General features: G+C 38.0%; 3 protein-coding genes, 2 long non-coding RNA genes and 1 pseudogene across 9 annotated transcripts; 3 read left to right on the top strand and 3 right to left on the bottom strand.

Annotated features, from left to right (window-relative positions):
* Positions 1 to 1,167: 1,167 nt before the first annotated feature.
* Positions 1,168 to 2,819, bottom strand: LOC126619641 (uncharacterized; annotated as a pseudogene).
* A 4,277-nt stretch (positions 2,820 to 7,096) lies between these two features.
* LOC126619850 (uncharacterized) lies at positions 7,097 to 10,653 on the top strand. The gene is made up of 2 exons (XR_007622171.1): positions 7,097 to 8,023; positions 8,297 to 10,653. It is a non-coding gene; the product is annotated as an uncharacterized LOC126619850 (long non-coding RNA).
* A 3,672-nt stretch (positions 10,654 to 14,325) lies between these two features.
* LOC126619849 (uncharacterized) lies at positions 14,326 to 22,548 on the top strand. 2 transcript variants are annotated; one of them, XR_007622170.1, is made up of 6 exons: positions 14,326 to 14,489; positions 14,603 to 14,654; positions 14,978 to 15,433; positions 15,517 to 15,758; positions 16,894 to 16,944; positions 22,373 to 22,548. It is a non-coding gene; the product is annotated as an uncharacterized LOC126619849 (long non-coding RNA). The 2 variants fall into 2 exon arrangements; XR_007622169.1 differs by lacking the exon at positions 22,373 to 22,548 and having other exon boundaries at positions 14,978 to 15,131; positions 15,276 to 15,433; positions 16,894 to 17,055.
* Positions 22,549 to 24,229: 1,681 nt separating this feature from the next.
* LOC126619847 (polyketide synthase 5-like) lies at positions 24,230 to 26,377 on the bottom strand. The gene is made up of 2 exons (XM_050288263.1): positions 26,101 to 26,377; positions 24,230 to 25,465 (listed from the first exon to the last, which is right to left on the bottom strand). Exons 1-2 carry the CDS (start codon positions 26,276 to 26,278, stop codon positions 24,474 to 24,476), a joined length of 1,170 nt encoding a protein of 389 aa, XP_050144220.1. The 5' UTR covers positions 26,279 to 26,377; the 3' UTR covers positions 24,230 to 24,473.
* A 15,743-nt stretch (positions 26,378 to 42,120) lies between these two features.
* On the top strand, positions 42,121 to 52,202 carry LOC126618028 (uncharacterized). Of its 4 annotated transcripts, XM_050286098.1 has the most exons (5): positions 42,121 to 42,357; positions 42,550 to 42,738; positions 43,091 to 44,733; positions 47,055 to 47,175; positions 51,771 to 52,202. In XM_050286098.1, exons 3-5 carry the CDS (start codon positions 43,117 to 43,119, stop codon positions 51,905 to 51,907), a joined length of 1,875 nt encoding a protein of 624 aa, XP_050142055.1. In that variant the 5' UTR covers positions 42,121 to 42,357; positions 42,550 to 42,738; positions 43,091 to 43,116; the 3' UTR covers positions 51,908 to 52,202. The 4 variants fall into 4 exon arrangements, with proteins under 4 accessions (XP_050142055.1, XP_050142054.1, XP_050142053.1 ...); XM_050286096.1 differs by lacking the exon at positions 51,771 to 52,202 and having other exon boundaries at positions 42,122 to 42,357; positions 47,055 to 47,823; XM_050286097.1 differs by lacking the exons at positions 42,550 to 42,738; positions 51,771 to 52,202 and having other exon boundaries at positions 47,055 to 47,823.
* Positions 52,203 to 52,516: 314 nt separating this feature from the next.
* Positions 52,517 to 59,388, bottom strand: LOC126618027 (uncharacterized). The gene is made up of 13 exons (XM_050286095.1): positions 58,962 to 59,388; positions 58,555 to 58,704; positions 58,037 to 58,207; positions 57,778 to 57,921; positions 57,497 to 57,602; positions 57,211 to 57,359; positions 56,990 to 57,115; positions 56,494 to 56,637; positions 55,948 to 56,035; positions 54,307 to 54,680; positions 53,709 to 54,020; positions 52,968 to 53,198; positions 52,517 to 52,849 (listed from the first exon to the last, which is right to left on the bottom strand). The coding sequence occupies exons 1-13, from the start codon at positions 59,244 to 59,246 to the stop codon at positions 52,715 to 52,717; spliced, it is 2,415 nt and encodes an 804-aa protein (XP_050142052.1). The 5' UTR covers positions 59,247 to 59,388; the 3' UTR covers positions 52,517 to 52,714.
* Between the last annotated feature and the right edge of the window lie 7,385 nt (positions 59,389 to 66,773).

The raw sequence follows: 66,773 nt of genomic DNA, 5'->3' as shown, positions 1-66,773 counted from the left end.
GATCGCCTAATCATGTTTTTATTCTAAGAAAAATGGGTTAACAATTTTGTTTTTGTTTTTACAATCATACCCGAGCCTTTTTCTATTAAAAGTGCAAATGGAGGTTGTTCTCTTAATGTGTATATGCCAACCCTATTTTATTTGGTATAGATATTGTACCTTAATTAAAATTGAATACATAATGTAGTAATAATCTTGTTTTAATTTGTGCAAAACATGTATATCTATCGTATTTTGGAGCACTGTAAAAGGTGTTCATTTTTATAACCTTCCAATCAAAAATACAATCCCATGCATGAAAAACAAACAGATAAGATACAGTTAATTACTTGATAAGACAAATAATTACACCCGAACTTCGAAGTTGTTCCAGTTCATATTCCTAAAAAGAAAGTAATCAAATCCTTTGAAGCCTGAATGAGCCATGAACCTGTAAATTTAAGACGATCCATTATATACAGAACAAAAGGAAATAGGGGAATTAGAGAAGAAGAATCAATTACATACAAAATTATGCCAAATCACAGAATACTACCTGCACTCTTGAGTATGATAAACTACATTCCTCTGAATCTTACACTAATTAATAGCCAAGCAACTCTTCGTTGAACAATATTTTAAACAACGTAAAATATTTAATAGTCAAGCAACTCTTAAACCGCAATCTGACAAAGCAGTAGACATGTAAAACCCAGAAAGCTTTACTTGCTTGCACGGCATCTTATTTATGCAAAGAAGTGATCGAAACATGAAGTAACAAAAATAGACAAAGCATACTCAGATAAAGAACATGTTTACTTCATCAATTCGAGATAATTTTGTGCTCAATGAAACATAAAAGCACAAATACATATCTGTGCTCAATGAAATTGAAAAGGGCACCAATGAATTGTGTTCTTAGACTTTTTTTTTCTTGTAGTGTATATACATTCTTGTCTCCTCACTCCTATTCAAATAAAAGGAGAAGTAGTGCCACCCGTACTTTTCCCCCTTCCTAAAAGAACTTACAGAAAGTAAGGGTTCCAAGTCTCTTTCTTTATTTTGGTCCATGTAAAGGGCAACGCGATAAGGATATCACCCTAAAAAATAAGCAAACACTCTTACGAATACTTAAAACACCAAATGACAAACCCAAATTCTATAATCAACCCCAACGAAGAGGAAATCCAACTGAATATAAGGAAATAAGAAGTTGAACTGATTACAGGAAATAAGAAGGAGTTGAACCCAAATTCTATAATCACTGTTCTTGGACCGACTGTAGATGTCTTCCCATGGTTCTTCTTTGTTTCCTCTGAATACAAAGTACGAAAATAAAAATCCCTTCTCTGATATAGTGTTCATACTACATATAGGTTTGATCGTAGATTACATTATTAAGATAAACTAAAGATGACATAAACAATTAAGGACATCTGTAGAGCCTTGAAACCATTACAGAATAGAGCAATTGTAACATTTTTCTTCCAAAATGGAAGAAGAACAAAGTATCATTTGATCGCCAATAAATAAATGAAACATGGAAGAAAAAGAAAATAGAAATATACCCTTCACGTAGCCTCTCAGAGCACGCCAGTTCTTTCACATCAAACATATCCAACCACTTCGACACACCTGACGGCTCTGCGGGCGAAGAGTGAGAAAGAGAAAAGCGTGAATTGAAAAATAGGAAAAACAGAATGGGAAATATGAGAGACATGTTAAGAAAATGGGCATGCCCATAAAACAAAGCATAGATCGTCGTCCTACGTGACAGCCGCCCTCCCATCAAAACATCGTCCACCAATTGTCTATAAAAAAAGTATGCGCACAGGAAATAGAAGCAGATAAAAAAGGTTCAAACTTTTAGGGTATGTTTGGTATCCTATTTAAAATTTTTTATCATTTCTCAAAACATTTCTTGAAAACAATTTTCTTTAAGACTAAAAAACTTGATTGGTTTGTGCTTTAAAATAGACAAAGATATCTAAAAAGAGAGAGTCGTAGGAGAGGGAGAAAGAGGAAAGATAGGAAAAGAAAGTAAGAGATGATTAAAGGAAAGGGAAAGAAGAGAGAGGATCGGACGAGATAGAGAGAAAGAGGAGTGAGAGAAAGAATCGAGAGAATGAAGACATCAGATTGGAGAAGAGACGAAAAAGGTAAAATAAAAAAGAGGAGAGAAAGAACAAAAGAGAGATAGATTTGTAGTGAGGGGAGGAGGGAGAGAAAAGAAATGAGTGAATTTAAATTTAAAAACTCTAAAAACTCACTTTTTATGTTTTTAGATAATAGACAATATTTTTGAGTTAGGCTTGAGTTCAGTTTTTGAAAATAGTCATACCAAACAAGTTTTTAAGGCCTAAAACTTGAAAATTATTTTTGAGTTAAAAAAATTGGATTCAAGTAGAATACCAAACAGAGCCTTAATTTCCTAGAAACCAAAAATGAACATTTCTAAAAAATTAATTAAAATGAATTCATGGACAGGAGGAAAAAAGACTTAAACAAAGTTACCCAAAAGAATGAAACCACCAACTCATATATTGAAAACGCATCGATCACTGGGGATTCACCAATCAGCCTATATATTTGATCAAATCTAGAGTTAACGATAAAAAGGGAAATTAAAAATAAATCAAACATCAAAGTAACATACCTGAGAGTGAAGACGATTTAGTTTTTGCAGGAAAGGAAAAAAACCAATTGCAATTTCAAATTTGAGCTCCAATTTTTTTTAACGTGTTATAATTATAATAACTGCTCAGTTTAGGAGGATAATTATCCAATTTTTCCTCCATGTTCGTCTTCAAATGCCCAGCGATCAATTGCATAAAATGTGAACAAAAAATTCAAAGAATCTCAACTAAGAGAGATAAAGAACCATCACAACCCAGAGGTTATTTACATAACCGAGCGGATTGGTGGGCAAAAGTATTAACTGGCTATAGAGTGTTCAACCATCTCAGATCCGGATCCCGCCGCCCTAACTCTATTGAGAGCCCTTGGATGATCAAAGGCTATCTCCAACCGATGGCTAGCCAGAGGGCTCGTTTTAGCCCTCTGCCCCTCCAAAATTCTCCAAGATATTAATATTTTAATGAACAGTACATGACCATATTTGTCTCCATCTCCAACCGAGGGCTAGATGACTCGTTTTAGCCATTTCACAAAAAACTGTCTCCAACCGAGGGCTATAGGGTCAAACATAAGTTATTATTTAAAAACTATAACTTAAATTCAAATCCAATGGTTTAGGAAGTTATAGGAAAAAAAATAGAATTAAAAAAAAATATGAAACAAATTTTGTGAAATAGAAGTTATAGGAAAAAATAGAAGTTATATGAAAAAGCGTAGGTCTCACCTAACATTTTTTTAATTGTTATTCAATGAGGTTGTTCCACCTAACATTTTAATTAATAAAGCGTAGGTCTTATCTAGGTGTATAAGTGTTAAGTTCCAACCCGCTGCTAAACTAGCGTAAAACATACCTTAATTAAGACCACCCAATATTAAAATTATAGATCCACTAATGTGTATTTAGTGTTACTCTTCATTGAATGAACATTGAATCATATAATTATTATTGTTCAAGAGTTATTCAGTGTTGGTTGGTGTATGAAGTTTAATTATGTGGACGGGATGGAAGAAAAGAAATGTTTAAATTAAAAAAAAAAAAACCCAACGGCTAGCTGACTCAGCTAGCCGTTATATTAAAAAAAAATTCAAACTATTAGTGTCGATTATAACCGACACTAATAGTAAATAAATAAAAAATTTTGCCTATAACCGACAGTATTAAAAATCATTATTTAATGATGTCGGTTATAACCAACAACAATAGGAAAACTATAAAAAAAAATAGCCAGCCCGGGGCTGGCTGGCTGGTCGAAAGCAGCCAGCCTTTTGGCCCTTTGGCCCTTTGAAATTCCGTGGGGCCCTCCCATATTCCCGAGCCCTCTGGCCTAGCCCTCGGTTGGAGACGGTTTTAGGGCTATTTTCGGCCCTCTAGCCCTCTGGACCCTTCGGTTAGGCCATCTCCAACCGAAGGCTGGCCAGAGGGCTCGTTTGAGCCCTCTAGCCCTCCAAGATTCCCCAAGATATTAATATTTTAATGAACAGTACAAGACCATATTTGCCTCCGTCTCCAACCGAGGGCCCGAGGGCCAGAGGGCCAAAGGGCTCGTTTTAGCCCTGTCACAAAAAACCGTCTCCAACCGAGGGCCAAAGGGCCATAGGGCCAAACATAATTTATTATTTAAAAACTACAATTTAATGTTGTATAAATGGCCTAGGAAGTTATACGAAAAAAATAGAATTGAAAAAAAATATGAAACAAATTTTGTGAAATAAAAGTTATAGGAAAAAAAATATGAAACAAAATTTGATTCATATGAAAAGGAAAAAAAAAAGGAGAAAAAAGGAGAAAAAAAGAAGTTTACATTCATTAAAAATAAATAAAAAAAAAGAAGTTTAAATTCATTAAAAAAAAAAGAAAAAAAAAAGAGGCCTAATAATACAACGGCTACTAGCCGTTATATTAAAAAACATTTCAAACTATTAGTGTCGGTTATAACCGACACTAATAGTAGAACTATTAAAAAAAAAAGAATATCTTTAATGCTGTCGGCTATAACCGACAGCAATAGGAAATCATTAAAAAAAAAATAGCCAGCCCTCCAGCCCTCCAGCCCTCTCCGATCCCGTGGGGCCCTCCCAGATTCCAGAGCCCTCTGGCCTAGCCCTCGGTTGGAGACGGTTTTAGGGCCATTTTCGGCCCTCTGGCCCTCTGGACCATTCGGTTGGAGATGGCCTAACGTGCCGCACAAAATTCGAAGCTAGTGGAGCATCGTCATCAGATAAATAATACAATACATCAAATTAAATCCGGGAAAAAAGAAACAAAACTAAACCGTACCCGACACCAATGGGTCATCAGCCTGAGCGACGACGAAAGTTGAATATCAGAGTGCGCAACGAACAAGACTAACAAATAATATGAATATTATTAAAAGAACGAATTGAGAATGACGAGACGGCTACAAAAACCCTAGAGACTACATTGTGAATGAATTATTTTCTAATGAATAACAAAGCAACCTATTTATAATAAACTAAACATAATCTCTAACAAAACCTAATTCTAACGGGCTAAGCCCAAAATACCAAACATTAAAATAAACTAAATAATAATATTTTCCAACACCCCCCGTCAAACTCATGGCGGTTCACGACATGGGTTTGCCAAAGTAGATGTGGATGCAAAACTCCAAATTCCAATGCTAGTGTCAATGCCGATGCCGATGCCGATGCCAATACCCATATGAAATTTCACCGGTGCAAGTGCAAGATTTCAATGCCAATGCAAGATTTCCATGCTAGTGCAAGATTCCAATGCCAGTAGAAATTCCAACTTCCGAACAAACAAACAAAGAATAAAAAATCCAATTTTTTTTCCTTTTCTGTGCGAACAAACAACAGCAGCAGCAAGATCCTTTCTATTTTTTTTTTTTTTTTTTTACCGTGCAAACCAACAACATCAGCCTTTTTATTCTTCGTGGGTGTAGGGTGGTGGAGACGGATCCAGGTGCAGAAACGGTGCGGGTGATTCTGCAAGAGAGAAAGGTTGCAGCAGGTGGGTTGGGTTTGTGGCTTGATGACAGAGTGGAGCGGATGCAAACAGCAGCTTCGGTGCAGGTTTGGGATGCCTCCCAAGTCCCAAGCAAACAGGTTCAACTTTTTTTCTTTGTTTTCAAACAACAAAAACCTAATTAAAACAAAACTGATAGTGAACAAACAAACAAATCTATATCAACCCCAAAACAGATTAATTCCTGAAGGATTTAACCTACTCTGATACCAAGTTGAATATCAGAGTGCGCAACGAACAAGACTAACAAATAATATGAATATTATTAAAAGAACGAATTGAGAATGACGAGACGGCTACAAAAACCCTAGAGACTACATTGTGAATGAATTATTTTCTAATGAATAACAAAGCAACCTATTTATAATAAACTAAACCTAATCTCTAACAAAACCTAATTCTAACGGGCTAAGGTCATAAAACCAAACATTAAAATAAACTAAATAATAATATTTTCCAACAGCTGAAGCCACCAATCTCTGGTGGGATGAAAGCTCAAGAATTTCTGCGGCTGAAGAAGGCTTTTTGTAAAGAACTGGTAATTGAGTAACTTCAGTAACTCCTATAAATGTCTCTGGCATTCTAGAATGGCAACAATTAAGCTAGAAACTGAATAACCAATACACAAAAGAGGGAGCTTTCTACAAATTGGTCCAAAACCCATTAAAAAAATCTGGTAAAGATAAATAATTTCGAATAGTTCAAATGATAATCAAGTAAAAATCTCCAAATTATCTATATATATAAAATGAGAGCCACAATTTGATGAAGCATTCGATAAACCCAAAATATCCTCATTTCAAAAAATAAAAAACTACACGACTGTCCTAATATAATACGGTTAAATGGTAATACACAAATATAATAGGGTTAAAATTGTCATACAAAAAATAAAATATTGAGAGATGTTTAGATGCGGACAATATATCTACACATATAATAAATGAGAATTTACAACCATCAAACGCAAGGCACCAACACTTTCAAATTAATTGAGACCCTTGGATTACCCATCACATAAATAATGAACTACATCCTTCTACAAAAGCGCCTTTCTCCAGTGGAATTTCAAAAGGAAAAGCACAATATAATCTCCTCCACGTTTTCGGCATTAACAGCACATACTTTGCAGTTACATGGAGAAGCGATAATACCGTTCAGTTTTAAAGTGCTATTTTCGATTTCCAATCTCACACGTACTCACATGGATTTCATTCCAATTAGTATCAGAGTTCCAGTTTCAAGCCCTTTGGAAGCGAGACCGTGCTATACTGTTTGGATTAATTTGGGGATATTCTTAACGCAATCGGCTTTTGCCAACCATTTATATCCATCTTGGGTAAAATTTCATATCTAAAATTCTATTTTATAGTGAAAGCTTCGTGCTTTTTTATTTTTATTTTTTCATTTTCTCTTCTTATTTTTGTTATAGGCTCCAGACAATTCTGTGACCTTGTTTAGCAGCTCGGACTGTACTGACTATTTTTGTTGGATAAGATAAATAGTCACCGGATAGTACTGATTAAATTAATCGGGCGATTGATGCAGTATCGGATTAATGACCGTATTATTTATACTGTGTTTGATATTATATCGGATATGAGGAATCACACTTAAAATAAAATTAAACTTAAAATAAAAAAAATAAAAAACTGAAACTTTTTCCAGATCTCTCCGCACCCCCCAAACTCCCTCCCTCTCTCTTCCTTCTTCTTTTTCCCCGACCACAGAAGAATCCCAAATAATTGTTCCTCATATCTCTCCGCCTCACCCCCAAACTCCTTCCCTCTCTCTCTTCTTCTTCTTCTCCGACTGCAGAAGAATCCCAAATAAATTCAAACAGCAAATTGAAATCATCTCTCTGCCGCAGAAAACGACGACAAAAAACCCGACTGCAGAAAACCCAGTTGCAAGGGAGGACGACGAGTAGGCGATGAGGAAGGCCATAAGGAGAGGACGACGAGGAAGGCGACGAGGACTAGGAGAGCAAATATGGCGAGAGAAAGCAATGGCGAGAGAAGGCAACAGTGAGGACGGCGATGGCGAGAGAAGGTGACAGGGAGGACGATGACGCCAAGAGAAGGCGAGAGAGAGGGGGTCGAGTTCGCGAGCGGAGAGCGAGAGAGAGAGCGAGCGGAGGGGAAGCGAGAGCGAGAGTGAGACCGACTAAATTATACTGTGAATTTGGACGATATAAGCAAGCAGGTAAACACCAGATAAAAAAGGTGGGCCCAGATTATTTAATCCGGTGCCTATTTAATCCAAACGGCCACCAAACACCGTACACCGTATTATTAGTACTATCTGGTGCCTTATACGGTGTGCCAAACAAGGCCTATGTGTGCTAATTGCAACCATTGGACAAGAAGTAGAGTTCAAAGCTTTGACTGATTGTGGGTAAATCTCAACTTTACCTATTCAGTTTTTAGGATTTTTTTTTATTATTTGTTTTTTTTAACTATTTGTATTTAGTATCTCTAAGTAAATTTTAGTTTGTATTTACTGACACGAATCAAAGAACAAAGATTATCATAATCAAGGGTTCATATTGTTGTGTTAATTTACACTGCATATTATTTTGATAAAAATATCTGCATATTGTATAGGGTTTTAACATCCAGATGGCAAAAAGTTTAATTTCTATATAACCAAAAATCTGTTTACTCCCAGCCCTTCTCGATGGGATACGACGACTTCTTCGTTGACACGGTTGTAGAATGAGGTCGAAGGTGACTAGGCTATGGAAATTACTGAGACTCCAAGACGGAGAGAGTTGGGATGAATGTTGAGCTATATATTTTCATAAACAAAATATATTAGCAAGTCTTAATAAAAATGGGGAGACTTAAAAATAATAATAGTAATAATAATAGAGTCCAAAATATGGACTGACTAGAAATAAGGCTCACTTTATGTGCGTGTGTGCATATATTCTTATGTATACTATATTTATATAATATATATATAAGAAATAAAGAGAGGAAAAAAACAACTCTACACCCGCACACGTGGACCTCAACGTACACCAAGTCTAAAGGAGTTTGTCATCTACATGGCAATCGGGTGTAGAGAACGTGTGAATCTAGAACCCTCTAAAACTCTCACGTTCTCCACTCAAGATATGGTTTTCTCTCAGCATCTCCACACCCCAGGAAAGTTGCATCCCACTAACTTCAACTGCCATGTCCACTGTTTGCCTATAAAAAGGCATCGAACCAAAGCAAAGAAAAAAAAAACAGAAAAAGAAAAAGAGAGACTGCAGAAATTGAGAGACGACGGTGAAGAACGGACGACAAAGAAGAACAAAGCAAGACAGTGGGGGGAAAAGTACACAACAGCAAAAAAAAAAAAAAAACAAGAAAGGAGGAAGGTGTACACACGACAAAGAACATCAAAGTGTGCACACAACAAAGAACATCAAAATACCCAAAGGTATCGATCTTTATCTTTAACTTGTTCTTGGTTTTGTGTATTGGGTGCAGCTTTTTGCAGGATGAATGAAAGAGGAACTTGGCTTTTCCTCTTTCACCGAAGCCAGAAAGATGGATGGCCAAATTTCCCCGTGGCAGCCAAAAGATAAGAGAAGAAAAAATTCTCTTCTCCTTCCCCCTTAATTTTGCTGACAACAGGTAAAGCAATCCACCCCTTTTAATAGGGGCGTTGCTTTGATAAAAACCCAGTCACCACCGCTTTTCAACCATTGTCTCAAGCATTCCTTCGGAATAAGCCCAAGGGCCCCGAGGACGGTGAACCAAGCAATCAACCAAACCGCAATACCACCGCTCTTCAACCGTTGTTTCCGGCAGTCTTTCGGAAGAAGCCCAAGGGCAGTGCCATCCGCACTCCAAGGACGTTGAGCCAAGCGATGTAGTTAGGCACGCGGGTCCAGACCATCAACAAATTCGACAAAGGCTCGTATGAGAAGATGGCAGCGATGGTCAGTGTGAAGAAATGAAAGAAAAAATGCAACACCAATCGCCATGAGCCATCCCCATCCCACTGGCAGTGGCGAGAATAACCCAAGGCCTTCAGAAAATGTGGAAGACATCCGAAGGCAAGAAAGCCGAAAATTTGGGAAAAGTGTCATGTCCCCAGGTCCAAGGATGCAGCGGAAATGGTTCTAAAGTTGCACTTTAAAACAGATTACAGAGGCTCAAAGGCTCTCTGTGAAGCTCCTGCAGCTTCTCGGGTGTCTAAAGAGGTTTTCGACATCTCTCTTTCTCTTCTCAGAGATGCAACGAAGAAGAAACCATCACTCTGCATGTTTGAACAAGTGGAAAAAAAGAACCCAGCATGTCCAACGATGGTTCCGAGGCTCGCCAACAGCGCAAAGATGGACATACCAGCAGCAGCCATGCCGTGATCTCTGCCCAGCAAGTTCGTCCATGCCGAGAAGAAAAAGGAGCAGTTTGTGCCACTGCAGTTTAGTCCTATGAATTTCTTCGGGGTTGTCTAAACCATCCCGTGAAGTTCCAATCAAACCTGAAATTTCCGTGAGAGTTCCGACGCCATGCTCTGTCTTTTCAAAGTTGAAGATGTTGAATACTGCAGCAACAAGCAACAAGCACGAACATGGAAAAGCAACAACAAAATGACGGACGTGAAGACAAAATGAAATGGGCTTCAAGACAAGATGAATGAAAAGGAAGGAAAATAAAAGAAGGAAAAGTTGCTCATCACGTAGGAATATTGCTCTACATGGAGATTAAATAAAGAGAAGAAAACCAATGGCTTTTTCATTTGTTTTATTCATATAAGAGTTTATCAATTTTGGCTCTGAGAACAAGAAGTATGGAGACCATGTCCTCAAAAACCTGTCCTTCATAAGATCACCAAAGAATTTGACACGTTACTGCTACTCCATTCTTTGAAGACGTTCCAGGAAAAAGAGGAACAAAGAAATAGTCTTGTTCATCACGTGGGAATCTGCTCATATAGAGGAAAAGTAAGGTCGATTGAAATTAGAAGTCCCATTGGAATTGGAGACCTTTAAAGTCAAATAAAGAAGTGTAAATCTTGATGTCAGATTGGTCATAAGTTTAGGTTTGATGGGTTCGAAATCACATGTTTAAATGGGTTTGAAAAGTTCAAAGAAGAATATAAAACAAGAGAGGAGAAATGCTAACTGAAATCAGCAACTCATATGGAAAATTGCCCACGTGAAGAAGAAGAGGAAAGTTTTAAAGTCACATAAAAAAAAAAAAAAAAAAAAAGGAGGAGTAAAGCTTGTTGTCAGAAGGCTTGAAAATCCAAAGTGGGTTCAAAGTTCCAGGGGTTGAAAATTCAAAAGAAAAGTACATAAAAAAGAAGCATGAAGCCGTGTTAAACTTCAAAACGCACGAAGCCATATCAAGTATCAAATAGCACAAAGTCGCGATGAGTCTCAAAATTAATGAACTACGCCGGTTTGATTCCGTTAAGGATACGTAGGCAGTCTGATATCAAAGTTTTAGACGCAACCGTAAAGCCGAAACGAATCCCTGGTTTATATAAACTAAATTCATTCTTACTATTTTGATCAAGTAATTCTACAAAGAGTAAGAGAGATCTTCAAACACGAATTATTAGACTTTCAATTAATACATGTTGCTCATGCAATAAAGCCGAAGAAAAGTGGCCAATGGCACTAAGCCGAAGAAAAGTCTCAAATGGCATGAAGCCGTATCAAGTATCAAATGACACAAAGCTGCAACAAGTCTCAAAAATCAAGAAGTTACATACAGCTCCAATGGTTTAAAGTCCTCGCCCGCATGAGCTAAAACTGCACAAGGCATTAAAGCTCCAACGGCTTAAAGTCCTCGCCTGTATGAGCTAAAACTGCACAAGGCATCAGTTGCTCCTTGCCCGCATGAGCTAAAACTGCACAAGGCATTAAACTCCAACAAATACATCGTGAACTACGAGTGACTTGATCCCTCAAGAGGGTACGTAGGCAATCTAGGATTCGACCTAGATGCAGTCACAACATCAAACAAACACCAAAATCCTCAAGTTACATTTTATTCGAATTGGAATCAAAGGGTATTTCTTTCCCAAAAGAAAGGTTGTAATTAATAGGCGCGTAGCCTAGAATGGGTCGAACTCGAATTAATAAAACCCTCTTCGGAAAAATGAACGAGGGTGAAAATTGTTGGAAATTTGAGTAGTTTGAGTAGAAATTTTCTTGTCCCACATTGGCCATTCCAAAAGATTTTATCACTTTATAAGGCTTTGTCCTTTAAAGAAAGTGATTTGAGTAATAGGCCTGGAGACTAAAATTGGGCTCACCCTTGGGGTTGGGCTTTGGGGTGTATTAATTATTTGGTAATTAATATATAATTAATTATAATTAATATATATTTAATTGTCAAAAGATGGGCCTTGGGCCTTGGGGCTCTTGGGCTCTAATAATTAAATTATTTAATTAATTATTTTTTGGATTTCTTAATTATTTTTTAATTAAATTCGAATTAAATTAATTATTTATTTTTTATGAAAAGACTCATCCTTTCAGATGAAGTCTGAGAGTTCTTTCTGAACACAGAGCAAAGCACCCTCTGAAGAGATGTCTCCCAACAGTCACACCCCGTTCTCATACCTGTTGCAAACAGGCATCCATCTGCTATATATACATCCATCTGCATAGCATTTAGAACACAGAAAATAATCAACTTCATCTTCTACATTCCTAAACCTTCTTACTGAGAGAACCACACTAAATTCGCCAGAAGTTAAATTTTCTGGTGCTGGAATTTTAACTTGATCGTTGAATCCTGGTGAAGCAGACGTCCGTAGAACTACAAGCATAGAGTAGGGACGAAATTTCTATTTCAAGGACATTGCGGTACGCAAGCCTCGATCTTCAAGTTGTCTGTTTTATAATTCATATTATAGTTTATATTCTGTTAGTTTCTATTGCATTTATTATTTATTAGCATATATAAATTATCATAGATTGTTGACTTATAACCAACAAAATTGTGTCGAGTGAATTATTTGTTTACATATTATGTACAATTTTTGCTCAACAATGAAGATCAAAGATGTATGTCGAGAACCTAGGCATTGTAAGTTTCTATATATATCAAGATGTAATTAGAATCTAATTAAACAGTTCGACCCTACGCAATTGACAATTGTACTGAATAATGAAGGAATAAATATGTGTGTTCGATCCTACTTATCCATGTATATAAGCAGTATAAGTGTTTGAAAATCAAAATTTCAAATTTGGACCTACGATGTCCTGTGGCATGTTTTTTCTAACAAGTGTGGGGGAAATGTACTCTTCCAGTCAAAACGTCACTAATGTACTCTTCCAGAAAAGGGTACTCAATAAAGTTTTTTGAAAAGCAAATACTGAATTTTTTTTCTTTTTTCTTAAATTTAATTTGATGGCAATTTAAAGCGTTGTTTTGTTTGCTATCATTTAGACATAAAGTTCTACTTTATAGTGGCCTTTGTTATGTAAGAGATTGATAGGAACATCATGTTTAGCTTCATTCTGTTTATGTTCTTTTCTCTTTTCAAGTTAGGAGGCTTAAAATATCTCAGTTCAAACTTCAAAGACAAGTCATTTTGGCTTCTCCATTTATCCCATGAAAATACAAATTTGGGAGGATCAAGAAAAGGTTAAATTTTATTTGCAATAAAAAAAGTGCATGCATTCAACATCCAAGCCAAGAAGGGGATTGAGTTCATATAATTAACAAACACGATCATCCATAGCATATAGATTATTGACCCATTGAAATGTACTTTTCGATGGTTTGGCATACAAATTTGGGAGGACCAAGGAAAGAATAGTGACTGGATAGTAGGTCATTTCATCTTTTTTTGTTTTGTTAATTTTATACTCAAAACAACATATGAACGGGTCCAAGTCTTTTCCATGATCATGGTGGAACTATGTACGTTCTGATAATCTATATATCTATATATATAAAAGGAGAGCCCTAGTTTGGTGAAGCATTCAAAAATGCCAAGAAAGCCCCTTTGTTTTCTTCACAATCCAAATCCAGAAAATGAGGAAAATGAGGACAAACCCGGAAAAAAAACCATAACTAAAAAATCTGTATTAAAAAAATATATCTCTACTTTAGAATTAAAACTAACTATTTTAATTAACAAAAAAATGATGATAATTATCTACAATGGAGTTTTACGGTTATAGAACACCCTCATTCGTCCCCCCCCCCCCCCCACCGTCCTCTAACTTCTCTTCCATTTTTAAAGCTTTTTCACGCCAAACCTCCCAAAAAGAAAAAAATTAGAAAAAAAGGAGATAAAATTAGAAAAAAAAGGAGATAAAATTAGAAAAAAAAAGGAGATAAAATTGAAAAGAACAAACGTGGAAGACACAAATTCAACCACGTTCGACGCAAATCAGTTTTCAAAGAAAAAAAACGAAAAAAATGAGATATAATGAATTTAAAAAAATGAGATAAAATGAATTTAACCCAACCAACCAACACCACTCCTCCTCCATTTTAGGAGAGCGAGAGTGTTTAATATCTCACAGAAAAAAAATCTTTTATATATATATATATATATAAATGGAGAAGACCAGTTTGGTGAAGCATTCAGAAATACCAAGAAAGCCCTTTTGTTTTCTTCACAATTGAAATCCAAAAATAGGAAAAATGGAGGACAAACTGGTAAAAAAACCTTTAACTAAAATAGAGATAAAAGCATCCAAACGGAGAGTTCAACAAGCTCCGCGAACGTGGGATTCAACAGTCTCCACGTTCTACAAACTACCAGCACCATCTACACTAACTTTCCAAGCAGTTTTCTCCACAACCATTGACACAAACATGTTCAATTTTCAAACTGATATTTGGACACACACAGAGAGACATGCGATGCTATTTGAATTAATTTGGTGAGATTCTTGACTCAAAAGGCTTTTCCCAACCATTCATATCCATCTTCTGTGAAATCTTGGTGCTTTTTATTTTAGTTTTCTTAATTCTTTCTCTCTTCTTTTTGTTATAGGGCCAAGATGATTCTATTAGGCTCCAAAGTTCAAAGGTTTGAGTAACTTTGGGTAAATCTCTATCTAAATTTACCTTTTTAGTTTTTAGGTTTTTTTTAACGGTTTATCTTTTAGGTGATGAATTTGATGCGCTCTACTGCTGCAGCTTTGAGGATGTATATATAAGTTTGTATTTAGTATTTCCAAGTCAATTTTAGTTTGTATTTACTGACACGAATTAAAGAACAAAGTTTATCATAAGCAAGGGTTCATGATATTGTGTTGATTTGTTTTAAAGGTTTTGATTTATCTCTATTTTTCTTTGTGCCTAATCTGCTTTTATTTCGTTAAAATAAATAAATAAAATTCTTCATATTCTATGGGGTTTTATGCAGGCATGAAATTTGATTCCTTTCAAACCAAAATTTATCTGCTCCAACCCCTTTGCGATGGGAACGACGACTTGCAAAAGTAGGGATGAAGAGTACTTCTCCTTCGACCCATTCATGGAATAAGTGTGTAATTGTCAGTTGCATTGAATATCATTAGGTATGAAGGAATGAGTGTGTGTGTTTGATTCTACTTATTAATTTATCAGTAGTAGATTGGAGGGGGAAGGAGATTTTTATTTTTTTGGTGGGATTGTTGGTTTCTTTTGAATTGGATATTAATGTAAGGTTATCAAATGTGTAGAGATTGTTTTAGTAAGGAAAACCTCAAAAGAGACCTTCACATTGCCAATGAAGGAATAACGATGGTTAAAACGTTCAATGTAACTACCCGAGAGATGTTACAAAAAGCCAGTGAAGACGTCTGCAACCTTGGGTGGGTTAATCAATCGGCATTTACAGGTCTCACAGTTTATCAAATTTGATTTGTATTTTCTTTCATCTTTAGTTCCCGATTACTTGAATTTTATATTTTTTGAGATCAGTTCCAGTTGGAGCGAGTTCAAATGCTGGAGAGAAGCATTTGTGGATGACTCTTGAATGACTCCATCAATATATGGGTTCAATTACAAAGGAGACATTTTGCAAGTGAATGTGCTTATTTTCAACTGGGTTTATGAACATTTTAATGAGAGACTGAGAATCTTGTTGGATGAAACGCGCACTCCCTCTTTTACATCTGAAAACCCACAAACCCCTAAAATCGCTAACCTTCAAGAACGATTTGGTAAGCATTCTCCAATCTTTACATTTAAAAGTAGATGAACTAATATTGAAATATATTATATGGATGTGATTTTGAAAGCCGAATACAATTTTGTGTGGAAAATATACATGATACTGTATTAGATAAACTTTTATATTCCTCTGCGTAAGAGTTTTGCTTGCATTATGGGTGTGTTTGAGTTTCCTTATAGTAATGGTGACCATTCACGGCAATTCATTGTTTGCATGATCATCCTTATCACAAAATAAGGATAAATATGTCCCGCGCTTGATTAGTAAAAGTGTTTGTACCAGGTCCTATAGTTTAACGTTAATACCATTATTGTTTACTCATTCATGAAACAAATGTAAAGTGATGTTTAGGGGTTCATATAGCGCCGGTGCAAAAATTAGATTCAGTTTGGAAATAACAAGATTCTCAGTTTCTAATCCATGAAAACTGTGGTGAGAAATTTTGAATTGATCGATATAGAGTTCCGTTACAAACCTAAATGAAGATTAACTGTTAGGAGACACGAATAATCACACTTTTTACATGAAATGTCAACATATGAGTACATGTTCTCTTCTTGATGCAATGCATATACATGGGTGGATTGGCCCATGTAGATATTTCTCACAAAGAAGGAATTCATGCATTAGAGATGAGATCAACATAGATCGAGAAGAGTGGTCACACAAATGGTCAAATTTTTTAGAAGACTTTAATGATGTGTTTGCATGAGCTAATTTAAATTTCTAAAAACTTAGGATATATGTATTAAGACTGCACCACCAAGTGAATAAAATGTAAAGGTATTGTATTAACATACTCCTTAACTTAGGCTATCTGTAATTCTTTTGAACAATTTTTCGTACATGTGTCAAAATGATAGAAAAGGTTTGAGTTTTTTTATGATGGAATTCCAAGACTGCCATGTTATGGACTTCCAAGAGATTAAAAGCATAAAAGTAAAAAAAAAGGCATTTCAGAGATGAAGCATCAGGCCACGGCATCGCAATATTCTAATTGGGTTTCTACTGCAGTTTTATTTTAATTTTGTTTTGGTTTTGGATTGCTTTGTGATATTTGCGGTTTCCGATTGACTCTCTTCGATTGTTTTTTGTGACTTTTACAGTTTTACTTTTATTTTCAGAGCCTTTGTTAGAGATGAAAATTTGAATAAGAAGAAGACGGCAAGGAATTTGTAAGTAATTTTTTCGTTTCTCTTTTATTTTTCTGAATAGATTATTTTTTTAGTCTATGATTGGATGCAAGTGTTCCCAAGCAAATACTGAAAATTTTAGTCACTTTCTTAAATTTATGTCTGTTTATACCATATTTAGGGCCTCGTATTTAGACCTCGTATAAATACTCGGGGGACTTAAATGTAATAAGGTAATAAAGGATGGGGCAAATATGTAATAAGTGAGGAGTCCTTATTCTATAAAAGGACCCCTCACCCTCACAATTGGGAGGCCATTTCTAGAGCCTTCTCACCCCTCTCAAAGCTCTCACTCTCAGAGCTCTCTCTCTCCCTCACTTCTCAGAGAAATACTATACAATCAGTGTGGACGTAGCCCAAACTTTGGGGTGAACCACGATACATCTTGTGTTATTTACATTTCTTGCAGATTCACGGTCGGATTTACGTTGTTCCAAGACCTCCGGTTTATGCATCAACATTTGGCGCCGTCTGTGGGAATCGATACGAAAACTATGTCGGTTTCTTTCTCAATTTTTCATACCACCACCGTGGATCTGCAAAATCACAAAAAATCCAAAAAACCAAATCTCTCTCTTTCTCCTCTCTCGGTCAGTCCTACACAGAAACCAAAACAAAAAAAGAAATCAAAAGAAATAAAAAAAGAAATCCAAATGTAAATCTCTCTCTTTCTCCTCCAAGACAAAGAGCTGTCGAAGAACCAGACGCATAAGAAGGGAAATGAGGTGTATCCCGACGACAGCACTCCACATGTGGGTGTTGCCTTTGCCGTCACCATCTCTGAGGAGGAGCGACACAAGCACCAGCTTCAGTCCATCAGTGCCTCTTTGGCATCCCTGATCTCATCGATGTCAACCTTCTCCAAGTTTCAGGCTCTGGAGATCCATCACAGGAATCGGATCCTCCGAATCATGAACCGGGTTGACTTGGTGATCCAAATCAATGGCCTGGGTTGAATATGGAAGTGAACGAAACCCTGTCGTCGAGCTTCGAATTGGAAGCCCGTGGCTCACTTCGCCTTGACTCTCCGGCTCCTGAACTCGAACCCTCCGTCGCTGTTTTGGTCAAAGCTTCGAAAACTTGGAATGTACCACTGATGGAGATTTTGTCACCAGCTCCAGCTTCGCTCTTGCTTCCACTCACGACGGTGGATCTGGGTCCATCTCCTTACATGTAGACGGTCAGCATCGCCCACCAGATCGTGGCGCCATCAGATCTGGGCCTCCTCCTCTTCCTGCTTACTATTATAAGGATCTTCAAGCAGTTTGAATTGTTCCAACAATACCAGCAACGACTGATTGCGCTTGTTGGAGCAAAACAGGTAACACGGCTAGTGAACAGTGCATTTGTGCTCATAACTCTCGGAGGCAATGACTGGGTCAACAACTATTTCGTCCAACCTGTCTCCAAGACCATGCTAGTATTTCATCCCTGCTTTCTCCACTTACCCCACCTCACTCAGAGGCAAAATGAAAGAGAACCAAGCAATGTTACAGAAAATTGAAGTTCTCTTTCTAAATATCAACAGCAAACCAAGCAAACTGCCTTGAAGCGTGAAGGGAGTACCAGCCTTGCTTATTCCTTCTCTAGCCAGAAATTGAGTAGTGGTAGCAGCGACGAAGATGCTGGTGAGCATGAGGAGTTAGAGGAGAAATTTAATTTGCTTGATGGTTGGACAAGAAGAAGGCAACATGAGATCAATCCAGGCAGAGCTTCGTTTAATCAGAGAGATCCTATCAAAACAGTTGAAATCAACACTTCTCGATCTTACTCTTATTCGAGTACCCCGAATTCCAATTCTATAATCAAAAGATCAGATCAATATAATTATCAGAGCCACCATCTGCAGTATAATTATCAACAGCAAAGAGCTCCTCCTCAGTCATATCCAGTTGCCTCTCCTCAATCACCTGTCACGCCAACATCATCCACTGCTTTTGTCGGCAAAAGCAGAAAGGGAAACAGAGAACGTGAGTGCTATCTGCACTCTGCAAAGTAAAAGCAAAAGCTAAAAGAGAAAGTTTGTACTTTTGCTTTTGTTGACGGATGCATGTTCCTATTTTTTAAAAGCCAGAGAAAAGCAAATGGGCAATGTCGGAAAGGCTGTCCAAAGTAGCTGTCATTTTAGAGAAAAGAGGAAGCAAAAGAGAAAGCAAAAGCAAGGAATAAACACTCCACCATAATGATGTAATTTATTTTATCTTTCAGAGACATATGTATAAACTCCATCAGAGGGTAATATGTATAAACCCCGTCAGGGGGTAAAAAAAAAACAAAAAACAGCAAAGCCCAAAATATATGGGCTGGAATTTTGTGTAGAGGGCAAAGGCCCATAAGCCCAAAATAGCTCCAACCAGGTGATCAAAAGTACGCCCAGTACTCCACAATTATTCGGCAACCCGCCGCTATTACCACCAACCAAGTCATCAAAAGTACGCCCAGTACTCCAAAATTATTCGGCAACCTGCCGCTATTACCACCAACCAGGTGATGAAATGTACAACCCGTACTCTAATATCATTTGGCAACTAGCCATTCATGCCACCAACCAGGTGATGAAATGTACAACCCGTACTCTCCTATTACCACCAACCAAGTGATCAAAAGTACACCCAGTACTCCAAAATTATTCGGCAACCTGCCGCTATTAGCACCAACCAGGTGATGAAATGTACAACCCGTACTCTAATATCATTTGGCAACTAGCCATTCATGCCACCAACCAGGTAATGAAATGTACAACCCATACTCTCCTTCATGCCACCAACCAGGTGATAAAAAGTATGCCCAGTATTCCAAATTATACATGAGCATTACTCATGTCATTCATACATAAACATTCATGAGCATCACTCATAACAATCATACACAAACATTCATGACCATCATTTATGTCAACATTCATGAGCATCACTCATGTTAACATTCATGAGCATCACTCATGACAACATCCATGAGCATCACTCATGTCAATCAAACATTAATGAGCATCATTCATGTCAATCAGCTTCAAAAGCTTCATTTACAGAGCTCTAGCTTTAAAAGCTTCATTTACAAAAGCTCTAGCTTCAAAAGCTTTATTTACAGAGCCCCAACTTCAAAACTTCACTTGCAAAGCTTCACCTACAAAGCTTCAGTGCAGGGTATACAAATACCGCCTCCGAACAACGCCACTTCGGCCCATACATGGATTCAATTTGAAGTCTCCAGCCAACAGACTCTATTGACCGAAAACTTGGGGGACTACACTATACACCATATATTGGGCCTCAACTGGACCTCATGAAAAATACTTGGGGGACTTAGCCCATCACTTATGTATTGAGGAGCGAGCCCTTATTTTATAAAAGGGACTCCCTTACCACCATTAGAGAGCATCAACTTTAGCCCATCATTCATGTATTGAGGAGCGATCTCTTATTCTATAAAAGGGACTTCCTCACCTTCAATGCCATAAGCCGAGCCAACCAAGGCAACATAAGCCACGAGTCGAGCAGCCTCGCAACATGTGCTACTTCTAGTTGAGCATCATTTCAAATTGAGCACCGCCTCATATCGAACATCAGTTCAAGACAACATCTAGTTACTTCGGCCCACACATGGACTGAATTTCAAGTCTCCAGCCAAAAGACTCTCTTGACTGAAGACTTGGGGGACTACTGTTTATACCATATTTAGGGCCTCGTATTTAGACCTCGTATAAATACTCGGGGGACTTAAATGTAATTAGGTAATAAAGGAAGGGGCAAATATGTAATAAGTGAGAAGTCCTTATTCTATAAGGGTGTGTTTGTTTCACCTTCTTAAGTGGGACTGGACTAGCTAGGATTATTGTCCCATGTTTGGTATGCTTAGGGACTAACTTAAGTGAGACTAGCCCGGACTCGTGTGGACTCCGGGCCTCCTTAGATCGTCCAAATTAGTCCCGCGTTGAACCATGGGATTGCTAAGAACGCCTTCCTCCTTCGCTGTTCCTCAACTCTCTGTCTTTCTCTCTCCCTCTCCTAACTAGATCGAGCTTGTCAAAAAATTTATCGATGTTCCTCCTTCTTCATTTTTCTCTGCAGTCGTCGCCTACACTGAGCCTTCCTCCCCAAATCCCCACCATCGTCAACAAGCAGCCCTCTCTCCCAGGTTGTCTCTCTCGTCTACTTCATGGTGAAGCCTTCACCATCATGAAAATCAGAAACCGAATATAGGAGGAGCTTTCCAGCGACCTTCACAAAGCCAAATATCCGAGAAGTCGTTAACATTGGATTCGAACTGTTGGGAAAAACTGCAGGGAAAAATGAAGAAGAATGAGGGCTCGGAGGATCCGGTGGGATTGGGTCCGGAGAGGATCCTCTCCCAAACCTGAGTGTGAAAGGAGTACCAGCAATTAATTGGATCTTTTTAGGGTATTTTTTATTTGTAATAATCAAAATTTTCTCTTTGTTATTGGAAATTTGGATCTCTGTTTTTTGGGTTTTGACTGGGTTAGCTTTGTTATTAAAAATTTGATAATTCTCTAAGTTGCAGCACCTGCAATTCGTGAGGAAGAAGAAGCAGAGGGCTATGCCCTTTTATTTTTTCATATATTCATTTTAATATTTTAATAGAAAATAAATTGAATATAATAATAATTTATTGTTAGTCCAGTTTTTTAGTCTGACACTGCACCAAACGCTTCACTAAACTAGTCCAGCTTAGTCTAGTCTAAGCCAGTCCAGCTTAGTGCTTGAAGTTAGTCCAGTCCGAGATAGTCCGTGGAACAAACGCACCCTAAAAGGACCCCTCACCCTCACAATTGGGAGGCCATTTCTAGAGCCTTCTCACCCCTCTCAAAGCTCTCACTCTCAGAGCTCTCTCTCTCCCTCACTTCTCAGAGAAATACAATACAATCAGTGTGGACGTAGCCCAAACTTTGGGGTGAACCACGATACATCTTGTGTTATTTACATTTCTTGCAGATTCACGGTCTGATTTACGTTGTTCTAAGACCTCCGGTTTTATGCATCAACAATGTCCATTTTATATACTGATCTATTTGTAAAAGTTAATTTGATACCAATGTAAAGTAGTGTATTTATATGTGAATTTGTTATTTGATTTGCGCAGAAATTATTATTTTAATGATGGCTTACAAATGAAAACCAAATGCTCTATATGACTAATAGTTAGGTTAAGATGATTGATGTGCATATTACATGATTAATTATTGATAGTAAATTTTACATGTACTGTATAGATAAAGATCAAAATTTTCACATTATTGATAAAAAAAAAAAAGCCAACATAATGTATAAGGTGGTGTTGTGGAGTTTTACATATAAAGATCAAGTTCCACTCTGTAGTGGCATTTGTGATGTACGAGATTGATTTGAAAGATTATGTTTAGCTTCATTCTATTTATGTGCTTCTCTCCTTTTAGGTTTGGAGGATTAAACAATTTCAGTTCAAAGACATAATTTTTACATTTATCCCATTGAAATACAAATTTGGGAGGATCAAGAGAAGAATAGAGATTGGATAGTTAGGTTATTTTGTCTTATTTATTTGTCAATTTTAAACTCAAAATAACATTTGAACAAGTTTAAGTTTTTTTTACCAAGGTGGAATTCAACCATTTTTCGTGGTAGCTGACTGTGATCATACTTATTATTCTGTTAAGTTGGTAGAAAACGCCCGAACAAGTGTGCCAATTTTATTCGATCTCTGAACGGTTAAAAAAGGTAGAGCACGTGTGTTTTTTTTTCAATAGAATGCAAATTTCCTTCAACTTGGAGAAATACTATTCCAGGATTATGCTTACTACTTCTAATCAAAAGAAGAAGAAAATACACACTTGAAGGTATCTATTAAAAAGGTAGGAGGAAACATGGATGTTGGCCTCTCACAAATTCATTGGAAAAATGAGTGTTAGTATTTCAAAGTTTAAAATTTTGGATGGGCAAATAAAAAAACAACTAAAGCAATACATTCTTAGAGGCGCGTAGCTCCCGTGATGAAAAAATGCCTCTCGCATGAGCATGAATAACATTTAAATCTTTACGTTACGCAAAGTAAAAATGAAAAACATGATAATTTTTTAGGACGTGCATGGTAAAAAAAAAAAAGTTCCTCTATGCACAATACATTTAAAGTATATCTTGACAATTACAATGGAAAAAAACTAATACAATACATCTTTAGGGGCGCGTTGCGCCCGTGATGCAAAAATATCTCTCGCACGCACGTTAGTGCGTGCAGAGAGGCTAGTTATATATTAAAGTGGGCAATTAGTTAACAAATCAAAACATTAGTAGATATGAACAATTCAATTAGGCATAGAGTACCTGAATTGAAGCAGAAAATGAAAATTTCTGGCGAAAACTCATTTCAAAATTTTGGCATAGATAAGAATATTGTTCGAGAAAATTACCCAATTTACTCTTTTGTATGCACTGTGGTGATCAAGAACGTGCGATGGAGGACGGTTCCATCTTTAGTCTGTGCAACTGCTGATATGAAATGAGGACATTTTTGGCATTTCAGAATGCTTTACCATTGTGTGCTTCTCACTTTATATATATAGATATAGATATATACGAAACCAACGTGGGAAAAAAACAGGGGTAGAGGCTGCCATGAGTTTCAGTTGTTGCTTGGTATTACAGACTCTCACACTCCAACGTGGGATAAAACGGGTTTAAGCAACGTCCAAGTCATCATTCTTCTTTTTTTTTCAAATTTTTCGCTTTTTTGCTTTGCAATTCTTCTCTCTCTCTCCCTCTCCCCAGGCGTAAAAGGAAATTAATTTGGGTGTAAGCTCCTTTTTTTTTCACTTCCACGGGTTTTCGCCTTTCAAACGTATGTGCTATAGCTTTTGCAAACCCTAATCCGTCTACATTGTGTTCTCGCCACTTGTGCCAGGTGGTGTTCCCCACTTGTAAAAATTTAACAACAAAATTGAGCTAATTGAAAAGAAAGTAAATAATATCTGAGTGTGAAATTGGGAACATTACGTAGCACAAGTGCCGGTACTCCTAAAATTTTCACTGCGAAGAGCCCAATACACGCTCCCGGAGCCACCTCGCTTTATCATGAGATCAAGCTGGCATTAGGAGAATATCCATTATGACAACTCTGATTCCGAGGCTCACCACAGAAGTATCCCTAAATCCCCTCCATTGATCGCCATTTACACATTACGATCTATTTCAACACGAGCAAAGACTTCCCGAATCCCAAATCAGGGGCAGGGCTTTACCACAATGTTTGAAATGGAGATGCAGCTAAGAGATTATACTACATGAAAATCAAAGAGTAGTATTATTCGTCAATCCATATTTTACTCATCATTACATTGCCCAATCAGGGCCCTTTTTTCATCAATATTGCAGTAAACAACATGAAAGTAAGGGTCCTTCCTTGCACCAAGTTAACCCCATGACGCCCACACACAATATCCCAAAAGCCAAATTCTAACCAGAAAAGGCGGAAACAATACATAAACGAAGCAGATAGATAAATCAACACCGATTTTCATGTCATCAAGCACCCACACTGTGAAGCACAACGGTCTCAACAGTGAGGCCAGGCCCAAATCCGAAGAGTACGCCCCACTCCAGTCCTTCTCCAGTTGTTTTGAGTCCTTTCTCAGCAGACTTCCTCCTCACTTCGTCCAAAATAAACAAGACACACGCACTCGACATGTTGCCGTAATCAGACAGCACTTGTCTTGTAGCTTCTAGTTTCTCCGGCTTAAGGGCCAACTTGGACTCTACTTGGTCCAGAATAGCAGGGCCACCTGGGTGTGCAATCCAGAAGAGCGAGTTCCAGTCTGAAATGCCTATAGGCTTGAAGGCCTCGTTAAGGCTCTTTTCGATATTCTTGGAAATAAGCCCGGGAACGTCCTTGAGAAGGTGAAATGTAAGCCCTACTTCACGGAGATGGCCGTCAATAGCCCCATCACTGTCGGGAAGAATGGTTTGTGCTGCTGACACCAATTCAAACAAGGGCTTCTCGACTTCGGGCACTGGATCCGAACCAATGATGACGGCCGCTGCGCCGTCACCAAACAAGGCTTGACCCACAAGACTGTCAAGGTGGGTGTCACTAGGCCCGCGGAAGGTGACTGCGGTGATCTCAGAGCACACAACAAGAACACGTGCACCCTTGTTGTTCTCGGCCAAGTCCTTGGCCAAACGGAGGACCGTCCCGCCGGCGAAGCAACCTTGTTGGTACATCATGAGGCGCTTGACGGAGGGGCGGAGGCCCAAGAGCTTGGTGAGTTGGTAGTCGGCGCCGGGCATGTCGACACCGCTGGTGGTGCAAAAGACCAAGTGGGTGATTTTGGACTTGGGCTGTCCCCATTCCTTAATGGCCTTGGTGGCAGCCTCTTTGCCAAGCCTTGGGACTTCAACAACCACCATGTCCTGCCGAGCATCGAGTGAGGGAGCCATGTACTCGCACACAGTTGGGTTCTCTTTCAGAATTTCTTCAGTCAAGTACATGTAACGCGTCTTGATCATAGATTTGTCACCTGAAAAGTTAGGTACCATATGTTATTCAAGAATCAATTTTCTGGACCTTTAAGTACATTTATTGATTGCATGGAAAATAAATAAATGCAATTATTAATTAGGTTTCCCCATAAGTCCTTTCTGACAGGCTGTTGTGCAGGGCAGCAAGGAGGTTTTGTTCATCTTTAATTGGTGGTTTAATTCTTTTTCCAGTTACTAGATTCTTCATGCTATTTCTATTTTTGACCAGAAAATATTTTAATTTCAAGTACCAATGAATACGATATAACTATTGAAGCGAACCACTATCACAAATATGAAGTTAGAAAAAACATTTGTTTTTAAATTACTGTATGGAAATAATATTGTTGTTTAATTAGTACTGTTTTTCCCCTTAAAAAAGTACTGTTTTCTACTTATATTAATACAATTGCCCCCTCTTCATATATAAGTAGTTTACAGAGAGAAAAGCCATGACCATTACTTTGAATTTTGTTTCTCTGTGGCTATATTCGTAGTTCTTCATTATTTACAAATATGGAATTCATATCATGAATAAACGCTAAAGAGAGAAATAAGAACAAATTGTAACAGATGATGACAAAACAGATAATTATTCAAAGAGAAATGAGAACAAAAAAAAATTGGTACATACACATGCGCTGGAATTTTTCTTTGAGCTCAGTCTTGTGCTCACTGTTGGTGATACGAAAGTAATAGTCGGGGTATGTGGCTTGATCCACACAGTTGGGAGGAGTTGCTGTCCCAATGGCCAAAACAGTGGCCGGACCCTCAGCCCGTTGAGCCTTGCGAACTTCTTCGACGGTCACCATTTTGATCGGGTCGTCAAGAAAGATCGAAGAGAGGAGGAGTTAGAGGACGTTGCAAGGGTAAGTAAGATAGCAGGTAAAGGGTGTGACACAATGTTAAGGGAAGTGGATATATTTATATAACGCGAAGAGAGGGTAGATGAGGATCACGTGCCTGACCCATTACTTCGTTAGAAACCCTCAACTACCTAAGGGGAAGGGGGCTTGTTGGCACGTGCATTTTGTGTGGTCTGCTTTGCCTACTAACCTGTGCATGATTTGGAATGTGTTTGTTCTCTCGTCTTACCTACCAAACAAGGGGTAGGAAAAAATCTACGTGGTATTTTATACATGATTTGGAAAGCTTAGAGTTCCAGCGGAAACAAAACAACAAAACTGAAAATCATACATTTAATGTGCAATATGAATAATATAACGTAAAATTCCCTTAATTGGCTTTAAAGTAAATTCTCATGATGTTGGTAACTCCCACACACCATTAAACGGGAGGACGGTGATAAATCAGTGCATGCATGCAGGAATATTCAACACCGACATATTGTAATTTTTTCTGGATTATACTTGGATACAGGTTAGTAAGTCATTTTCTTATTTGGTTCAATAACAAAACGTGTTCTTTATTTTTTAAAGTTCAAGAAAAATTAATAACATGTACATTATTAATTAGACAATATAATTTTTCGCACTGTGGTAAGATCAGAAAGATAAAATATTTATCGTCATTAGAAATTAATTTCTGAAAATCGCTTAACATTAAAACTCAATAGTAATCTATACTTAGCCAAAATATATTGATACTTACAAATCACTTATCCAACACATAATTATAAGCATTCGATCGTTGGTATTACGGTCTAACGATATCCTCTTCACTTGTAAGTGAAAGATTTTAGATTCAAATTTTATAAGTGTTGAGTTTGTAACCAATTTATTCTCCTCGTCCCTTATTGTAAATATATATCCGTCGAAACTGAACGGATGAATATATAATTAGCTAAGCTAATTAGCTCGTCCTCGTCACCAATGTATTCTCATTTAGGTGCAAATCTTTACAAGATTATGATCATAATCCGAGTATGCGTGGATTGGGGGACATTGCATATATGATCTTGGACTAGATATACATCGATCTCATTGAATTTGAGAGCAGATATAGGACGTGAGCTAATTACTTTTGTTTGCTAAACTCCATAATTTGCTTACCAGTTTTAACTTTGAATTGCGAACAGCTCCGTATCTTTCATTCAAAGACAAATACATACAACCATGTAGTATTACGGTCTAATAATATTTCTCTTCACTTGTAAGTGAGAGGTCTTAGGTTTGATTCTCCCAAAAGGTGAATTCGAACAACATTATTATGGCTAGCTCAATGTGAGGCATAGGCCACTCCCCCACCCCTTAGTAGATAATATTGTTTGTTAAAAAAAAAAAACGTATGTACTAGTGTTTTAAAAAACCAACCTCGGGGCACGCCTAGTGCGCCTCCGAGGCTAGGAGTGAGAGTTGCCGCCTCAGTTTCGTGGGAGTGGGCAGAGGCATCGCTGGAGAGCGTATGGGCGGCAGAGGCGCCCCTCATGGCCTCTAGGGTGTTCATCTGGGCTTTTTTTTCTTCAAAATCCAGGTTTTCTGAAATGTTTTATGTCGTTCTAGTTTCAACGAAGAAGGAGAGACTTTCTCTCCAAATCCCACAAATTCCCATAATAATTTCTCCAATCAGCCTTTATTTCATTTTAAATACCGTATAAATAATCCACTCAACCCGTTATTTTCCCCATTTATTTCATTTTAAATAGCCTATAAATACTCCATCCCATTTATTTCATTTTAAATACCCTATAAATACTCTACTCAACCCTTTATTTTCCTTTAAATTTGCATAACTATTGATTTATATCATTTTAAATACCCTATAACTACTCCACTCAGTCTTTATTTCCTTTTAAATTACTTATAATTGCAACATTCAGCCTTTATTTCGCTTGAAATTTTCCTATAATTGTGACCACTCATCCTTATTTTCCTTGAAGTTCTCTATAATTGCTTTTAATAAAATAAATAATTACAACATTTTAAGACTATATGACATAGTTTCCAAGTACAATTAGACTTAGTAATGAAGAAGACGATATTATCTTTGATTTAGTTATAATTATATTTGTTTTTACAAAGTATTATATTGTTATAAATATACCTATATTATATTATATATATTGTTGGACGCCTCGGCTACGCCCCGCTCTTTAATACATTTGTACGTACATATACGTACATATCCTTCCAGCTTAAGCCCACAACCCTTTTAGTTTCCGTGTCATTAGTTCTCCTCTGTCATTACGGCTGATTTACCAACCCTAGGCCCTAGCTAACTAGATAGCTAGCGAACAACGTTCACCTCAAGCATTGCATGTGTCCCAAACTGTGCTAGGTCTGGTGAGTCTGGTTCTAGGTATCTAGCTGCAATTTGGTTACTAATTTTGCTTGGTGCTATATGTACATATAGTTGGTATTCCTAATTGCATATTGACTCGTATATACGTGTAGATAAGTCAAATATATATCTCCCAATAAGCAGTTACTACCGATCTCTCCGGTAGCATAGAGCTTTGGAACATCTTATTAGATTGATAGATTCATCAAAGCATTAGAGAGTCCTTGAGCCCTAGGATGTTAAAGCTTGAGTTTGTTCTACTTGCAAGTTTCTACTACAAACGGAGTTGTTGATGATTGAATTATTACTTAAGGAGTAATGCTAAGGAGACTAAATTTGTAGACAAAGTTTTGAAAATTAAAGGACATGGAAGTTGATGATTGGTTTATTACTTACACGTTGACAAACGTGCTTATTTTTATTAGTGACACATCATTTAGTTTGCAAATTTAGTCTTTCTAGCATTACCCATTATTAAATGTTGATTAACATGTTTATTTTCTATTTGGGACAAACACGTGGTTTGCCAAAGTCATCTAAAATTGTTATACTTAGCATTCTCTTTGGAAAAAGAAAAGAACTGAAATAAGAAAAAGATAAAGACAGTACTTGAGCGACAATTAATAGCCAGACTCGGATTCGGAGTTTCGAGTCCTCAATCCACCCCTATTAACCTTGTAAGCCCTAGACACCGCAGTAGCACCCCCTATTAACCTTCGTAACCCCACAATAACGGCTCCTCTATTAACCCTCGTAATCCCTTGAACCGCAATAACGGCTCCTCTATTAACCCTCGTTACGTCTTGACACCGCAATATCAATAATTTGTATTGTTCGTGTGAACCTAAGGGGGTTGTTGTATAATGGCGTAATTAGCGAGTAATTAGTATAACAATGTTTTGTGTGTTTCTGATTAATGAAGACCAGTATCATCTTTTCATGCCCAAATTTGATTAGAACAGTAATTCTGTGGGAGAGGGATCAAAAAGTGCAACCAAAATCCGAAAAGGAATCAAAGTAGCTAATTTTCCAAAATGAAAACCCAAAATAACTGTGTTAACTGAAGAAAAAAATTCAACTTAGGCCCAAAACCATACCAATGTTGGACCTTTCACAGTTTCCCGACTTTGTATCTTCAAACAGGCTAGAAACAAGCTTGTCATGTATCCTCCAACCTGCCTCAAAATCCATATCACTATGACTTAATACTACTATGCCTCCGGGAATCCAATATCCGAATGTGGTTGTGTGGCTGAACATCTTATATGGTTTGGCTGGTGGATATGTATTTCAAAAGAAAATTGAGAGGGCTTGTCTTTTTGTTCATCGTGAACAGTTCGTTCATGAATGCCTATGGAGGAATGCTACCAGCAGCACTTTATGTTGCATTATGTCGCTTAATATCTCGCAGGTTGATAAGGCTTGGTATAATATTTAACTTTTAACAATAATAACAGGTCTTGTTTAGTAGATATACAATACAACTTTTTCTGTAGAGAATATTTAGCAAAATATTGACCCTTTGCCTCGCTCTCTCTCTGAATCAGTATGAGAGAGAGAATGCAGTTTTTTTCTGATTTTCATCACAATATTCTTCTTATTTGCAGATCTATAATTAACGCTTTTACGTTTGAAGTTGTAATGCCTGTTTTATATGTATATTAAATACTAGGTTGCTGATGGCCCGCAAAAACGCAAGAAAATGTGTGTTTGAGACTAAAGGTGGCGATAAGGGGTAAAAAACATCTAGTCAAGTTTCGTTATCTTTTGCTGGTAAGCTTGCAATGGGGAATTTCAACTAGCTAAGAAAACATTGATTTGTTAATGTAGTTTAATCAGATATATCTTGCCTTGCATGATTGAGTGAATAGAACCTATGCCAGCAACTCAAATCTCTGCAATCTATCAAGTGTTAATTCTACAAACGCTTCATTTGAAGGACTTCTTACTAACAACCATGCTTAATTTGAATGGTCTTTAGCTTTCAGTGTTGTCTAAAATGTGGGAACATGACATGCCTGGAACCCCATGTCTGTGTCTTAATTTGACATTTGTGTTTATTGAAAGAACTTAAGCTAGGGTTGTAGAGACTGCAGGCGTGTGGATTGCTGACTTATGTAATCATTTGGCTTGGATTGTTGACTCGGATTACATGTAGGATAATTAGGTTTATCATTTATTACCGTTGTTAGATTTCCGGTTATTAGTTGCTTGAACCCTTATTTAAAAAATGAAAACTTATTCTCTTGTTCTTTGTGAATTTTGTTGAGCATCTTTCTTAATTCTTACCGTCTTAGAGAGCAAACTCATTTTGGGCTATTGTCTTTTGTCGTTCTTTCCACTTTTTGGAAGGGGTCGGGTTGTTAACTTTACTTTTGATTCGAACTGATTACTTTCTTTTCTGTAGTCTGATTTTGATATGCTGCCCCACCAGAACATGCTGTTAGATTATATGAATTTTGGTGTGGTTCAATGGAGATTGAATAAATTTCTTAGAGAGAAGAATGGAGAATTTCAGAGAGAGTATTCACAGTAGTGGGAGCAACAAGAATGATTTCATTGATTCACTTCTCTCTCTACAATTGCACTTGGAATATGACCGTTGCAACTGAAAGAGAATAATCCCTCCCTTTCTCTTCTAACAGAAAGAAATTATCTTAGCCCTCCATGTCATCTATTATAGGATTGGGCAAACGAGCCCTGGACCCGTGGGTCGGGGGGAATCCTCGCGGTTCCCTGGGGGGGGGCGGCGGATCCAAATATTAAGGGGAACGGGCCCCTGATCCTAACTGTTTCTAACATGGGATATTGGATGAATTTAATGATTATTCCACCTTCACTCTCCACCATTCGATTGGATAATTTGGATCTTCCTCACCCAATCTCATCTTCTTCCTCTACTCTTTGCAGCAGCTATCGCCAATTCTTCGTCTCTGTCTCTCTCTTTGGCGACTTGCGAGGTGCAACCACCATCACCACCTTTTCCTCCTAATTGCGACTACCCCATCACCGCCGTCTAGAACACCACTATCTAGAACACCACCATGATCTTGCGAATCGAAATCGACCACCTTCTTCTCATCTCCTCCCAAATTAAGGTACTATAATTTCTTAAATCTTAACTATCTGGAGTCTCTGCATTCTACAATCTCTGATTCTCTCTGATTAATTTTTCAGATTTAGGGATTTATGGTTTTCTAGATATATGCCCTTTTTGACTCTGCAATCTCTGACTCTCTGCATTCTATAATCATATGGGATTTCAAGAAAACCCCAAGGGTTTAAATTTGCATTATTTTGAACTATTTAAGGGGAACCCGTCTCAGGTTTTCCATTCTGTAATCTCTTACTTTCTCCATAAGTGAAACTTTCGTTGGATCGGTGCGTTATTTTGAACTATTTAAGGGGAACCTGTCTCAGGTTTTGCATTGTTCTTAAGAAATTAATTTCAGGGTTTAGTATTCTAAATGTGGTAAAGTTTAAAAAAGTTGTGGTATTTAAGCTGATTCCTACTAGATTAGGGGTTTAATTGGTAGGGTCTACTTGAATTTTGTGGGATTTGGGATTAGACTTAGGTTTGATTTTATTGGATTTGGAAGGTACTGAGGCATGCTTTGGAAGTTTTAGTAGTGAGTTTGGTGAAATGGATTCTGATCACAATGTTGGTGATGAATATGGTATTAACGGACAAAATGCAGTTTCCCAGTGGTGGTGACAGTGTGGCCATTGGAGGCGGCGAGATCCCCATCTCTCCCATTAGTGGTTCCAAATGAGCGTGATGAACATCTGGTAAACCATTTAGATTCAAGTTCTGAAATTTAATTGATTTGAAATTCCCAATTTGATGTTGAGATGCAATATATGTTTGCAATCTGTAGACTATCACGTATGTAAGCCTAGCAAGTTGACACCAAATATGATCAGGAGTAGGTATTCAAAATCCCCTTTTAAGTTTTAACTTTGACCATTTCATGCAGATTGGATTTGAATGTAAACTCATCTTTATAAGCTTTTATTTGTAACTATTGGCAGGGAAAAATGTATTCACCCATTTGAGAACTGGGAAAAGGCTATGAACGCCTTGTACTGACAGCAGAGCATTTCTCATTGTTTTCTAATGAGCTATTCTATATACACAATCCAAATAACTTGTTCTTAAAATAAAATAAAATAAAATAAAAAGTAATTTGGACCCATGGACTTGTCCCGTTTAAAATGGGTCAGGTTAGGTTTTGTTCCAAATCTCAAAATTCATATACCCAGCCTGTTGCATTTTAAAACGGGTCGAGTCTGGTTCCTACAAATTTGGGCCCGGCCCGGCCCGTGCCCATCCTTAATCTATCCTATGAGATAGATACATGTGTCACTCAACATCACTTACTCTAACTTAATCTAGAGCATCCATTTGGAATGTAATCCAATTGCTCTAATTAAAACAAGTAAAATGAATAAACTTATTTATGCTAAAAACACAAACACTCCCTTCTGAGTGTTTAGCAGAAATCACACCCAAAGCTTTCCTCAAGCATTCAAATCGATCCATTGCCAAGGCCTTTGTGAATATATCTACAATTTGCTTCTCAGTACTGCAATACACCAAATCAATCTCACCATTCTGTAATGCATCTCGGATAAAGTGAAACCTTATGTTGATATGCCTTGTCTTGTGATGTGCCACTAAATTCTTTGACATCACAATGGCAGAGGTGTTATCACATAGAATTTGAGTAGGCTCCACTTGTTCCTCACTAAAATCTGAGATAACAAACCTTAACCAAATGGCTTAAGCAGTTGCTTCTGCAACATTAACATATTCAACCTCTGCAATGGAAAGTGCTACATTGCTTTGCTTGATTGAGGCCCAAGAAAATGCTCTAGAACCAAAACTAAAAGCATAACCAGAAGTGCTCTTCATGTCATCTTCACTTCTTACCCGATCACTATCACAATAGCCAATAAGCACATCATCTTTGCCTTTCTTATTTGCAATTCCATAATCCAGTGTTCCTTGGATATATCTCAGCACCCTATTTACAATTCCCACCCTATTTACAATTCCCATGTGTTTTCTAGTTGGATTGTGCATGAATCAAACTAGCAAACTTGCAGCAAACATGATATCAGGTATTGTCATTGTTAAGTATAGCAAGCTACCAACCATCTATCTATAAAGACTTTCATCAGCCATCTCACTCCCATCTATTTTGCTTAACTTTTCATTTGTTGCAAGTGGAGTTGCAACAGGTTTGCAATCTTTCAATCCAAACTTCTCCAATAAGGTCCTTGCATAATTCTTTTGATGTAGAAAAATGCATCCTTCTGTTTGAATCACTCAAAGCCCCAAGAAATGATGCAATAAACCAAGATCTGACATTTCATATTTTCTTATCATTTATGCTTTAAATTCATCCATCAATGCACTAGAACTCCCTGTGTATATAATGTCATTCACATATAAGGACACAATAAGAATTCTTGCCTCAGTTGCCTTGATATAAAGAGTTGCCTCACTTGGACTTCTATGAAAACCAGAGCCATAGAAATAGGAATCAATCTCTTTGTACCAAGCCATTAGTGCCTGTTTCAAACCATACAAAGCATTCTTAAGCTTGCAAACCTTGTCCTTCTTACCTGCAATTACAAATCCAAGTGGCTGGTCCATATACACTTCTTTATTTAGAACTCCATTCAAGAATGCAGATTTCACATCAAGTTGGAACAACTTCCAACCTTTATGTGTAGCAAGTCCAATTAGAGTTATAGTGGTGTCAAGCATTGCCATAAGGGCAAATGTCTCATTGAAATCGACCCCAGGTTTTTTAGAGTATTCCTTAGCAACCAACCTTGCCTGATTCTTCTGTATAGACCCATCTAGGTTCAATTTTGTTTTGTAAATCCATTTGACACCAACTACTAGTTTATCAAATGGTTTGTCCACAAGTTCCCAAGTGCAGTTTTTCTCTATCATAACAATTTATGCCTCCATTGCCTTCTGCCATGACTCATCTTTTGTTGCCCCCTTAAAGTTCTCAGGCTCAACTATGCATAAATTACATTTTACATACACTTTTGTCAAGCTTTTGAACTTCAATGGAGTGTGATCATAGTCTTGAGGACCTGTGTTATTCTACATTGGAACCAATCTTGAACCATTTTCAATTACTTCACAAGTTTCAGATGCTGGTATAAGAGACTCATCATTTACATCACATTTGTCACTTGAACTCCCTTCTTCCCATTGTTCACATATTCCCACTTTAGACATTGGTACACTAATGTACTTCTCATATTGAGATTTCCAATCCCAGCAAGCATTTTCATCAAATATCACATCCCTTGACACAATTATCTTCTTTGAAATAAGGTCATAGAGTCTATAACCTTTCTCACATGTGCCATACCCAAAAAAAAAAAATGCATTTAGCATTGGTTTCATCTAGCTTCTGCCTAAGTTGACTTGGAATGTGGGCATAGCATATAGAACCAAAGGTCTTCATGTGTTTGATTTCTGGCTTCCCCCCACTATATGCCTCAAATGGGGTCTTTTTATCAAGAGACTTAGTGGGATATCTATTCAAGATATACATTGTTGTGTTGACAGCTTCTACCCATAAATCAAATGGAACTCCCTTCTCAATCATCATACATTTTGCCATTTCCACTATGGTTCTATTCTTCCTCCCAGCTACACCATTTTGATGTGGTGTGTAGACCACTATTAGCTGTCTTTCCATGCCCATTTCTTCACAAAACTCTATGAATTCAATAGATGTATACTCCCCTCCTCTATCATTCCTCAACTTCTTCAATTGGTAACCACTTTGTAACTCAGATGTAGCCTTAAACTTCTTAAATATACCAAACACCTCAGACTTGTTTCTCAAGAAATAGACCCCACACATTCGAGTGTAGTCATCTATAAAGGTAAGGAAATACCTATTCCCAGCCTTAGTAAGAGTTTGCATATGCCTACAAATATCCGAGTGAATGAGTTCTAGAGGAAGAGAAGCTATATATGATACTTCATTTGGAAATGCATCTCTGCAATGCTGCACATCCTTCACATATCTCATCTATCACTTTGAGTTCAGGCAATCCCAACACCATATCATGTTCTTTGAGTTGCCTCAGATTGCCCATATTTAAATTTTCTAGCCTCATTGACAAATCATAGATGACTTACACACACCAGCTTTTAGAACAATTTGCATCTCATGTTGAAGTTTCAAGGGAAAACTTCTATTTCCTTTCATTGGTATTTTGGGCACCAAGTTTGACATATAGCAATCATCATATATCTCAGCATTTGTACCACCAAACATAAGAAAGTAACCATGTTCCATCATCTATCCTACACTGAGCAAGTTTTCTTTCAAACCTGGAACCAACATTACCTCATTGATATATCTTCTCCCCATTTTGGTTTCAATTACCAAATTCCCCTTTCCTGTGACATTAATAAGCTGACCAGTGCCCATTTCAACTTTAACAATCATTGTCCTATCAATGTCAACCAATAAATCCTCCCTTCCAGTTATGTGGTTGCTGCATCCATTATCCACATACCATATGTCTTCACATTTCTTCACAATGGCATTGTTACAGGCATAAAACATTGTAGTAGTATCATTGACTTGGTTAACAAAGTTTACATGTTGGTTAGCCTTCTTTTTCTTACCACGACAATCTTTTGCAATATGTCCTAACTTGTGGCAATTATGGCACCTAGGCTTATCCTTGAACCAACCTTCACCAAAATGTAATTTATCATAGTGTATACAAGGATTCTTAGCTCCTTCAGAGGTACCTCCAACTCTTCTAGCTTGATTTGCAGGTCTATTATCTCATTTCTTCCCCTTTGACTTCCAATTTTTCTATGGCTTGAACCCTTGATTCCCATTGTACTTATTTTGTTTTGGAGCAATATTGAGGCTAACAAATGCCTTCTCAATTTGAATCTCATCATGCCTATCAATTCTTTGTTCATACCCCTTTAGAATAGCCACAACATCTTGAACATCAACAGTATCTAGATCCTTAGTATTTTCAATCACAGAGGTAATACTATCATAAGATCTAGGTAAGCTTATCAACAATTTTTGAACAATTCTCTGATTACTAATATCTTCACCATAACCTCTAATTTGACTAATCAAATCAAACAGTCTAACTAGATATGCAGAGAAAGCTTCATTATCACCCATTCTAGTATATTCAAAATCGCGGCGTAAGCCTTGGAGTTTCACAGCTCTTACCTGTTTATCTCCCACAAATTCTTGTTTCAGGACATTCCCAGCAGCATTTGCAGTATCTTGGATGGCGATTATCGGGAAGATCTGATTGGAAACCGCCCCTTGGATGATTCCAAGTGCCTTTGCATCTTTGACAATGTTCTCATTCAATAGCTTGCTCTCAGCTTCAGTGAGTTCTTCATCCTTCTTTGTCGGAGTAGCGAAACCTTTCTCGACGATATCCCAGAGTTCGTGAGATCAAAATATGGTCTTTATCCGAATCTGATAGAAATTGAAGTTGTCTCCATTGAACACCGGTGCTCAAAGATCAGCATCACTTGATCCAACCATATGAGACTCAATTCAAGATCACTGAGATTTCTTCTCTAAATTTTCTTTCAGCAACAAAGCTTGACAATCAGTTTGAGTTCTTTGATGCACGCTTCATAGATTCATGCCCAGTTGGAGATGATGCAACCTGGCTCTGAGGCCATGTTAGATTATATGAATTTTGGTGTGATTTAATGGAGATTTGAATAAATAGCCATGCCAATCTTCTCTAAGAATTTACTTTTACATTTAGGGAAGCGATAAAAATGGTATGCAAGTTGTGTTCTTTCAGTGAATAATAAATCCGTCCTGTACATTCCGAGATGTTTGGAACATTTTCATTTTCACTCGGTTTTCCAGTATCCCCTGCACTGGTTTTCTTTCGCTGAGCAGCGTGGAAATTTTGAATACTAGCCTAGCTTAGGTTAGGTATACGCTTGTGGTCATACATAAGGGAAGAAACTTCTCACAGAATGGTGAATTCTCTCAACCTTTTTATATCTAGAGAAGTAAATTACTATTATGTTTTTTCCCTTTTTTACTGTTGGAAAATTTAATAATAATATTATTATATTAAATTTATTAATTGAATGGAAATTAGAAGTTGAGCCTTTTGGTAAAAAGATGTGTCTACTCAAATGCAGAGTTGTAACTTTTGACTCTTCATGAATAGTCACATGTTTTCCAAAAAGATATTTCACATTCTATAAATAGGGAAGCCCCCTATAATCACAAAAAAACTTTCATTCTTTATACAATCATACATAGAGCGCATTAAATGTTAGAGAGTCTCATAGAGTCCATAGGAGAGAGTTTTCAACACAATCGTGGTTCATGGAGCCTTGTGATTTGGAATGCTACTATTACAAGGCTGTGGTCGTTGTATATTGGAAGACATGTGCTGATCAACCATGAGCACTGTAATGAGGAGTAAACTTGTCTTAAGGACAAAGTGTCCAACACTTGCCTCAACCATATTTTCTAGGTTTTTCTAATTCATTATATCATGTTCATGTAACATTGGTTACTCATGTGCATGCATTATTGTGATATATAATTGCATGAATTATTTCTTGATTTTCTATGTGATTTATTATAGCAATTACACCCTAATTATTCCAACATTTACAACATGTATTTGTATGATTTATACCGACATGTCCAACAATTGGGTGAATATATCTCATCACAAAGGTTGTTGCAACTTGGCCACAATTTCGTTTGTAATCCATGCGGGAAGTTGTAAGGCATCTGCATCTCAGGGGGTTCCACTTCCACTTAGAGGGGTGGGGTATGTTGTGAATAATAGGTTGCCTAAGTTATTAATTAGCTTATTATCTTTGTTCATCTAATATCGGACAATTATCTACATGTATTACAGAAGTGGCAGCGTATGTAGAGGTTTTAGAGGCGAGTTCAGGCAATGGCAAATCATTCCTGGTGTATATATCTGAAGGTTCTTACCCCTAAATGGTGAATTTATGATACTTCACAATTCTGCATTCTTTTTACAATCGGTGACTGCAAGTGAGTCGATTTGTAATATGGAGAGTTAGTTTCTTCCTTTTGTGGCATCAAGAGGAGTGTAAGAAGTCTCCCTAACTGGCAAGTGCCAAGCGAATGCTAGGTAGAATATGTTCCTTGGGTTACTGTAGGGCAGCTGGTCACTGATAGATTTAGTGGCGTGCTTTAAAACACTTGTCCATGAACATTACGAGTATCAAAGTTTATAGAGAATAACAAATTATTGTCACTTAATACTACGGTATAGTGATATTCCTTTTCACTTATAAGTGAGAGATCTTATGTTCGATTCTCGCCAAAGACAAAGTGGAAGCACATTTATTGCTAGCCCATCGTAAGGCTAAGCTTACCTCATCTCCTTAGTGTAGATAATATCATTTTTTTTTCAAAAAAAAAAAAGAAGTTATTGAAGCGACAATGAACAATACACTTTAAGATGCACATAACAATGTGGCTTAATAATGTAGGATTATCAGAAAGACGGGCCATACGGTTCATTTCCAACAACACCGATATTGTCACAAATTTGGTAATTACCACTTGCACAATTCGTCAGGTATAAAGTTTTATCACAAAAGGCCTCGATATTAGTTGGAATTGGGTGATGATATTTAAACTCTTCTTTTCTCATTAATATAGTTGATGTGGGATATTTTAACACGTCCCCTCACGTGAGACCCATTTAATGGGTCATATATGGGATATCCACACATCAACAACCATAACCATGTGGAGCCAAGGGGACTCACCCTACACGCGGGGCCAAGGGACCCACTATCATTGCGCGGGGCTCAGGGGACCCACCCATCACGTGGCAGTATAGTACGGGCCCGTTCCCTGGCTTTGATACCATGTAGCATTATCATAGAGACGAGCCATACAACCCACTTCCAACAACACCAATATTGTCCCCAACTTGATAATTACCACCTGCACAATCCGTTAGGTATGAGGTTTTATCACAAAATGCCTCGATATTAGTTGCAGTGGGGTTATGATATTAAACTCTTCTTTTCTCATTGATACGGTCGATGTGAGACATTTCAACAAATAGTAGTTACACCATTTGAAGGCATTAAGCGTGAAATAACAAAAATAATCTTAATGATGCACAAAGCATGCAAGATCGATGAAAATTCTTAATTTTAAGATGCACATAACGCTTGTAATTAAAAAAAATTCTCAAAAACTTTTAAAACGTGCATGATAAAGATAATACTTTCCGTATTTACAATACAATAAAAATTATTTCTTTAAAATTATAATGAAAAAAAACTAACGTAACATGTCTTTGTGAACACGGAAAATTCCTGAAACGAAAGAGACAAGAAACGACGTGCACAAACAAATATTTGTATTTGATGATTTTGGGTTACAATCTCTCTCTATTTTGATCCTCTGATTCGATCTCCGTAAGGTGTTGATTTGTGGATGTTTCGTTGATCCAAGGGGCCGTCGGGGCTTGATATTGGATGAACTGTTGGAAGTTTCTTCAAAGGGCCGTGGGCTTGATCTTTAAAGGTGGATTTGAGCGGATCTTCAAGGAGCCGTTGGGGCTTGATCTTGAGGATGAATGTTTCTTCAAGGGCCGTTTGAGGCTTGATCTTGAATAACGGTGATGAGTGGATCTTCAAGGGCTTTTGGGCTTGATCTTGAAGAAACAGTGATGAACAGATCTTCAAGGGCTTTTGGGCTTGATCTTGAAGAACGGTTGGATGTGTGTGGATTCGCCGACGTTGTTGATCCAAAGGGCCGTTGGGGCTTGATCTTGGATGAACGGACGATGAACGATGGTGCTTTCTTCAAGGGCCGTCGGGGCTTGATCTTGAATGAACGGATGATGAACGATGGTGCTTTCTTCAAGGGCCGTCGGGGCTTGATCTTGAATTGGTGGATGATTGTTGATCCAAAGGGCCATTGGGGCTTGATCTTGGAAGAACGATGAACGAAGAACGAAGAAGACTTTCTTGATTCTTCGGGAACCTGGATGCTTGAGAGCTTTGGAGTTTCAGAGCTTCAGAGCTTCAAGGTGTAATATCCATCCCCCAAATGAATGAAATGGGCTTGTATTTATAGAATTTTCCAAGGCCTAATTTTGAATATAATATCTCAGATGAAATGAGTCGTTTCTGCCAAGTGTTGACACGTGTCTTGTTTGATGACTTTTCCAACTCATTTCAATTTTCGTTGAGTCACACGCTACGTGTAAAATTTATGTAATACATGAGCGTTGAAACTTTGACTTATCGGTCAACATTTATTTACCGAAATTTCGATGTCTACAGTCTTCCAGGGCACTATTGAAAAAAAATGAACTTTCGCATTCATGAGAGTGCGTATGAACAAACTATTTGTCTCCTAAGGAAATAAAATAATGAAAAAAGTGAAACAATCTACGTTGATAAATATATTTAAATATCTAAGTCACGCGTATCACATTGTGATTATAAAAAAAAGCATTTTGCAAGCATGTGTAGAAAGACTAGTTGTAAATTTAAGCCGGTGTTTAGAGAAAGGTGTGAATAAAAGATGAGGTGTTCAACAACAAAATATGGGTACAAATAGAATTTCTCAAATATCTTTTATAAATTAAAAACTATTCAATTTTGTATTAAAATAAAACAAAAAATGCGTCCCGTGTTTGAAATTCTTATTCTACTAAATTGATATAGTAGTTTCGAACCTCCTCATCTCATAATAATAACTAGATGAAGCGCACATGTAAATATGAAAAATTTAAATATACATATGGAAGAGAGAGAAGTTTGAGAGATATGTGAAACAACGACGGAGAGAAAGAACATTAAAAAGGTTTAAATTTTTATTTTTTAAAATTTTAAATTAGAGATATGATATGAAGATATGTGAATGGAAAAAAAGCAGTAAAATTTAGTTTGTGCAAAATTACATTACTGTCAATGATTTTATTTAGTGACAGACGACCAAATTGATTTGTGGAAAATTACATTACTGCACTGTTTTGATCAACAAAGAGAATTTTGTTAACAGGTAGCTTAAATATGTATGTTATTTTAAAAAGGTTGATCCTACCACTCCGTATTCTACCGTTCAAAAAACTATTAAATTCTATATCAAAATAAAAACCTATTTAATTAGCATTAAATAAATACCCAGATTTGGAGCCTTTTAACATTTTTAATGTTGGATGGGGCTCTATAACATTAATTAAACAATACTAAATGAATATTTATATTGTTAATTGAAAATCATAAATATTATTCTTTCATTTTTTAACTAAAAAGAGAAGAAAAATAATAATAAGAGGAAATGGGAAAGCAAGTTCCCTCCCTTGTTCCTGGTCACATGCTGCCTTCCTCTTTTGATTTTGGACCCTCTCTCTCTCTCTCTCTCTCTCTCTCTCTCTCTCTCTCACTCGTTCTTCTTCTTCTTATCTTTCTTTGTTTGTTTCAGTCAAATTGAATAACAAAATAATTAAAGAAAAATGACAGAGCTGCTGCTGCTGCTGCTCTCTCTCTCTCCTCTAATCCCTCCTCCTAAATCCTAATCAATTTTCGCAAAGGAAAAAAGCGTCTTACTTTTACCAGGTAAACTCTCTCAACTCTCTCTCTCTCTCTAAAAAATTGGCTTTGATTCCCCTTTCTTGTTGTTTTCTTTGCTTCGCTGCTTTCCTCTATTCCTTTTGCCTTTTCCTTTCCCCAGATTCTTACTCTCTCTCCCCTTTATTCTTCTCCTTCTTGTTGGGGAAATTTAATAGCATTTTTGTTTGTTTGACGCAGCGCATTCATGTTCTGATCTGGATTGGATCACACTTTAACTTGCAGTGGAGCTCGTAAGAGAGAGAAAGCCTGAGGAAGAGAGAGGGAGGGAGAGTTGTGGTTTGTGGGGTTTAGTGGCCGAGTCTCTTTTTGTGCAATCTTGGTCTCTTTGGGGGGTCACAAAAGACCATAAAGAAGCGGCACAACAAGGTGAGATTTCTTACCCTTCTTCCATCTTTTCCTTGGGCTGCCCACCCCTGATTCTTTTCTTAGGCGTCAACTCTCTCTTTCGGTTTTCTAGCGCCATCTCTGTCTAATCTGTTTTGGGTTCGATTCGTTTCTGGAAAAATATTGCAACGAAATCATCAATTTCTTAACCAATTCTGAACTGGGTCTGTTTCGTTTCTCGAATTTACTGCTTATAATTAACAATTGGGTTCTGGCTCTGGACCTCTGGTTATACTGCAGGTTGTCTTTAAGTTCTAATTTGGGCTTTGTTTTTAAGTTCTGATTGTGTTTCCGGTATAGTATAATTGATTGGGTTACTGGCTCTGTGTGTTAGTGATTGCTGTTATATACTCCTGAAGCATGGCTGGAATCGATGTGTCCAAGTATGATCATAGCCCTGTGCACAAGGCCATAGTCACGAGGGATTATGCCGGTCTCAAGAGGATTCTATCTGGTCTCCCGCGGCTTTGTAACCCTGCTGAGATTCGAACTGAATCAGCTTCATTAGCTGAGGAAGAGAAGGCTGATGCCATTGCTGCTGTCATTGATCGGCGAGATGTCCCAAACCGTGAGACCCCTCTTCACTTGGCTGTAAAACTTGGTGACCAGACAGCAACTGAAATGCTTATGGTTGCCGGCGCGGATTGGAGCTTGCAGAATGAACATGGATGGAGTGCACTCCAGGAAGCAATTTGCAATAGAGAAGAAGCAATTTCCATGATCATAGTTAGGCACTACCAGCCACTGGCTTGGGCAAAATGGTGCAGAAGGTTACCTCGTTTAATTGGAACAATGCGGAGGATGAGGGATTTCTACATGGAAATTACATTCCGCTTTGAGAGTTCTGTTATACCTTTCATTTCGAGGATTGCCCCATCAGATACTTACAAGATCTGGAAAAAGGGTGCAAATTTGAGAGCAGATATGACATTGGCAGGTTTTGATGGTTTGCGAATTCAGCGTTCTGATCAGAGTGTTCTTTTCCTCGGTGATGGGTCTGAGGATGGTAAGGTGCCTCCCGGGTCACTTTGCATGATCTCGCACAAGGATAAGGAGGTGATGAATGCTTTGGATGGTGCTGGATCTCAAGCAACTGAAGAGGAGGTTCGGCAAGAGGTGGTTGCAATGTCTCAGACTAATATATTCAGGCCTGGGGTTGATGTGACTCAAGCAGTACTTTTACCTCAAATGACCTGGAGGCGGCAGGAGAAAACAGAAATGGTTGGCCCATGGAAGGCTAAGGTATATGATATGCATAATGTGGTTGTGAGTATGAAATCTAGAAGGGTCCCCGGGGCTATGACAGATGACGAGCTCTTCTCAACCTGCAATGAAAATGAAACAGAAAGTGAGGAGTTTAATGATATTCTGACAGAGGATGAGAGGAAGCAACTTGAAAATGCACTTAAATTGGATTCGTCAGACTTGTCAAACGAAAATGGTGATGGGATTATTGAGCATCGTCGTAGTTGTTATGAGCACAGGGAGGTTCCCATTGAAAATTTTAGTAGTGATAGAAATGGAGAGAATAAGCAGGAAAAGAAAGGATGGTTTGGTGGATGGAGGAAACGGGATACTAAAAGTGAAGGGCAGAAAAAGATTGTGCCGCCTAGAAGTTCTCTCTGTGTAGATGAGAAGGTGAGTGATCTGCTAGGGGATTCTCCTTCAAGAAATCAAAGCAGGCCTGGAAGAAATAGTGTGGACATTGTTGTGAAGGGGGATGATCATCGGAGAGGAAGGGATATGAAGGCGTCTTCTTCCACAAGTTCTGATAACAGGAATCGTCACAAGGATGCTAGCAAGGAGAATGAGTATAAGAAAGGATTAAGGCCAATCCTCTGGCTTTCCCCAAGCTTTCCATTACAAACCGAGGAACTGTTGCCATTACTTGATATTTTAGCAAACAAGGTTAAGGCAATTCGTCGTTTGAGGGAGCTGCTTACAACTAAGCTTCCAATGGGTACATTTCCAGTCAAGGTATGCCACCCTCCCGTTGTCACTTTGTACCCTGTCTGGTTTATGGTTTATGTTATTTTCCTAGATGGCCTTTGTTATCTTTTCCAATTTATCAAACTTGTTTGAAGAACATTTTGTTATTTCCTTTTTTACCCTGCCTGGTTCTGTTGTAACTGTAAGAGTATGATGTGCTCACATTGGACTGCTTAGCTTTTATAGGGCTTTTTGTTTGAGCCTGAGGCACCATGGAAGCATGGTGATGTTTTATCCTACTTGGTTAACCTAACCAAGGAGAATGTGTCAACTTTTGAAGAAATGGGGACTCGCATTGAAGTTATTGCATAATATGAGATCTGCATGTTGTAAACTTTAGTTAATATATCTATATGCTGTCATAGACAATTGAACTTTATTGTCTGATTACCACCTGACCTTTACCAAATGAACCTAGTATGATTTTTGTACTCGTGTTTATTTAAGTCCCCAGTTGATGCTTTCATGAACTCAGTGGCTCTGCTGCATTTGTCATAATTAATTTCTTTTAGGTCTGAATTTGGTCTACGATTGAGCAATATAATGGTAGACAATGTTTAATTGTTAAAGAATGATACTGCAAGTGTCTTCCCTATAATTTCATATTTGAGCAATCAGAAAAATCAACTTATCGGAGCTTAAGTTTTAAATGTGCCAATAACAGACTAAATTGACTTGTCAGGGCCCAAAATTTGTATTGGCCAGATCTATCTGCGACAAGATAAAGTTAGAGAGTCATCTTTAAGATAATAATATATCTAAAACAATGCAAATATTGTTCAGTAAAACGCAGATGTTTTGCAGAGGCATGAATGTTTTGCTCAAAATGTAATTATTAAATGATAGCATATAGAATCCTGGAAGGCTGTAACCATATATTTGAGAGAAGAATAAATTAATGAACCCAATTCTATGAGGCTATCAAATCTTATCCTTCTTGTGAAAATTCTCTTTTGATATTTTTTGAATACTCTCAACATGTACTGTACCTAAAATGTTAAATCACCAGTGTCTCCTAGAAATTTACCATATGTGTAATTGAAAATTGTGGAAGGGTACATGAGGCATGCACTATGACTAATGCTGGAAACAGGGATCCTTATTTTTATAGATTAGTGAGTTATTATGAGATCATCTTATATGTAATAAACACACTCAGAATATTTGTACTCAATAATTTAAGGTTTGATAGTTTAAGCCTTTAGTGCAAACCTTACTACCACTCCATTGCAGCTTCTTGTACTCAATAATATGAGTGCGTAAAAATCATAAACTATTCATTTTGCTTTGGAAAATGCCAAATAAGTGCTAGCAGAAGTATTAAGTTATATAAGTTGTTGAGTTTACAGTGTGTTTTCTTCTCATTTCTAGTTATGAACAGGTCAAAAATAGTAGGTTCCATATGAATGTATGTGTAATGTATATCCATTACCAGAGTAGTTAAAAAACGTATTGTTTCTCAAGTCGTTGGATGAAAATCGAATAACTAATAGGAAACATGCTGCTAACATACATACTGTTACGTGAGAAGCTTAAGTTTTCTGGTAGAAAGAAGAGGGGGGTAGTGCTAGAAAGTGTGCCAGCGTGGCTATTTTTGGGTGCTATGGGGGGGAGAGGAATAAGAGTTTTTTTAGAATGTTATGGATGAGGTAAGTGCTTATGGGAAAATTTTGGGTTTCTTTGTGGGCATCAGTGGCTTCGGAAATTATATAATTCTCTTTTTCTTTTTCTATCATTTGGTTTAATTGGGCAAGCTCTGTACTGTAGTTTTGTGTTTTAGGTTGTTTTCTTAGAAGTGGACATTTTGTTCACCAATGATGTTCTATTGTTTATTTAATTAAAAAATACATACTGTCAAGTTTTATTCTATTAACTAAGGGATGTTCATCCAACAACATGGTATGGGTCTTGGACTTCTACGCGAACAAGCCATGTATGCATATGTAGAGTAGTAAGCTTCCTTGTGTAATTACTTCTTTTGATTGGAAACCACTTTATGTAATTGTAGTTTGTATATGAAGGAAGATGAATTTTTATTTATATGCTTTGTTGTGTTAGAAGAAAGATATTTACTGCAGTGTTTTCAAGCATATGGCAAAATGATAGAAGCCTCTTGGCCCCCTGCTTTGTTGCATAAACCTATATTCAACTCTGCACTTATCTTTATTTTTGGATGATATTTAGAAATTTTGTTGCATAACTTGTGAATCTTATGCTCTTATGGTTACCTCATTTTTGTGGTGGTGGTTGTTGATTTTTGTGGATTTGACTGAATCCATTTTCTGAGCATTCTCTTTGTTTACATCTAGGTTGCTATCCCAGTGGTTCCTACTATCAGAGTAATTGTCACCTTCACAAAGCTTGAAGAATTACCACCAATGGATGAGTTTGCAACACCGCCATCAAGCCCCCCTGGCAGGGAGAGCCCAGGTTCGATGCAATCGTCAAGTTCATCTTGGTTTCAGTGGATAAGAGCTCCTTACCAGCGCCCTAGCGCGTCCCCTACTGGTTCTTTCAGTAAGATAGAAAGTATTCAAGACCCGTTTGCAATTCCGTCAGAATATACATGGGTTTCTGTGGAAGCAAAGAAAAAGAAAATGCAGGAGAAGAACAAGTCAAAGAAAGGGAAAAGTCAGAGTCACCAAAAATGATGTCAGTGAAGGTGGAGACTAAGACCCAAATGTAAAGGATTGATTTAGCCCACCAAAAGGAACTCAGAAGATGCCAAATAGAGAGAACAGTATTTCATGCCATACTGTAAGGAGAGAAAAAAAAAAAACTGCTGTTAGAGAAGGGTTTGGGTTGGTATCCCAGTGAATCGTTGCCGTCATTTGACAAGTGAAAAGTTGTACTGGAATTATTGTGGGAGGGGGGGGGGGGGGGGGGGGGTGGGAACAAAATTTAGGAAAAATATTGTGATTCTTGCTACATACGGTTTGATTACCTTTATTCATTTGATTTGCATATATGGGGGTTGATTCAGAACATACTCAACAGTCAATAGTGGCTGCTTTATATTCTTGGAATGGAAGCAGAACCTTGTATTAATTCAGCTGATGAGTCATTTTTTTCGCTTTAGTCAATTGTTCTTTTTTATTCTCAGTTTTTACACTCTGGTTAAATTTCTTCTCAAGAGGTATGTGCAACTTAAAAATATAGTTACGCCATCATCATAAGATGATCCATTGTAAGAATGAGAACGAAAGCAATTTGGGAAGGCCATTCATCCCGCTTTTTAGCTATGCATTCGAAACTCCAACTACGGGTCTACAATATGGTTCAGAACTTCGAAAGATCTGATCTTTAAGAGACAAGCAAATAGAACTAGCCGGACTAGGCTAGCTCCGGATCAACAAGAAATTCCAACGTCATTCTAGTATTCATTCTGGAAAGATTGTCCATTAGTAAGCATTCATTCTTCAGCAGAGTGTACTCTCAGAAGCATAATTAGAGGCAATTGTGGGACTATAATTGTGGGACTATAATCATTTTGATCATTCAGTGAAAAATTATGTTAATTAAGGATCAAAGTGACAAGATTACCCTCAGTATAATAAACAATAGGCTAAAACGATTTGACAAAAATTGAGGATATTTTTATTATTTAATGGAAATTTTTCACAGAACGACCAAAGTGATTGATTGTGGACAAATTCAGGGATCAATTCTATCGATTTCAAATCTCATAGACCAAAATGAGAAGTTATGCAAATCTCAAGGACCATTTTGACTAAAAAGTCTTTATTTATTATTGTATGTTGATGCTATGTTAATTGCATTGAAAAATGTTAAAAAAATTTGACAAGTTGAGAGCATAGATGAATAACACTTGTTAGATGTGAAGAAAAAGGATACTCAGTATGGAAAGTACTCGTAATCGAGAGAAAGACTTGGTGTATCTCCCACAACAAAATATTTGTGTAAATTGCTTCAATGTTTTGATATTCATGATGACACCAACCTTGTAAGTACTCCATTGGCTCTTCATTTTAAGTTGAGTGCTTTGTTATCTTCGAAAACCAATTGCAGATGAAGAATACATTCTAATTTGGTTGGTGGCTTGATGTATAGTATGGTATGTTCTTGACCAGGTATCACTCATGCTGTTGATTTTGTTAGTTGCTAAGATATCTACATGGGACTAGAGATGTCAGCTTATGTTTTTGGCCAAGTGATATTAGTTTTGAGAATTTTGTGGTTAGATATGTTGAGACTATGATGGAGATTTGGATAAAAGAAGATCAACTATTGGCAACTTATTTACTATGGCCAAAGAGCCAGTTCATTGGAGGTCCATGCTACAGTTGACGATCGCTTTGTCAACCACGGAGGCCGAATATATGACTATTACAAAAGCCGTAAAGGTGGCGATTTGAATACATGGGCTGATAAAGAATTAGAGATTTATCATAAGCAAGTTGAGCTACACTGTGATAGTCAAAGTGCTATTCACTTGTGTAAATGCTAAGTTCATTTTATTCGTGACATTTTGTCAAAAAAAAAAAAAAATTAGCAAATTCTAACTGTGGATAATCCAGTTGATATGTTAACGAAAACACAAATTTGAATATGAACATGGCTCATATGTGCCTGAATATACATGTAACTATGAATCTCGCTCAATTCTTTCATGCTTGATGTGTTGTTTGCATGCATGAGGTTAATCCTTAATTTTCTCGTTAACAACAATTTGTTAATAGTTATTCCTTGATTTTCTCATTAATATTAATTTGTTAATGGTTTACCTCAAACAAGGGAAAGCCATTAGTATCTGGTATATAAATGGCTCTCGTAAGGTGTTTGTAATTGTAGAGAGAGAAAGAGTGAGAAAGAGAGTTGTGGGCGGTGGGTTTTGTGGCTCTCTCTTTTGGGGGGGGGGGGGGGGTCACTGTCACGGAAGAACCAAAAAGAAGCAGCACAAGAAGTTGAGATTTGTTGCCCTCCCTTCATCTTTGCCTTTGGCCGCCCACCCCTGATTCTTTCCTTAGGCCTCAGCTATCTCTTTCGGTTTTTCTTGTGCCATCTCTGTTTAATGTGATTTGGGTTCGATTCGTTTCTGGAAAAAAAAAAACATCTGCAACGAATTCGTTAATTTCTTGACCAATTCTGCACTGGGTCTGTTTCGTTTTTAGAATTTGCTGCTTATAATCAACATTTAGGTTCTGGGTTCTGGTTATACTGTAGGGTATTTTTAAGTTCTGAATGTGTTTCCGGTATTGGATAATTGATTGGGTTACTGGCTCTGTGTGTTAGTTCGGATTGCTGTTATATACTCCTGAGGCATGGCTGGAATCCATGTGTCCAGGTATGATCATAGCCCTGTGCACAAGGCCATAGTCACGAGGGATTATGCCGGTCTCAGGAGGATTCTATCTGATCTCCCGCGGCTTTGTAAGCCTGCAGAGATTCGATCTGAATTAGTTTCATTAGCTGAGGAAGAGAAGGCCGATGCCATTGCTGCCGTCATTGATCGGCGAGATGTCCCAAACCGTGAGACCCCTCTTCACTTAGCTGTAAAACTTGGTGACCAGACAGCGGCTGAAATGCTTATGGTTGCCGGGGCAGATGTGAACTTGGTAAATAAAGATGGATGGAGTGCACTCCAGGAAGCAATTTGCAATAGAGAAGAAGCAATTGCCATGATCATAGTTAGGCACTCCCGGGCACTGTCTTGGGCAAAATGGTGCAGAAGGTTACCTCGTTTAGTTGGAACAATGCGGAGGATGAGGGATTTCTACATGGAAATTACTTTCCACTTTGAGAGTTCTGTTATACCTTTCATTTCGAGGATTGCCCCATCAGATACTTACAAGATCTGGAAAAAGGGTGCAAATTTGAGAGCAGATATGTCGTTGGCTGGTTATGATGGTTTGCAAATTAAGCGTCATGATAAGAGCGTTCTTTTCCTGGGTGAGGGGTCTGAGGATGGTAAGGTGCCTCCCGGGTCACTTTGCATGGCCTCACACAAGGATAAGGAGGTGGTGAATGCTTTGGCCGGTTTTAGTTCTCAACCAACTGAAGAAAAGGTTCGGCAAAAGGTGGTTGCAATGTCTCGGACTGTGATGTCCAGGGGTAGGATTGATGTGACTCAGGCAGTACTTTTTCCTCAAATGACCTGGAAGCGGCAGAAGAAAACAGAAATGGTTGGCCCGTGGAAGGCTGTGGCATACGACATGCGTAATGTGGTTGTGAGTATGAAATCTAGAAGGGTTCCCGGGGCTATGACAGCTGGCACGCTCGTCTCATCCTGCAATGAAAATGAAACAGAAAGCGAGGAGTTTAAGGATATTCTGACAGAGGATGAGATGAGGCAACTTGAAAATGCACTTTCGTCAGAATTATCAAGCGAAAATGGTGAAGGGAGTATTGAAGGTGGTTGTGATGAGCACAGGGAGATTCCTATTGAAGATGTTAGTAGTGATAGAGACGGAGAGAATAAGCAGGAAAAGAAAGGATGGTTTGGTGGACGGAGGAAGGGGGGTGATCACCGGAGAGGAAGGGATATGAAAGCGTCTTGTTCCGCAAGTCCTGATAACGAGAATCGTCACAAGGATGCTAGCAAGGAGAACGAGTGTAAGAAAGGATTAAGGCCAGTACTGTGGCTTTCCCCAAGCTTTCCATTACAAACAGAGGAACTGTTGCCGTTACTTGATATTTTATCAAACAAGATAAAGGCAATTCGTCGTTTGAGGGAGCTGCTTACAACCAAACTTCCAAGGGGCACATTTCCAGTCAAGGTATGCCAGTGCCACCCTCCCATTATCACTTTGTTGCCCTGTCTGGTTTACGGTTTATGTTATTATTCCCAGTTGATTTTTGTACTCGTGTTTATTTAAGTCACCAATTGGTGCTTTCTTGAACTAACTCGGTGGCTCTGCTTAATTCTGTGTGTGTTTACATCTAGGTTGCTATCCCCGTGGTTCCTACTGTCAGACTAATTGTCACATTCGTAAAGCTTGAAGAATTGCCGTCAACGGATGAGTTTGCAACACCGCCATCAAGCCCCACTGGCAGGGAGAGTCCAGGTTCGACAAGAGCTCCTTGCCAGCGCCCTATTCAAGACCCGTTTGCAATTCCGTCGGAATATAGATGGGTTACCAAATTAAAGAAAGGAAAGAGTCAGAGTCAGAGTCAGAGTCAGAGTCAGAGTCACCAAAAATGAGGTCAGTGAGGGCGGAGGCAGAGATGTAATGTAAAGAGGATTGATTTTGCTCACCAAAAGGAACTCGGCAGATACCAAATAGAGAGAATAGTATTTCATTACTGTAAGGAGAAAAAAAACACTCATGTTAGGCAAGGCCATTGCTGTGGTCGTCGTCGTCCTTTCCAATAGGAGAATCATATGGATCAATTCGACTTCATCTTTTTTTATTTTTAAAAGTCGGATTATTCTTACAAGTTTACAACTCATGCTTGCTTAGAGACTTTATTCAAATAGATTAACGACCTTAACACCAGACTCACGTTGCTGTCACTTGGTTATACATTCTTCCCTTGCCCAACCCCAACCCACATGAAGAGGATGCAATATTAGTTCATCACTATTTACGGACGGGACAAGTGTTTGTACGAGTCTATGGGAAGGAAAGCATCCTCAGAAGTGAACCTCCTACTTTTCCTTTTTTTTTTTTTTGAGGTATCACGGCTTTTTTTTTTTCAGCACTTCAACTGTCGAATGGAAAGACTTGGGTTGAAAAAACAAACCTTGAATATATTGCATTCAACTTCTACCTTTCTTTTTGCTTTTCAACTATCACATAGAAACTTGTCCTTCGGCTTCAACCCAACTTTTCGTATGCCTTCATTTCTTCCAAAAATATTATATACAACATCAATTTCGGTGTTTGGCAACTGTTGTGCATAAGAAATGCACCTAAGACAAGGTTAGACTAGACATTCGACTTGTATCTTATACATTTTAATATATGCACAATTGAGGTGTTCAAGCTGGTAGCCTACAAAAAGTTCGTTACCAAATTGTATCTCGAATCACGCGTGCTATTACCCGTGAAGCCAATCGACTGAGGACTTCAGGGAGCACTTTGGAAGAGATGCTCGGCAAAACGGGAAGAAGCTCTTGGATAACCTGGGACACATTCAAACCCTGCACATGTCCCCAAAACCACATATGTACAGCACAAAATAAAGATTAGCATCCTGAAGGAACGTCATATGCGAGAAGCTATTGACAGGTGTTGAGCATAAGGGTTGTAATTAAGCACCTGATTTGATATCCTTGACATGGAACTTCCTGCAGTCAGGAACTCGAGTATTGTTTGGACGTTGTTCAATATAACTCTATCCTCTTCGGTTATTGTTGGTACAAGTCCTGCTGGCTTGAACAGCCCGAAGGTAGGAACCATGCTGAAAACTGGGGTAGGATTCCCCAATCCAAGAATAGCCATTGTACGAACCAATTGTTCCCTCGTAACTGCATCAATGCCTTTGACAATCTGCATTGCAGTTGAAATACAATAGTTTATACAGATAGTATGCTTAGTATGCTTTACAAGCATTTTATGCAAACCAAATTCTAATTCAAACCGCACACAGTGCTCATTAGATGTGCATACTACTAAGAGACTGCAGCTATAGACCTCTAGTTTGTCAGAGCATTGGACAAGATAGTTGTTAACTAAAGGAAATACATGCAGTTAGACAGATTAGTGAAATCCCATATGTTTTAGGGCATCAACACAGAAGCTGAGGGAGTGAAAAGAGAGATACTTCTTATGCAGTACCAGTAAAATTTCACTAAACTATCAGGTGATATATACAATAACAAATTTCAGTCTCTAAGACTTGATTTGTTAACATTCTCCATTGCATATTGTCGCAAAAAGGGAAACAACTCTGCCATCAATGTCGGAAAGTAACACCACCATTTGCAGTCTAAGGATAGGATAGGATAGTAAGCTAATCAAATAATAATTGTTTGTTTTAAAAGTAACTTCTAGAAGTACCTCATCCAGAAGAAATTCTCTGAAAAAGCTCCCTTTATCAGACAGTAAAAATGCTAAAGCCGTCCTTGTTTGTATTGGTTGGCCATTTGACATAAATCCGGGAAAGGGTGACTCGGTTTGACCTTGCAGAATACCAAGTTCAGCCATTTCACCATTCAGTTCCTCTCCACCTCCACTTTTAGCTGCAGTTATGAAAGTTTCAAAGGCTTGCATCACATCAATAAATCTCTCTGCATCAAACACTCCAGATTTCCCATATATTGTATAACGCAATGCACCCCTTAGCCGTGGGGATTCATCAGTCAGGAGCCTCTAACAATGAAACAAAAAGAACGTAAAATCAGAAAAAGATGGAGCATTTCATTAGCATAAAACAACAAAGATAAAATGATGGAGCATTTCTCAGGTATCCCTAGAGGTTTTTCATACAATTGCATGGTCCAATGAACACTCATTTATGACATAAGCGCAAATTAAAATATGGAAGAGCAAATAATTTTATTACCGACCAAGAGACCATTTATACCACCATTAGCATATTTAATCCATGTGATATTAAAGCTAAATGCTAAAAAAGAATCAGATACATGAGCAATACCTGGGCAATATACGGATAGGCCTCATCCACAATGGCAAAATCAGGATTTCCTACTAAAGCTATGCCTTCCAGGACCCCAATTGCCCTAATTATAAGAGCAAAATAAGGGGGTATCCTAAATGGATAGTCGAATGTGATTTGAGCCAAATCTGATGCCAACTCCTGGAAGTTGATATTTTTTGCTCCTCCACCTTCAAGAGCCTGATCAAAAACCTTGGCCAGAACAGGCAAAATAGGTTCTAGATTAACCCCCTCTGAAATGAATTCAAGCTTGACAAAGTCTTTAACTATGGCAGCATAGTCACGATGGATAAGGTGAGCAATTGCCTCGATCATTCCATACTTCTGATCATCAGTTAATTTAGTGACAAGACCTATTACAACAAAAGTGATATTTAGGAAACATGAATTCTACTTGACAGCTAGAAGTTAGTAACATTTCTGTACAACGTTTCATTTGGAGTGTTCAAGATACGCAATGAAGGAACCAACAGGATTTCCTTAAGAGTTATGCAACTTATGCTCATAGGGCACAAAAATGTGTCGGACCTGTACATGTGGAGTGCTATTTTGATATTAAGATAAATACCCAACCAATGACGATAAATTGAAGAAAAAGCATACATAATAGGTGATCACAATCACAAATTGAAATGCATCCTTTGTCACATCCCAGTCCGCATAGTAAGATATTGTCCGCTTTGGGCCACGCCCTCACGGATTTGTTTTTGGGCTTCCACCCAAAATGCGTCTCACTATAGGGAGGTGAGCATGTAAATATAAGGCACATCACCTCCTCTCCCTTGGGCGATGTGGGATCTTACAATCCACCCACCTTAGGGGCCTGACGCCCTCGTCGGCACACTTCCGGGCGGGGAGTGGCTCTGATACCAAATTGTCACATCCCAGTCCACATAGTAAGATATTGTCTGCTTTGGGCCACGCCCTCACGGATTTGTTCTTGAGCTTCCACCCAAAACGCATCTCACTATAGGGAGGTGAACATGTACATATAAGGCACATCACCTCCTCTCCCCCGGGCAATGTGGGATCTTACATCCTTTGTTATAGAACATATGCGCATATTAGGTCAGCATGCTGCATTTTAAGGAGACGCAGTTTTCTAAGCAATGAGGGAATTTGTGAATCTATCATTCAAATTTTTATTTAGTGGTCCCATGTCTATTTTCCTGCTAGTTCATGACTTCAATTGCAAGGTTAATGGACCTCACAGTCGGCATACTTTGACTTTTCTCATGTCAAAAGTTTCGAAATTTATTGTAATAGGATACCTAGTTTAAGGTTAACAGTTGTAGGGTTCGGTCTACTTTGACTTAAGATTGGATCTGAGTTTATTATAGTAAGATGAAATCATGATAAACCAAAGTAGAAGAAACTCCACTGGATGGAAGAAAACTGATGTGTTATCTTTTACCATAATTTTTTTTTTCTATCTATTGGTATGCAACATAGGTATATTCTTTAATCATATATTTCTTTTACTTGTAAAAGTTTAAACATAGTTCACAGAAGCACATGAAACCAATTTGCACCAAATAATTTAATACAGTATGCAGGTGCCGTTTCAAACCAAATGGAAACATGGCCTTTGGGAAAATACTGCAATGAGTAGAATATTACCAAAGTCAAGTATGGCAAGCTTCCCATCTGGAGTGCGAATCATATTCCCAGGATGAGGATCAGCATGAAACATTCCAGTATCAAGCAACTGTAGAAGAATGACAATTTAAAAAACTTGGCTAGAAGCCGTCAAGGGTGCTAATTATCATTTACATTAATTTAGCCCATCCAAAAAAGAGTAGCGTACAATTGCATTTCCATGCCCAAAATTTACTCTAAAAAGTGAAAAAGGAAACGCGAAGCCACACTGGAGTGGTATTTCTAAACAAATACAACAACAAAACCTTAACTTATGAAAATCATCACTGTGTAAACAGCAAGATAAAGCGGACTTTCACATGCCAAACACGTAGAAAACCAATTTACAAAAGTTAATTGTAGGTTAATCAAGCAGGAAAGAATATTGCCAGATCTGCAGGAAGAAAGCAACTGTTTCATGACCATGCTTAACTATGAAGTATAAAAGGTCAACTGAAACTGAAAGTCTGTTTATAATTATCCGCCTCCAGAAATACAAAAGCGGCAAATCTAGTAATATTACTTTACCTGCTTCAAGTAACATATGACTCCAACATTAACCAGTTCTCCAACATCACTTTCAGTACTCTGAGATAACTTTTCTCCATCTATCCATCCTGTAGTAAGAACCTTTCTTGAAGTATATTTCTGGTAGGTTTTTGGCACAACTACCTGAAAAACATGAATGCATAATGGTATTACACATTCTTAAGCAGATACTATTACACATAAGAAGAATCACAACTAGATAGGGGAGATAAATTTTGTTTGGAAAAGGTCCTGAAGTGCTATTTATGGAAGCCAGCTCACACATTCGCGCACATTTTAAGGGATTCTAAAGCCATCTCTTAGCATATATAGTGAAGATGCAAGTGCAAGAATATACAGAGACTATGATTCCACCCTTCTGTGGAAGAAAGTGCTATTTATTTAGTCAAGACAGTAGCGTATGTCTGTTTGCGTGCGTGTATTGAGATGGGGGGAAGAGGGGTGTATAACAAATGTTAGAGCTTATCAGACTCACCTGTGGAAGGTCCTTCCTCATCAAATCAGCAAAGATTGTTCCATTTTCACCCTCATTAACATAATCCAGCTCTTCAAAAAAACGAGCTGCCCATTCATCAACTAATCCAACCACATCTATCGAGATCTGGCAAGATAAGGGAAGGAGGAAATCACACAGCCTTAGAAAGAAAGTTATGAAATCAACAGAAGAAGCAACAACACCATAAGTTGGAGATGTACCTGAGGAAACTTCCGGAGAACCAAACCCAAGTTGCGTATGACAAACAAATCAACAGTCACTGTTTCAAGAACAAAAGGCCGTTGCACTTTAACAGCCACGAGATCTCCATTTTCTTTCAGCCGTCCCTTATATACTTGCCCGAGAGATGCTGCAACAGATATTCCACAAGAAGATAAACTCTATTAGAGCATGGAACTTCAGAAGCTAGATGTTGTAGATATAATCACCAGAAGAAATAAAAAAAAAGTGTCTTTTCTTATGATTAAATAGTATCATGATTCCTACCAGCGGCAATTGGAGAAGGAGAAAGCTCAGAGTAGATGTTAGGCCATGGCTGACCAAGCTCCTCCTCAATGAGAGCCATAGCTATATCATCTGGAAATGAAGGAACCTTCATGTATCATCAATTGGACATATCAGCTATGAAAAAGATAACATGAACTATATATATGATGACATTGCTAAATGTATCGCATTCACATTCACCCATGCACCGACAGAAACTTTGTGAAAAGTAACAATGCCAACTCCAAATATTAAAAAGGTATAAGAAGAAATGCCTTTACCTTATCACAAAGCTTTTGCAGCTCAGTCATTGCAGCAGGTGACAGTATATCAGGTCGAATGCTCAGAGCTTGACCAAGTTTGATATATGCGGGACCCAAAGAGGTTACAATTTCCCTTAATTCAATGGCTCTAGCAACTTCATTCTGATTAAGAAAATATTGATAAATCAAGGTAAAGATTGAACATTCACAACACAGGCAAACTAAAATTTTACAAAAGGCAAGTAACAATATCTGAAAGGAGAGCTGAAAGACTCACCTCCTTGACCTTCTTGTTTATAATATCCCACACAAGACGCGAGAGAAAACCCCCAGCAACAGAGAGTAATTGGGTTACACGTGTCAAAACAGCTCGTGGCTGTTTTCCCCAATAAGCAGAGATACTATCAGGATCATACACCAAAGGCAAAAATTCACTGCTTTCGTCTACCTATAGATGCAAAAAGAAATTACATAGCATCAAAACCAACATATAGCAATACAACAGCTACACCAAGTTTCCAAAAATAAAGCTTTGCTTATTTATGGCTTCAGTTGGAGAGAGCATTAAGGAACAGAAAAGTGATTACATCCATTGACAGTATGTGATGACTCAAAAACACTTGCAGTTTTCCACTAAGTATCCAGCTGTTGTATTATTCTTATGACTTTTTTCAGCACCATTTCAAGAGTATGATATTGTTTAAGTACAAAGGACATCAACACTTACCATTTTCAACCAATTTCATATAAAACACACAGAAAAAGAAAAGAAAATAAAATTGACAAAAATAATACCTCAACAAGGCGAAGCTCAACGTCATCCTGAGCGAACTGTGAGTCGCTTAGATTTTGTCCCCGAAGACCTCTCATGAGTATTGCCAAGTCTTCATTTTCTTCCATCTGTGCCCTCACTCTCTTGATTTCAGTTGAAACATCTCCAATTCTCTGCCAATTTCCAAAACCAATCATCTATCAGTAAAGAATTAACCAAATTTTAGAATTAAATCCAGAGTTTTCTATATAAAACATGAAATTGCACTCCCCCAGACTGAATTGAACTATATGCCTCGTTCATTTTCTTTTCCACTTTCTCATCAATCAAACAGACATTTGAATGATTGAATTTCACCGACCAACTCGATCAAGAAACGAAAGAAAAAATTACAACAAAGCAAAGACAAGATTTGACCGCTGATTAATACCGTGGAAACTCCAACTCCATTGATAGGTTTGTTGACGGCGTTTGGGGGCGGAGATTTGGGCAGCGAGACGTTGGAAACCCTGTTGAGAGATTTCGATGGCGGAGTGCGTGAGGAGCCATTGGAGGAGCCTGGCGACCCGGAGCGAGTGGGTTTGGGGTCGGTGGCAACCGCTAAAATACGGTGAAGTCGTTTGGGAATGCGAATTCTAGTATTTGTGTTTGGAAATGAATGTTTGGAGGTGGAGATGCCGATTCCGCTGCAGACCAGCTGTGGCGCTGCGTCCATCGGGCGGGAGCCGATTTGAGACGCTTTCTTCTTTCTTTCTTTCTTTGTTGAGAACTTGAGAGAGAGAGAGAGAGAGTGCGTGTGTGGGTGTGTGTGGAAGCAGAGCAGAAAAGGAAGAAGTGGACTCGGAAAATGTGGGTTGTGGTGAGGCTGGCATATTAAATATTGAGAGGCGTTGGAAGGACCTACTCATTACTGGCCGTTGGAGGAAGACGTGGCAGGATGCCAAGCCAAGGGAAGCTGTTTTTTTAACTTTTATTCGTTGCTTGGTTGGCAAACCTTTCCTTTCCATTCATTTCCTGCATAGTAAACTGTAGCAATGATCTTTTAACTAAAAATCTATTAACATTGGTTCTTCAACTTATCAAAATGTATAACTATAGTCATTTTCATCAATTTCGTTAAAATTTTGTCAAAATAAGTTATGTTGGAATAATCATTTATATAATTAGGATTTCTCAACTCATCAAAATGTGTAATTATGATCATTTTCGTTAACTACGTCAAAATTTTTGTCAAAACGAGTTATGTTGAAAGGATCATTGCTACAATTGGATTAAAGTTAATGGACAATTTCTCCAGTTGAATTAAAGTTGTGGGACCAATGGTAATGGATTTTTAGTTGAGGGACGATTACTTCAATTGAGTTAAAGTTAAAGGACCATAACTACAATTTACTCTTTCATGCGATGCTACGGGTGTGCACTTCGACCCGTAAGCCTAAGAGATTGCCTGGATTATCGTTTGATGGAATCTATTGTCGACCAAACAACCATGAAAACTTAATTTCAATTTGAGTTGGCCGGATTTGCAGGTTACCAATGAATTAGCGTTTAAAAAAAAAGAAAATTAATGAAAAATGTTTGAAAACTTTGAGTTTTAACAATAAAAACAAAATAAAGGGTAAGGTGAATAGTATCAAGATTGACTTTTTAGTGTAAAAATGTGTTTTTTCGTTAAAGTGAACAGTACCGGGAACTTTTCGTTAAAATTCTCTTCTAAAAACTTTGTGACTTGCCGAACTCTTATTCCCTTTAGTGTAAAAATATCGATGTACTCACTATTAAGGCAAATGCCTCAGTATCCAAAATTGTTAGTTTGTTATAACAGTAAGCAGAAAACATTATCTTCCTGACTAATAAAACAGATCAGAGAGAGAGAGAAGTAGAGAGAGATTGGATTGGGATAAAATGTTTCTCATTAATTGATAATGTTATTACACTCGAGTGTATATATAGCCTTTGGCTTTGTACAACAATACTCTTAGCTAACTATGACTAACTACATATTGTACCACTACTCATCTCAACTAACATTTTACTGTTATAACAAACTAACAATTTTGGATACTGAGGCATTTGCCTCAATACTCACAAAAAAGAAAAAAAAATACTTTGTGACCTTGATTTTCGGGGACTAAAAAATGAAGACCATGCAACTAAAACTTGGAAAAGAAATAGGGATATTGGATTTGGAGCGGCTGACATGAAGTTGAACATGAGGCTAGAGCAGCGTCTTACAAAACTTTACAAAACCTAAAACAAGGAAGAGGAGGGAAAAAGACAGATTTTTACGATCCAATAAAACTATGAATTGATTCTGTGCGCATTAACTCCATTAAGATTAGTGCAGGTCAGTTTTCCACGAGTTAAATTTTGGATTTGGATTCTCTCCTAAGATTAGGAGGTTGAGACTCTTCAGTAAATCATACGAGCTATTAAATTTTGATCAAACGGTTATAAACAAGAGATATTTTTAAAAGTTATAATAATTGTAACCGTTAAATCAAAATTCAACGGTCCGTGATTTGCTCAAGAGGTTCAGCATCCTAAGCTCAGGAGAGGATTCAAATCCAAATTTTTTAACACCGCTCACTGAATAGTTTTATAGGCAGCTGGGTGGGTGGGTGGAATATAACTCGTAATACAATAAATTATAAGATCAAAACCGACCCAACATGTCCTGCCATGGGTGGACACCGTGGATTTGGCGGTTTGTTGAGCTAAATGACAAATCAAGTTCAAGTGTGTAAATTTTAATAAATAATAATGACAAATGAAAATTATTTTGCGAGTGGGATTCGTTTTATTGTCGCAAATAAAAGTTCATTTTATTTGGTAAATCTTTTTTGTTTTAGGATACTGTTTGGGCCCAAAATATTGGTTTGGGCCAAGATGTATTCTCGGCCCGGAAGACCTTACAAAAAAGGTTACTATGGATCGTATAGTTCATGGGCTTCCTAACCTAGGTCAGTCAAGTCAAGCTGCGAGACGAGTAATTGAATCCTGACGCAATAAGGAGTCTCAACAAAGATATGGATAGAAGTGAACCCGGTTTGATAAAGGATTGGGTTCAAAGTCATAGTGAAAATAGGACTGGTCGAGATGGTGTTTGATGAGAAGAAGAAATCCTAATCCAAGTAGGGTTTTAACTCGGTCTAGAAAGTGCTTGGTGCTATAAATAGAAGAGGTTGTGCATCGTTCAAAGCCCTTCCAATTCAACACACAATTGCCCTGTGCAAATTCTCTCAACAACCTTGAGACTTTTTTCCTTTTCTTTTTCGCTGACACACCTTCAGTTTGGATAAACAACACTGTGAAGGCAACCGGTGATACCTTCAGTCGGCATAATTAGCACTGTCGCCGTAGAACCAGCCGGTCTCGTAGCATCTTCAATCGGCATAGATAGCAATGCGTCGAGGCTAACTGGTAATCTATCCAAGTTTTGGTCAAGAAGGGTTTCCGAATCCTTATTGGTCGAGGTCATCTCATTAGCCTTCTCGGCGAAGTGAGGTATTATAGTTTATTAGGCTTGGCACATTGCACACCGAGTTAGTTTATGATTGGATACTCTCAAGTGGGATTTAGAGTTCGGCACTTCGACGGCCGAACCACGTTTATTGTTAAGACATATATCCGCTTTGAGTATTTGTGTTCTTACACTTTGGTGTCGATTCGGCGTGAGTTTACTCTGACGAATACCATCACTGTGACCGAATCCGACGACGACGATTTGTGAATTTCGTAAGAATAGTAGCCTTGTCTTTAGGTTCGAGAACCCAAGAGGCCGAGAAATGTTCCTTTCTCGGTCGTAGTCACGAGATTTAGAAGTCAGCAGCGCACCCAACGCAACATCAACAAATTTTACTCATCGGCCAAGCTCGGCTGACGAATTGGCACGCCCCGCATTCAACCGAAGAACGTAGTTAGCTTACTAATTACTCGGCCTGCGCGCCACGTAGGCTTGGTAGTTTTTAGGGTCAAGAGATACATTGGTTAAGGTCTATAGATGCCATGCCATCCTAGAATTCAGAGGTTATAAAACCTAGATACAGCCGATCGGAAGGTTGTCGCCGGAGCGGTCCACTGCACAGTCGTTTGGAAAGAGAGAGAAACTACGTATGGATGATTTTTCAACGACTACCCTAATTTGAAAGGTCAAAGTTGCAATTTTTTTTTAAATAAACGATATTATCTACATTAAGAGGTGGGGGGTGAGTTAAGTCTCACATCATAATAATATGGTTCAAATTCACTTTTGATGAGAATCGAACCTAAGATCGCTCACTTACAAGTGCAAAGGGATACCATGAAACTGTAGTACTAGAAGGTGAAAGTTGCAATTAAAGAGTGGTGATGTAAATTGCACCTTCAAAGTATTCAACATGCATGCTTAATTGGAGTGGAAATTCTTTTTCAAAATAATCCAGTGAAGGGAAACATTATTTTTTTCTTGTTGACAAAGGTAAACATTGTTTTACAAACTATACTCTTTATCCCTCGATCAGTTAGCTAAAGATTTATCAAGTAAAATTCGTCAATGATATTGTCCGAGGGTCCATATGGGAAAGGGAATTTTAACGAAAAACTCCCGGTGTTGTTCACTTTAACGAAAAACCATATTTTTACACTAAAAAATCAATTCTGGTACTATTCACTTTACCCTTTATTTTGTACTTATCATTAAAATCAAAGTTTTCAAGCCATTTTCATTAGTTTTCCTTATGGAAAAAGACATTTCGATAAACTTTGTAATTTAGTATACAGTGCCTCATAAATATATTAAAAACGTACGTTAAATATATCTATATAAACAGAAACTTGGTGTTCAAAGGCTTTATAGCGTGTTTACGCATTCGTAATCAGAATGAAAATAAGGAATCCGATTTCGATTACGGATAACTCTTGTGTTTACTACAATTTAGAGTAATCAACAGTGTATGGGACCCACACGAAAAATGGAATTCAATTCCTGAAATTGGAGGAATTGGACTCCCTTCATAGGCGAGGTATTTGGATTCCAGGATGGTGAAGGAATCGGGAATGCATTTCTTCTCCTATTATGCCCTCTTATCAAGAGGCTTCGTAGATGTTTCGACAGACGCAACACCGCCAAATTGCTCTCTGAGGTAATCTGCGACTAAAGATCCTAACTTGAAGTTGGTTTGACGATCGAGACCTTGAAGTTCCTAGCTTGACGTTGGTTTGAAGATCCTGGCTTGATGTTGGTTTGGCCAAATTGCTCGCGCCGCTGGTGATGTTGATGCTCATCTGGTCGTTGGCTCCGTTTGCTTTTTGGAATATTTTCTGTAGGGTGGGAACTGGGAAGATGCATAGGCTAGGTTCTTAAAATGTTAGTTTGTTCTATGGGGTGGGAACTGGGAAGATGGATTTGGCTAGGTTCTTAAAATAGTATATTCTTCTGCGGGGTGGGAACTGGGAAGATGATTTGGGAGAGTGGTGTTAGAGGATTGGGGTTAAAAGCAAGAAATGCCATGGCGGTGCTGAGGAGGTGAATGAGGGCATTTTAAAGTAACTAATGAAAATGTGATTAAAAGTAAATATAGATGAAATAAAAATAAAAATAAAGAACTAATGGGCATTTTAGTAATTATATTGATTTCTATTCCGATTCAGGTGAATTAGTAAACAACTGATATGAATTTGACTTTATTTTTACTCCGATTCCAAAACATTTAAGTAAACAGCTTCAATAGGAATCCAATTCTGACTCCTCCTCAATTCAATTCCTCCTCAATTCAATTCCTCATCAATCTAATTCCTCTATTTTGATTACGGTTACGTAAACGCGCCATTATTTCATTCTACACAGAGTTTGTGCAATCCCCGGTCTGATGGGCCTACATATTTACATGCATATGGCCCAACTCAAACAATTTGGTGCCCTGGTCTGATGGGCCATAGGCTCTTGCCGTCGGTAAGCAGAGTTGTGTGGTGATAGAAAAATCGTTGGGCGTTTCTTTTGATCTCTAGTTTGTGTCATGTATATACCCTAAAGTTTTGTTTCGTGTGACTTTTTTCGTAAGTTTATTCTAGAGGCCCACTTGTTTTTTGGTTGTTTCGTTCCTTCGGCAGCGATTTTTTGTTTTTCTGGTAAGATGCAACCTTTATTTCCGATATTCACATTGTATTTTGAATCGTCTTTTTTGGCCATCAATTGCACTATTCTATGATGTTTTTGATAAAAATATATATAAGAAGGGTGTAGTCAAATTAGGATTTGATAGGATTTCAATAGAGTTTAAAATCGGGTTATGGTCAATTAAGATTTTAAATGATAGATTTTAAAAGATTTTGAAATTATCGTGTAGTCAAATTAGGATATTAATGAATTTTAAAGAATACATTCAAATCCATAGGTAGTCGATTATGATTTCAAATTAGTCCACACTAGGTGTAGTGAAAATTTCAAAGATTTGCTAGGATTTTATTGGAAGATGAATTTTGATGGATTTGAAAGTAACAAGTGTAACAACCCGACCCAGATTTTACGAAAAGGAAGGGTATTTTGGTAAATTCATTTGGGCTATGGGATATTTGTTTAAAATATTATTTTTGGGTCTTATTAGGTGTGCCCAAGGGGGGCCCACTTGCTTTTGGGGTTGTACCCCGGGACCACTCTCATTTCTCCTCTTCCCTCCCGTGAGTCTCACTTTCCCTCTCACTTTATCTCTCTCATCCTCTCTACACTCTCCTCTTCCCTCCCGAACTACACACACAGACGACACCACCGCACACCACCCTACCATCTCTAGTGAGCCATTGAACAACACCCTTAGATCACCACCATCTTTTCTCCCATATCTCTCTCTCCTTCTAGTTATGGTAGCACAATGACTGTGCTTGGACTTCCCGACGAGCTCCGCCAACTTTGACTAAGAAACCAACTCGGGGAGACTTTCCCCAATTTTTTGGCGAAGGCCGAAGGTTTGCAGGCGTCTTCTGACCATCTTCCGGCCACGATGAAGGTATGGTTCAATTCCTTGCTTCACGGGCTTCATTTCGGTATATTATATGGTGATTTTTAGTTGAGATTTAAGCTCCGTCAGAGCTCAGAAAATTTCGATCGCAAGCCGACCTTCTTCTTTAATAGGGTTTGGTGATCCGTAAGTGTAACAGGCCAGACCCGGCCTAAGGTAACCCAACCCAAACCCTTTTGAACCCAAACCCCAACCCAGGCCCTTAGGCCATGGAACCGGCCTTTTTGGCAAACCCAAACCCATAACCCAAAAACCCAAGTATAACCGGCCCAACCCAGATGGAATATTCTGTTAGGGAATATTTTATGGAATGTTCCATTATAGAATATTCTCTGGAATATTCTTTTTGTTGACTTTTACGAAGTTTGCCCGAGACCCCTTTTAGGGTAATTCGACGTCCTGAATTTGTTTCCGACATCCATTTTCCCAAATTCAAAAGTTATGATAGAGTTTTATTAATTGGTACATTTATGTGCTTAGGTGCATTTATTATGGCGTTTCCGTCTTCGCTAGTTTACATGGCTCTTCGATGACGAAGTATCTGTGAGTGGACTATTTCAAAAATGCATATTTTTCTATTAGAAATGCATACATGAAAAACATGATTTAATGGTTACGTATTATGAAACGTGTTGGTACCATATATTGGGCATCGTCTTTGGGCCTCATTACTGAGCCCATAACACATGTAAGATGATGAAATCCTTACTCTATAAAAGGGATCATCTTCACCTTCACTAAAGGGAGGAAAACAGAGAGTCTCACATCACTCACAACAATAGAGGGCAATACCCTCTCAGCCAAACAGAGAGCAAAATGGCAAAATCTACATCCAAAGAGAGCTCCATTGCCGATCTATTGTAATCCATACATTCATATAGTGAAATGGAATCAACATCAATGTGGACGTAGCCCAAACATTGGGGTGAACCACGATACATCTTTGTGTTCTTATGCATCTGTGTGATTCACGGCCGAATTTACGTTGGTCAAAGATCCGCTGGATTTTGTGCATCAATATTTGGCGCCGTCTGTGGGAAAGGACACGAAAAGCTATGTCAGTTCTCTTTCATTTTTTCATCTCACTACCGTGAAACCTCACCATAGTATCCACCGCGAATTTGCAGAAACCAAAGAACCAAACACCTGCACAGTCACCGTAAAACCCATGCCTTCCGCTCCAGCTTCCCGTCATGGCAACAGCTACGAACAAGCTTCACAATTCTCAGATCTTTCTCTCCCTCCCT

This window comes from Malus sylvestris, chromosome 4 (genome assembly GCF_916048215.2).
Source record: "Malus sylvestris chromosome 4, drMalSylv7.2, whole genome shotgun sequence".
Classification (NCBI taxonomy): domain Eukaryota; kingdom Viridiplantae; phylum Streptophyta; class Magnoliopsida; order Rosales; family Rosaceae; genus Malus; species Malus sylvestris.
Note: the sequence above shows the minus strand (reverse complement) of the source record. Positions and strands in the feature narration are given on the sequence as shown.

Excerpts from the sequence above, each read along its gene's own strand:
- LOC126618028 (XM_050286097.1), top strand. The coding sequence starts at position 43,117 with ATGGCTGGAATCGATGTGTCCAAGTATGATCATAGCCCTGTGCACAAG. Across the intron at positions 44,734-47,054 it reads TGGGTACATTTCCAGTCAAG|GTTGCTATCCCAGTGGTTCC; the intron begins GTATGCCACCCT and ends GTTTACATCTAG.
- LOC126619847 (XM_050288263.1), bottom strand. The coding sequence starts at position 26,278 with ATGGTGACCGTCGAAGAAGTTCGCAAGGCTCAACGGGCTGAGGGTCCG. Across the intron at positions 25,466-26,100 it reads AGAAAAATTCCAGCGCATGT|GTGACAAATCTATGATCAAG; the intron begins GTATGTACCAAT and ends CTAACTTTTCAG.
- LOC126618027 (XM_050286095.1), bottom strand. The coding sequence starts at position 59,246 with ATGGACGCAGCGCCACAGCTGGTCTGCAGCGGAATCGGCATCTCCACC. Across the intron at positions 56,638-56,989 it reads TGAGGAAGGACCTTCCACAG|GTAGTTGTGCCAAAAACCTA; the intron begins GTGAGTCTGATA and ends CATGTTTTTCAG. Across the intron at positions 54,021-54,306 it reads CCTATCCGTATATTGCCCAG|AGGCTCCTGACTGATGAATC; the intron begins GTATTGCTCATG and ends TTTCATTGTTAG.